At 41.4% G+C, this 72,089-nt stretch overlaps 2 protein-coding genes across 3 annotated transcripts; both read right to left on the reverse strand.

The window, feature by feature from the left end:
* Window positions 1-25,467: 25,467 nt before the first annotated feature.
* Window positions 25,468-47,583, reverse strand: GIPC2 (GIPC PDZ domain containing family member 2). Its single transcript, XM_035123689.2, has 6 exons — window positions 47,093-47,583; window positions 38,339-38,524; window positions 36,331-36,511; window positions 33,429-33,538; window positions 32,362-32,443; window positions 25,468-27,975 (listed from the first exon to the last, which is right to left on the reverse strand). Exons 1-6 carry the CDS (start codon window positions 47,408-47,410, stop codon window positions 27,824-27,826), a joined length of 1,029 nt encoding a protein of 342 aa, XP_034979580.2. The 5' UTR covers window positions 47,411-47,583; the 3' UTR covers window positions 25,468-27,823.
* Window positions 47,584-54,914: 7,331 nt separating this feature from the next.
* DNAJB4 (DnaJ heat shock protein family (Hsp40) member B4) lies at window positions 54,915-67,305 on the reverse strand. 2 transcript variants are annotated; one of them, XM_060276796.1, is made up of 5 exons: window positions 66,603-67,305; window positions 62,738-63,014; window positions 59,439-60,013; window positions 56,753-56,894; window positions 54,915-56,256 (listed from the first exon to the last, which is right to left on the reverse strand). In XM_060276796.1, exons 2-5 carry the CDS (start codon window positions 62,946-62,948, stop codon window positions 55,994-55,996), a joined length of 1,191 nt encoding a protein of 396 aa, XP_060132779.1. In that variant the 5' UTR covers window positions 62,949-63,014; window positions 66,603-67,305; the 3' UTR covers window positions 54,915-55,993. The 2 variants fall into 2 exon arrangements, with proteins under 2 accessions (XP_060132779.1, XP_060132778.1); XM_060276795.1 differs by lacking the exon at window positions 66,603-67,305 and having other exon boundaries at window positions 62,738-64,944.
* Between the last annotated feature and the right edge of the window lie 4,784 nt (window positions 67,306-72,089).

Below are 72,089 nucleotides of genomic sequence, written 5' to 3' on the forward strand. Positions count from 1 at the left end.
CAAACAATACATGAACTAAATACGTGAACGTCTCTGAATTTTATGACGCAACCCTCTAGCCCCCAAAATGTATAGCAAACAAAACTGTGACAATTAGATGTGAGTGTGAATAAAATGTATATAATAATAATAATAATAATAATAATAATAATAATAATAATATTTATTTGTATCCCGCCCTCCCTGGCCAAAGCCGGGCTCAGAGCAGCTAATGTCATATAATTAAGACAGTATGCATCATACAATATGCAATATGCAAATAAAATAACATTCAACATTCATTAAAATAATATAGAATAATATTAAATATCAGCATTTCAAGATTAAACAGAAATCCACTCTTAACAGTTACAATAAGTAATTTCTAAACTCCAGTCAATAAAACAACAGCAAGCCACGGTGCACAACATAATACAGTACAAAATGAGAAGCAAAGACTGGAGGGTGGGGCAAGGCAGATGGAAAGAGGCCTTGCCTGATGAAGTCTCTCCCCTCCCCCCTCCCCTCACTATTAGCAAAAATAACTGTGCATTATTATATTTGGGGAAATTGCTTGCAAAAATGTGTACATTAGGCATTCAGAAATGTAAATATGAATAGAACTTTTGCATACAGAAATGTAAATATGAATAGAACTTTAAAAAAAAAAATCAAAATGATGCAGAAATGTGGTGACCTGAATTTAATATTGGAAAAATGAGAAAGTAAATGAAAGCAAAATTGACAGATTTGTCTGTTTCTAGTTATCAACTGGCTAAATTGTTATACATATATATATATATATATATATATATATATATATATATATATATTAGCACGGTAAGTTTCCAATAGTGGTTAGTTTTGAATTAAGACTTTGGACAATGTTTTAGAATGGCATGTTTATCCTGCGCTGATGGCATTCAACACAAAATAAGAATAATACAGTGGTACCTTGGTTTACGAACTTAATCTGTTCCGGAAGTCTGTTCTTAAACCAAAGCGTTCTTAAAGCAAAGGTGTGCTTTCCCCTAGCAGCGGGGGACTCAATTTACAAATGGAACACACTCAACAGGAAGCGGAACTTGTTCTGCTTCCAAGGCAAAGTTCACAAACCAAAACACCTGCTTCCGGGTTTGCAGCGTTCTTAATCCAAGTTGTTCATCAACAAAGCTATTCTTAAATCAAGGTACCACTGTATAAATAAAGGATTGCCACCCTGGTTTGTTCAACCCTAGTATCAGATCAATCTGGATACATTTGTCACAATTCCTTTTACCGAAACTCTCAAGACTCCAGAAATCCGAAGACTAAAAACTCAAATTTCAGGGCTGAGATGACACAGGCCATGTTGCTGGTGTGTCTACCTCTTCAGCAATCTCAATAAATAGCCTTCATAAGTACTTAAGAAGAGTTGGATCACACCACTGAGTCTACAAATCCATTTCTGACAGTAATCAGCTAGATCAGTGATGGCAAACCTATGACACGCGTGTCAGACGTGACACGCAGAGCCCTCACTGCTGGCACGCGCCCCATCGGCCCATTCACGCTGCTGTTGGTTCCCCCCCCATTTGTTCTCCCGCTCCTCCTCACGCTACAGCTTGTCTCCGCTGTTAAAACCCGAATCCTTTTTTGTTGTTGTTGCTGGTAGCCAGAGATTGGTTTTTTAACCCTTTCTGTGCTGTTTTTTCTGGCACTTTGGCAGACGGTGATTGGGTGTAACAGTGTTCATTTTTAACCCGTTCTGTGCTGGGGTTTTTTGGCACTTTGGCAGACTATGTTGGTGCTGCGTGTTAGTTCCAGCGAAGGTATTATTCATCATTTATTTCTGTTCTCTTCCCCCCCAAAAGCGCAGCAGCTTTGGGGCACCCCCCCAAAAGCAAAGCAACTGTTGCACCCCCCAAAAAAACCTCCAAAACTTTGGTCAGCAGCTCCCCCCAAAAAGCTCAACAACTCTGGGTACTTTGTGATAAATAAGGTGTTTTTGGTTAGGTTAGGTTAAATAATTAGTTTTTGGTTTATTAAATACAGTTATATATTACACTTATACATTTTTGTTATTTAAACTATAAATATCGTGAAATTGTGGTTTTTTTCTCAAAGTGACACACCACCCGAGTTATGCTCGGTTTTTTGGCGAATTTTGACACACCAAGCTCAAAAGGTTGCCCATCACTGAGCTAGATGCTTCTAGGAAGCCTGCAGGCAATACATGAAAGGAACTGTCCTCTGTGTCTCAGCAACATAGTAGAAATACAAGCGGAAACCTTTCCCTGTTCAGGATCCCTGCCACTCCTTTCTTTTCTCCTTATTTCCCCCTCCCAACAACAGCATTCTGTGTTCACTGGGCAGCCTCAGTTTTCATTGGGTTGTACTTTTGGTGCAGAAGGGCATTCCTTTTTGGTCTGGAAAGGGAAGGATGGGCACATTTCTGTACAATTACAGCTATATTAAATTCTTTAATTTCCCTGTTTTATATCAGTGGGCAGGACAACTCTTCTGTCTCTGGGCACATTTCAAAAATATGTGTGAACCAGGAAGTGATGGCTGGCTCCTCCTCATCCTGGAGAGTAGTGACTAGTGGGGTGCCACAGGGTTCTGTCTTGGGCCCAGTCTTATTCAGCATCTTTATCAATGACTTGGATAATGGGCTTGAGGGCATCTTGAGCATGTTTGCAGATGACACCAAATTGGGGGGGGGGGGTGGCTAATACCCCAGAAGACAGGATCACACTTCAAAATGACCTTAGCAGATTAGACAACTGGGCCAAAGCAAACAAGATGAATTTTAACAAGGAGAAATGTAAAGTACTACACTTTACATGAAAGTGTAAATGAAAGGCACAAATACAGGATGAAAGTGTAAAATGAAAGGCACAAATACAGGATGGGAGACACCTGGCTTGAGAGCAGTACATATGAAAAGGATCTAGGAGTCTTGGTAGACCACAAACTTGACATGAGTCAACAGTGTGATGCAGCAGCTAAAAAAGCCAATGCAATTCTGGGCTGCATCAATAGGAGTATAGCATCTAGATCAAGGGAAGTAATAGTACCACTGTATTCTGCTCTGGTCAGACCTCACCTGGAGTACTGTGTCCAGTTCTGGGCACCACAGTTCAAGAAGGATACTGACAAGCTGGAACGTGTCCATAAGAGGGCAACCAAAATGGTCAAAGGCCTGGAAACGATATCTTATGAGGAACGGCTTAGGGAGCTGGGTATGTTTAGCCTGGAGAAGGGAAGGTTAAGGGGTGATATGATAGCCATGTTCAAATATATAAAAGGATGTCATATAGAGGAGGGAGAAAGGTTGTTTTCTGCTGCTCCAGAGAAGTGGACACAGAGCAATGGATTCAAACTACAAGAAAGAAGATTCCACCTAAACATTAGGAAGTAAGACAGTAAGAGCTGTTTGGCAGTGGAATTTGCTACCAAGGAGTGTGGTGGAGTCTCCTTCTTTAGAGGTATTTAAGCAGAGGCTTGACAGGCATATGGCAAGAATGCTTTGATGGTGTTTCCTGCTTGGCAGGGGGTTGGACTGGATGGCCCTTGTGGTCTCTTCCAACTCTATGATTCTATGAACCATCCTGAGAATGAGATGGTTCTTTCAGACAGACAGACAGACAGATCCTGTTCTAGCCACTCTACCTTATTCCTACCCAGTTGTAAGGGGTAGCTTTCTCCCATACTAGTCCTTTATAGGAATTTTTTTAAAAAAATTAAGGTCTCAGTCTGAGTAGGGAACGCATGGATGCACATTATTCCCAGCTCAATCTTTGCTGATATGCATGTGTTTCACATGAAGGTCTGAAGAAGGATTCTAAGCATGTTCTGATAATATTGCCTCCATACATAGAGGTTTCCCATTCAGGCTTCAAGGCTAGTTTCTGCTGTTAAATCTATTGTGATTTGTTCACACTTTGGGGGCCTTTCCCATAATGCCACAGTTTCAATTTTTTTGTTATCCTAACCCAACTATTAAAAATCCATAATCCCTCTGGAATAAAAATGTAAATGATTTGCCTTTAAATTAAATGCATATGGGTGAATTTCATGTTTTTCCACAATGGCAGTCTTCTAGCCATCGTTTCAAAGGCATGAATGACTCCCTCTTCCAGTGTGGCTTATGCTTCCTCCAACATTTTACTATTGAACCGACAAAAAGAAACTGGCTTGCTTCACAATGCCAGATGATAAGCAGGATGTGAGAAGTTTGATCCAAGGAGTGACTCTCACCGATGCCAGCAGTTGTTCTAAAGTGAAATGAAAAGAAGTTCTAGAAAACCGCACTTGACAAAAAGCATATTCTATAAATAAATTAGAGCTCTCGATTTAAATAGATTGCATATTGCAATTGTCATCTCACAATTTAGCACTAAGTGCCCAAAGACATTTTGCATTTAAGTTGGAACTAGTAAAATTAAAACAGACAGTTTCCCTCCACTCATTTGGCATCACAGCAATTGAAAGTGCAGTGTGGATCTGCCACACTAACTCTGCTGGATTTTCTTTTCCATGAGAGCCCCCAATTATTTTCTGAAGCACATTGAAGCTGAAGTTCATTTTTGCACAGTTGAGAATTGTGCTCCTCTACTTCATTCTCTACATCTCCCACAATAAAAGATGGGTTGTTGTTGTTTTTTCTTAAATGGCCATATGGATTTGATTATGTAATCCCTTTTGCAAACCATTCTTCTGAAGCTTGGTAATTTTTCACTGCTGCTTTTTAGTCCCCTGCTAGTTGAATTCATTTAAGAGCAGGATATATCTACCGTAAACCAATTAGACTGGGGAAGCAGGTTTTATTTGGCAACTGTGATGAATATCGTTCCAAAAATTGCACAGGAAGCCAAGAATTCATTACAAACTATGGTCTGTGTCATTAAAACAGCAACACTACCACACTGATACAGTTCTGATTTGTACTACCAACAGATGCAGGATTGTACCTTTTGAATGGTTGTGGATTCAACAGAACAGTTGCACTAGCAATGAGTCCTTCCAGCACAACTCTGTTATCCTCCCCCCCCCGTGCCCCCTGCACCCCCAAAATTGGCATTGGGTGGTCCAGAGAATCCGCTGCTCCAATAACAAGCACTACTAAATCCTTAAAAGCCTTGGAGAACATGTTGATGAGGTAAATTTGCATGCAGTTTGCATATGCCAAATTATATGTATAGGTGCAAGCTTAGACCAACTTTCCATGGGGAAGTCACCCTGTAAGCAAAGTTTTTTAAAGAAAAAAATTTTTCCCGTTTAAATGGGGGACAAGGGGCAAGATATCCAGAGCTTGGTGTGAAGATTCAGGGCTCAAGACTCCCGATTCTCTCCCTAATGATGCACCCTATAGTGAAAATAGCTTAAGTTTACTTAAGTTGGCTAAAAAAAAAAAAAAGATCCGCTCAAGGGCCACATTCATCAATGGCCAACTCTGCAATAGATATATGGGCACCCGGTACTCTTTCATGTGCACAAACATACAGTGGTACCTCGGGTTACAAACGCTTCAGGTTCCAGATGCTTCAGGTTACAAACTCCGCTAACCCAGAAATAGTACCTCGGGTTAAGAACTTTGCTTCAGGATGAGAACAGAAATCGTGCGGCAGCAGTGGGAGGCCCCATTAGCTAAAGTGGTACCTCAGGTTAAGAACAGTTTCAGGTTAAGAATAGGCCTCCGGAACAAATTAAGTTCTTAACCTGAGGTACCAGTATAGGCACACAAACACACAACTCTTCCTCTATATCGAGCAGTTGAGGAGGAGGGTTATCACCGCTCTCTGCTCATCAAATTATTATCCCATTCTATTATTTCACCTTTGTTTTAAAGCACTTTCTTTTTTTATATTCTGTCTGACTGTATCAAAAAGGCTGCATTGCTCATTTGCTCCTTCATAGAATCAACATTGTAAGTTACAAAGGGGCATCGTGAGATGCAAGATTTTCATTGTCTTATCTAACCATATTTCGTCAAAAATCATGTTGCCTAATTCCTCATTTTTCAACTCATTTTTTTTTTCAAAACTGCATGCAAAGCATGGGAATTTGCCAAGAGAAACATGTGCTCATGCCTTATTTTCTGCCCATGCTTTTACGTCGCCAAAAGCTGTTATCCACACAATGCGTTTTTCATCAACCGCACTGGTTACCAAGAACAGCCGTTTCTGATTAAGGGAGGCAATGAAGTTGAGCCGAAACCAGCTAGAGAGTCAAATAAGACACGTTCTGCTTCAGATCTTTCGGACTTTGTATTGAGTTGATGAACAGAGGAATACCTTGACTTCAAAGATTGTCGGCCAGTAAGCAACACACTCTAAAAATTCAGCCAGAATTTTCATGCCAATTCTAAAATGAATTTCTTCAGGAGATAAGTAGAAGTACTGTAATGTGGCAGTGTAAGAAATTAATGTGGAGTGTGTGTATTCTTGAGGAGAGAGAAAAACAACACAGAATAAATGTTCATTAAATAGCCAACATTGTCTCATCTTCCTGCAAACCAATCATGATGAATAAACACATCATCTAGAAGTGCCCTTATTGTGTTGCAGCCAAAAAGCATTAAATGATAACTTAATTGTTCTTTTGCTTATGTATTTGCCCAGCTGTGTGACACGTCTACAGTCCAGTGCACCTACAATGGCTCCAGTGTGGTGTAGTGGTTAGAGCGGTTGACTCGTAATCTGGTGAACCGGGTTCGATTCCCCGCTCCTCCACATACAGCTGCTGGGTGACCTTGGGCTAGTCACACTTCTTTGAAGTCTCTCGGCCTCACTCACCTCACAGAGTGTTTGTTGTGGGAGAGGAAGGGAAAGGAGAATGTTAGCCGCTTTGAGACTCCTTAGGGTAGTGATAAAGTGGGATATCAAATCCAAACTCTTCTCCCACACAACTGACAAATGCAAAGTTAGGAGCATTCCAACATTAGTATTTCCACATGTAGTACTATTCCCTTGGAAGAGCTTTATGGCAGTTCTCACAAAGCTTACACAAATGAAAATGGGCTTTCATCACGTCATTTTCCAATTATTAACATACTTGACCATTTAAGCAGCAGCTCTTCTCAGAATGTGGCAAACTGAAGGGGTAGATGGCTGAGGTAGTAGAATGGATTGTGCTGCTTCAGATGGAAAGTACTTGCATTTTTGTTATACTTCCCAGATCAAGAATAAGTCAGGATCTTAAACCAACTTCAAAATGAGAAAGATCCTGGCTTGCACCACACTTGATAACCATAGTCCCCTGGTTCATGCGTAAGAAGAAACAATGCTTGATTTAACAATGGCATGCCAAGAAGGGAGGATAGAACAGATGGCACAGGAGCAAGCAAAGCTGAGATTTGTATATCTGAACCAGACCCATATAAGGACCACAAGCTACATCTAATCCCCCAGATGTTATCCTCTGATCCATTTCCTGATACATTTTAGTTATTCAAATGCAGGTTTTTCACAAATTGTTCATGCAAGAAAGGATTGTGTAAGCTAATAACTAGGAGAGAAAACACTACTCTAGTGATAAAGTATTGGTAAAGTATTGGTAAAGTCCCAGGAAGGGACACTATTTGGGTTCTGGGCGAGATTTCAGGCAGAAGAAGTTAAATACATGAACTACAACATACATATGCCTGTTCTTAATGGGTACTGTATTTTAGATCCAATTGCAAATACCAATCCATTTTAGAGCATTTTCTTCTTCTTCTTTACACTTCATCATAGCCAGAGCATAGCTGCCAAGTTATCCCTTATTTTAAGGGATTTTCCCTTATGCTGAATAGGCTTCCTCGCGAGAAAAGGGAAAACTTGGCAGCTATGAGCCAGAGATATGTGATCATCAGGAACAACCCCATTTGGCCTAAAACATGGTGAGGGGACATTGTGGTGGGAAGTGAGGAGTACGATTTCTTAAGAGAAGAGTAGATGCCCCTATCAGCCTTAGAGAGGTAATGAATAAACAACAACCCAGTTTGTGAAATAGTTATTACACCCACCTGAAATGTGGCGGAGTGGTTTCACGAAGCCTACATAGCTCATCAAACCCCTTCCTGTATAGATCCATATTTTTCCAAGATACACCAGAATCCTCTGGACTACATTTTCTTGAAGAAACAAGGTTCCATTTTTGGAGAAGCTGATGACAAATTTATGTACTTTTGGAAGAACGGACAATTTCTTCTGACCTTTTAGGTCCACACCTATCCAATTTTCTCTCTTAAGCGCTTAGCAGGCCTGCTATCAGATAATGCTTAGGGTGACTTGGTGAATCATTTCTGAAAGAAGTACTATACTTTCTTGACATTATAAAGACCCATGTTACAACTCCCTCCCCTCGACAATCCAGAGAAGGCTCATAAACGGCACCATTGATTTTTCCATCCACGATTCTCCGTCATCCACGTTTGCAGAATATTGACAGGTTTAAAGGAGCATACCTCAAAGGCGTTTTCACAAGTGTTTCTCAGTCAAGCTAAATGGATTTCATGATGGAACAGCAACCACTTGTTCTTGGTCCATTTTTAAGACAGATTTGGGATTTCTATTTCTGCCCACACCTACATACGACTCTAGCTCCCCCCAACCCAACCCAACCCAACCCAGCAATTATGCCGCTGAATTCAATAGCTGAGTGGCATGAAACAAAGGAAGCTGTATTTAACAGTGCTTGGAATAGAGACAGGGACCATGACTGATTGATGCAGATGTGCCAAGAAGAGGCATAATGGAGGCTTGAATGTAAGTGGCCTCTTAGTACTCTGGAAGCACACAGAGTACAAGAGTGGTCAGGTTCCTGAGATCAAAATCTGTAGCTCCTGGCACTTCTTGGTTACATTCCATTATTGGAACTATTGGTACTGAATGACATTCTGCTGCTTCTAGGACAACATGTGGAGCTTGAAGATGCCATAGAATCATAGGGTGGTAGAGTAGGCATCTAGTCCAAGCCCTTGCAGTGCAATTTTTGCCAAACTTGGGGTTTGAACCCTGAGATTAAGAGTCTCATGTTCTACGGACTGAGCTATCTGCTATCAACAAACGTGAAAAGGTGGTTCTCTAGAGCCACCACCCCAAGAACAGCCCCATTGCTGCATAGAATCATAGAGTTGGAAGAGACCACAAGGGCCATCCAGTCCAACCCCCTGCCAAGCAGCAAACCCCATCAAAGCATTCTTGACATATCCCTGTCAAGCCTCTGCTTAAAGACCTCCAAAGAAGGAGACTCCACCACACTCCTTGGCAGCAAATTCCACTGTCAAACAGCTCTTACTGTCAGGAAGTTCTTCCTAATGTTTAGGTGGAATCTTCTTTCTTGTAGTTTGAATCCATTGCTCCGTGTCCACTTCTCTGGAGCAGCAGAAAACAACCTTTCTCCCTCCTCTATATGACATCCTTTTATATATTTGAACATGGCTATCATATCACCCCTTAACCTTCTCTTCTCCAGGCTAAATATACCCAGCTCCCTAAGCCGTTCCTCATAAGGCATCGTTTCCAGGCCTTTGACCATTTTGGTTGACCTCTTCTGGACACGTTCCAGCTCGTCAGTATCCTTCTTGAACTGTGGTGCCCAGAACTGGACACAGTACTCCAGGTGAGGTCTGACCAGAGCAGAATACAGTAGTACTATTACTTCCCTTGATCTAGATGCTATACTCCTATTGATGCAGTCCAGAATTGCATTGGCTTTTTTAGCTGCTGCATCACACTGTTGACTCATGTCAAGTTTGTGGTCTACCAAGACTCCTAGATCCTTTTTACATGTACTGCTCTCAAGCCAGGTGTCACCCATCCTGTATTTGTGCCTTTCATTTTTTTTGCCCAAGTGTAGTACTTTACATTTCTCCTTGTTAAAATTCATCTTGTTTGCTTTGGCCCAGTTGTCTAACCTGCTAAGGTCATGTTGAAGTGTGATCCTGTCCTCTGGGGTATTAGCCACCCCTCCCAATTTGGTTTCATCTGCAAACTTGCTCAGGATGCCCTGAAGCCCATCATCCAAGTCATTGATAAAGATGCTGAATAAGACTGGGCCCAAGACAGAACCCTGTGGCACCCCACTAGTCACTACTCTCCAGGATGAGGAGGAGGAGCCATTGATGAGCACCCTTTGGGTTCGGTCAGTCAGCCAGTTACAAATCCACTGAATGGTAGCATTGTCTAGCCCGCATTTTACCAGCTTTTTTAAAAGAATATCATGGGGCACCTTGTCAAACGCCTTGCTGAAATCAAGATACTTGCATACTTGACTACTTGGATGGGACAGGGAAGTGGGGGGGCTGTGTTCATGCAGGTACACTGGTGGAGCTAATATGGTAGAGCAGATCCGTCAGGGTTAGTAGCTATTCAAATTAGTGGGGCAGAATTTCCATGGAGTGTCTACGTGCAGGGTCTGCAGATTTTGTTCTACGCCTGGAGGGGAATGTTTGAAGAGGGCCAGACAGACACTTTTTGGATGAACGAAAGAAACACATGGCATGGCATAACGTTCTGCTGGCTTCAAAACTCAGAAAGATCCAAATTGCCCCACCCACGTGGGCAACCTCCATTCACTACAATGTGTGCTGTCCTGCGCACAGAGCTGCCACTCCTTTGGTGTGCATAGGAGGTGCAGGTGCAAGGAGGAGCACCGGATTGAGACAACTAAAATTGTCTCTTGTAACTTCCTCCGCGTTGTTTCCATGACTTTCATAAAGTAACTTTGAAAAAATTCTAGTTGCTTTTTTTAAACAACAACAGATATTTTCCTCCTCCTCTTTGATCATCTCCTCCCTCCTCACAGAAGAACCCCATTAATTCTTTTTAGAGGAATCAGTACTATACTGGGGAGTCTCAGCAGATACTCATGACAGAGTCTTAAGCATTTTAATGCTGCTATCCTTCCATTCTGTGCCAGATGTGCAGCAGTCCATGCACACCTATAATTAAAGGAGCACTTTGCTGCAGTGAATGGCCAGCTATGTCCCTGTTTCCTTATTTAATCCAAAGAGGTGTGCACTGCAACAGCAGACAGAGAGCAGACAACCGTTAAGGAACAAGGTTTTTAAAACCAGCAACATAAAAGGTTCCTGAAATGACAGGATATTAGGGGGGGGGGGGGGTGTTGAGAGAACAGTCTAGCTAGTGTCTGCCAGATTTTTTTTCCACCAGAGCACTATATGCATGCTTCTGTAGTCAGTGGTGATGCAGAAGACTAGTCTTACCTATAAATTATTTTTAAAACGACAATAAAAGAAATACACTTTTCAAAAGTTTACATACAGTAATCACAGGCGAGGAGAAGCTGTCACTTCTAGTGCATTTCCTTGCCACTTTACCGCCAAAACCAGGCATTGGCAACCCCCAGCCCATGGGCCGGATCCCGCCCACGGAGGCCATTTATTCGCCCCATGAGCTGCCCAGTCACCGAGCCGCCCGCTCGGCAAGTCCCCCACATGCTGTGCTAAACCGGCGCAGCACAACGTGGGGACTCGCCAAGCGGCGCCGGAAATGGCGCCTGCACAGATGCCAGAAATTGCATCTGCACATGCCCAGACGCCAACAATCGCTTCTGCGCAGGTGCGGTTTCTGCCATCTGCTCAGCCACAGAAGCGATTTCCAGCACTGCGGACATGCGCAGGCGCCATTTCTGGCATCATGCTGCGCCCGTCCGGCCCACGGACAATGTCCGTGGCAACGATCTGGCCCATGGCCGGATAACCTTGCCAATGCCTGGCCCAAACTCTGGTTGTTTTTGGAAGTGATTTTGTGACAAATCCACTTTAATTGTGCACTATATAATTTTCCTTGTTCAATCACACCCTTTGCTGGCAGATTAAAAACAACATTGTTTTTCATTTGGTATTTTTCTGAGCTATTCCAAACTAACAAAAGTCTCCCTCAGGAAATTTAAATAATACTGTCTGTGAATCTCCAGTTTTCAGACACTTTTCTACTTACCCCAGTGTTGAAAGTGTAATGAGAAAAACTGAGCAAGTGGTAGATTGATTTGTATTTTTGTACATTTGCATGAAACATTTGTATTCAGAGATTACAAAGACATAATTTGGTAAGAGGTCGAGTCATGCATTTACTGCTGCTTATTTCAAATAACATTGGGACCTGATTATTATCAGGCCGTTCAGAATAATTAGTCATTGTTACTTTCTGGGAACACTGTCATTAAAAGTAACAGCAGAGGCACCAATTAAACCCCAAGTGGCTGTAGCTGGAAACAAAACAACAAGGATGATCGCTCTCCTGATGGTGCTGGACACAGAGAAGTGAGAAAATGTCAAGGGTTTACATTAAAGATAAAACATTTCTCAGGACACTTGGGAAGCCGCCCATGTCCTCATACAATTTATTTGCCTGGCAGAGACATCAAGCATCATGTTGTTGTTTTTTAAATCAAGCAATGTCCTTCCCTCTGCACTGGTCCAGATACATACAGTTAGAACCTCTGGTGTTTAGCATTCATGGTTTAGGACCAACCCCCCCCCCAAAAAAAAATGGCTTGGCAAATAAAGGAACACTCTGCCCATAGCTGTTAACTTTCAGATATGAAAATAAGGGATCACCAGGAGCCTTACCAGTCCCGGGGACAGTCCATGGTATATCTAACAATCCAGGACAGCAGTGGGAAATGGAGCTGGAATAAGGGAATTTCCAGCACAAAAAAAAAAGGGAAGGCTGACAGCCAGTGGCGGAGCTTCATGCTCCGGCACCGGGGGCGGAGCTGGTGCCCATTCCAGGGGTGGGGCGCACCTCCCGGAGGGGCGGGACGCACATTCCAGGGGCATGGCGCGCCTCTCAGAGGGGTGTAACGTGCGTTCCGGGGGCGTGATGCGCCTCCCGGAGGAGCGTAACACGCGTTCCGGGCGCAGGGCGTGTGTTTTGGGGCAGGGCGGGCGCCTGCGATGGTGCCCCTTGGAGCCCGCCGCTCGAGGAGGCCCGCCCCTATCTTCCTATGCCCCTGCTGACAGCTGTGGCTTGGAATAAGGGAGTTTCCTGCAAAAAAAAAGGGAGAGTTGACAACTATGACTCTGACACATGGGGATCAGCAATGGAACATAAGAATATAGGAATCTACATTTATACACTGGTCCATGTAGCTCAGCATTGTCTACACTGACTAGCAGTGCTCTCCAGGGTCTCAGATAGAATTCTCTCTCAGTGCTAGCGGACCTACCAGGGATTGAATGTAGGACCTTCTTTAAGGAAGGCTTTAAAGAAGGATAATGTAGACCTTTTGAGGAATTGTAGGATGCTCTTTATATTTAAGAGTAAGGGCTTTTGAGTGTCACATACATTATTATTATTATTATTATTATTATTATTATTATTTATATGCCACCCATCTGACTCTGGACAGTGCCCAACAAAATATTAAAAACACAATAAAACATCAACCATTAAAAACTTTCCTGAACTGGGCTGCCTTCAGATATCTTCTAAAGGTTGTACAGTGGTACCTTGGTAGTCAAACGGCTTGGCTCCCGAACAAATTGGCTCCTGAACACCGCAAACCCAGAAGTGAGTGATCCGGTTTGCAGACATTTTTTGAAAGCTGAACATCCGACGCAGCTTCTGCAGCTTCTGACTGAGTGCAGGAGCCAATCGGAAGCCACACCTTGGTTTTCAAATGGTTTCGGGAGTTGAATGGACTCCCGGAATGGATTACCATAAGTTTGAGAACCAAGGTCCCACTGTACAGTTACTGATCTCATTGACATCTGCTGGGAAGGCGTTCCATGGAGTGGGTGCCACTACCGAGAAGGCCCTCTGCCTGGTTCCCTGTAGCTTCACATCTCGTAGTGAAGGAACCTCCAGAAGGCCTTTGAGGCTGGCCCGTAATTCTGTTCTTTCTTGAGGATGAACAAATTATGTCACTTAAGGCAATCAGTTGGGGCTTGAAATAATTATCAGGGCTTCGATATTTGTAGAACATAAGATAGCCACTCAGTAATAAAGGTAGAACATGCACAGCATAACAGAGCTGTGCAAGAGAGAGACACACCCCAGTGTCAGTCTCTGGAAATAGTCCTGCTGCCAGCCCCAGCCCACAAAACCACTCCAGAAGAATACCATGATTGATGGTGTCTGTCAAAAGTCACTGAGGAATCAGGGAGAATCAATAAGGTCGATCTCTCATTCTCTCTCCCTCCCAGTATAGGTCATCAACCAAAGCAATCAAAACTGTCTGAGTGCTGAATCTGCGCCTGAATCCAAATTCAAATGGGTCAAGTGCTATTCAAGGCTGAAAAAACAGAAGTATAGTGTCCAGATCAAGGGAAGTAATAGTACCACTTTATTCTACCTTGGTCAGACCACACCTGGAATTCTGGTGACCACAATTTAAGAAGGATGTTGACAAGCTGGAACGTGTGCAGAGGAGGGCAACCAAGATGATCAAAGGTTTGGGAGCCAAGCCTTATGACGAACGGTTGAAGGAGCTGGGTATGTTTAGCCAGGAAAAGGGTAGACTGAGGCGAGATATGATAGCCGTCTTCAAATATCTCAAGGGCTGTGGCATGGAAGAGGGAAGAAGCTTGTATTCTCCTACTCTGGAGGGTAGAACTTGAGCAAGAAAGGAGATTCTGACTAAACATCAGGAAGAAGCTTCTGACAGTAAGAGCTTTTCAACAGTGGAACGGACTCCCTCAGAAGGTTCTTGCTCCAATTCTATGATTCTAAGATCATCTGCTTTGTCCATGGACACTTAAAACTGCACATCCATCACACTATATTGTTTCCATGGTACTGCAAACCTGCCAAAAGAAAGACGCGAGAGCCCCACTCTTCTCAGCTGCACACACTAGTTTAGAGTCAGAAGCATGGGAAATATCCCTGAAAAGAGCAAATGAAATGAAACAAGATGTTAGCCATGGAGGTCGAAGCACCACTGTGGGCAAGGCAGGGCAATTGTTCCCATCAGCCACCGCCAGATGTCTTTGGAACCAGATTTGGTAAAAGCACCTGCATGTGTTGATCTGAAGGGGTTGGGTGCTTTAAAAGTATGCTTTTGGTTCAAGCCAGCTTCAGTGCTCTGGCAGCAAAATGTAAGCACTTCAAGGCAATAAATGTAAACAAAGGTAGAAGAAATGTAATGGTACATCATGATGAATTCAGCATTTGCTTTATATGAACCTTCCCCCCCCCCCCCAGAAAAAAAATACTCTACATAAAACATAAAAGCACTGTATTGGTTAGAATAATGATGTGATAAAACATGTTTACTGCCAAAGGTATCAAAGAGGGCACACCTACCATATGTTCTTATAGGAAAGTCTCCAGCAAATTTTAAAGCAGAAAGGCGCCCCACTGGAGAGGGGGAAAAAGGACAAGCAAGTGGAATTAAACTAAGTAGATGAAGCAAGAAGTTTTCTTTTTCTTTTTAAGCAATTACAGGTCGTTTGGCAGTCTATGCTGTTCCATGAAATAAAACCAGTTAATAGGAGAGAGCTGGTAGAAGCATTAGCTCCTACGACTGGGATCCTTCTTGCATCTGGCAAGGCGGAGCAAACCTGTGCGACGCCAAAATTTGGCATGCACCCCTGCCTCTCACACTCCATTCTAAATAATAGTTGTGGCGTTCCCCTGAGGCTCTGCCCGCACTATGATCAAACCGGTTGCTCTCCTCTAAATCCGCCACTTTGTTCAGGTGCCTCCATATTGTCTCTGAAGTACAGTATTATTATTATTTTGACATTGAAAGTGCTTTACTGGTATTTTTCAGGCTCACAACCAACAAACACGCAGTCCGGTCTTTTTTTATTATTGTTCCCTTTTTGCAAATGAGAAGCCTAGACTGAGACATTATCCAAGTACACTCAGCACATTTATGGCTGCCAGAGACTTACAAACCAAAAGTCTGCCAAAGCAGAGTTCAACATTTCATCCAGTATGCAGCACTGGGGTTTCATAATTTTCAGATATTTTTTCCCCCTCCTTAAAGAAATTGCTAATTTCCTGCCCTGAACAGTACAGGAGCTCCAACAGCAAGCACTTCTGAAAAGTGTCAATGTGTTACAGGATTTAAACCCTGCGATACTTCAATAACAGCTAATAAAATTACTTTTGTCAAAATCTTAACGTCTCAAATGGGAATTCCAGAATATATTTTATGTGCAGCAAAAGATGCAGTTTTTCCTGTACGATAACTTTTATGAAGCATTTCTCTTTTTTAAAAAAAGAAAGAAAAGAAAAATGAACATCTTAGCTTATAAAAAAAACAACACCAGTTTTCAAAGGAATGCCTTGGACTAAATACTGCGGGTCTGGTTGTTGTTTTGTAATGCTGGAATGATATTTTCCCAAAAGTTAAGGCTCTGTGTACATAACATTTCCTGCCATAGTCCAGTTATTTTTGAGGGGTGGGCCATCCCTACTACAGTCCTGGTCTTGTTACTGCCGTGGCGGTTGTCTAACCAAACATCGTATACTGGAAGGATTCATTAGCTGAAAACATCCGAAACTAACAGCTACTTTCCTCTTAGGGCCAATTGATGCACTTTGTAAATAAAAAATAAATACCAGCTCAAGAAAATCATGTGCACATGTTTTTCAGAAGATCTGGACACCCTCATCTCTGTATCAGAGAATGCTTAATTGTTTAAATCTGTTTCAGTATTTTAACTTTTGTCTCTTTTAAAGTATACCTGTGGCGTTTATTTTCTTGATTTCCTCGTTTTAACTTTGCTTTGAGGGATCTTTTTTGTTGTTGCTGTTGCTGTTGTACAATCAAGCAATGAATAATTTTTATGAAATAAATAAATAGAAAGAAAGATCTGGTTGGGCTCGCCCGCCAAAAAATAATAATAAAGGTTTGAGCGGGCTTTGAGCAACAGTCCAATGAAGGTGCCTGCCTGGTGTTAATAAGCGGGAAGTTCTAAAGCATAGCTGCTGCCACACTTTCAAGCATGGGAATGCACATTGCACGGCACTTGTAAAAATGAAAGTTCAAGGTTCAAACTTTCAAGCGGGCATCTACAGTATGTGCAAAACCAATCCTTCAGATCAACCCATCCCAAACTGTTGAGAGCTTTGAATACAAACATTAACACCTTGAATTGGGCCTGGTCCTAAATCAACAGCCAGTGCTGATCCTTGAAGAACAACAACAAGCAACACGTCGGCTAAGAATATACTGACAATATTTTACTATACTGTTTCAAAATACTGACTGAGGAAAGGCATTCTGCCTCCATTTCAGTGATCTTTTGACAGTGACTTACCACTCCTACCATTCCTGTTTGTGGAACATTTCTTTGATCCTTATTAATTTGTGACTCCATGCACATATTATATGTCTTCTGTTTGTGAATTTTGAAACAGTATAGTAAAATATTGTCAGTATATTCTTAGCCGACGTGTTGCTTGTTGTTGTTCAGAGTGTTCTATTTTGCAACACGGGATTTTCTTTAGTGCTGATCATTGAGCAGAAGTGTAATACGCTGACAGGATCTCCCTTCTTTTTCCCTCTCCTTCTGCATAAATTGTCTTTTAGATCAGGGCCAAAGAGTTGCTGTTTGGGAGAAATCTACACAAGCATTAATAAAGCCTTTTCTTGCACACCTGCTCCTCTTTTTAAGTTCAAACTAATAAAAGCAAGAAACATGATTATCTTTCCCCACTATATTATTCCTTTGGCTGATAAGAGATGTGCGTTGTTGCAAAAGTCTCACCACCTATGATAGTACAGGATCAAGCGATGACTCGGGCATTCCTTGATTTCAGAATTCAACCATGTGAAACCAGTTAATCCCACATGATTCAACTGCAACAGCTGCCTTCATGAACAATGTCTTGTCCAACTTTTACAGTACACCAATATCTTTTATTTGAAGGTTATAGCTCCCCTTAGTATTTTACCAGCACTGATTGATAGTGAATCATGTTCTCTTGAGAAGTGAAAGAAAGCAATGGTTGAAATTTCTCTGTGTAAAACGTTTGTCTGTTATTTGACAAGAGAAAAACATTATTAGTTTCTTTTAAATGGTTGTTCCTTTTTCACAGAGCCTTGAACAACTTTGTCAATAGAATATAGGACACAATTTTCTTTCTTTCTTTTATCCAGACCTTAGCTGAAGTACTTTAACCAATTCAGAAACAATTATCTACAGATTTGAGATCTAAGAGGGTATACCAATTCCAACTTCATCCATGTTAACTCTAAATTGTTAACTCTAAATTGTTGAATGCTACTTGAAAATACTCTAAACCAGACAGCAAATGGCTGGAGTAGGTAGGGTTGCCAGACTCAATAGAGGACAGGACTTCTGTGCCTTTAATTGCCCTGCTCTCTTTTGAGTCTGGAAACCTTAAAGAGAAAAACCAGCAGACCCTTTGCTTGGAAATTAAACAAAGGGTCTGCTGGTTTCTCTTTAAGGTTTCCAGACTCAAAAGAGAGCAGGGCAATTAAAGGCACAGAAGTCCTGTCCACTATTGAGTCTGGCAACCCTAGGAGTAGGTAACTCCTCAAAACCCCTTTCCCCACACCAGCTCTCTTTTTAATGTAGCCTTCCAAGTGGCTTGATAGTCCGCTGCTTAACTAAATGCCTTCCTACCACCTTTTGGCTCATTCCCCCACATTTTTTTTTGCTATTCTCTCCACCTCTGGTTGAAATGGTGAAGGCAGGTGCCTGCCAATCAGGAATGAACTAGGTGCGGACCAATAAATTTAAATGCAAGCCAGTGTGTTTGTCCCTCTAGAACGTGTCCTTAAATTCTTGCTTGGATGGATGGAAGATGGAGAGGCTGTAGAGATATAGGAAGCCTCTGACTTTTTGGTAGCCACCATATAACCTATTAAGGTTCACTGGATATCTTTTCAGTGCCAGCTAAAGATCTTTTTACTGCCCTTTCCAAAATTGTTGTTTTTGCAGGTATGCTGTTGCTGCATTTGTGCTCTGTTATTGAATTCATTGTTTGTACTCTGAGGAGCCCAAATTCACACAGAGATGCCTTTTAAAAATAATAATGCATGTTTCAGATGCAATTATGTAACCTTTGCATAGGTCCAAATAATAGAAAGTAACAAAACACATTTGACAACGATGCAGTGGCGCTGCAGAAAATCTGAGTTTGACCTACTATGCTTGCTACAATGCCCTGAAGTGATTACCATAATAATCCTCACAGTTTAAACCTGCTGGATATCATATTTTTCCTTGTAATGATTTTAACCTGCAATCCTATACACAATTATCTGGGAGCTACTCTCATTTAATCCAACAGGGCTTACATCTCAGGAAACATGTATAGGATTGTTCTGTTAGTCATTGCTTCCAGTGTTCACAGTGTTTTCTTAAAATGACAGCCTTCCTATGATCATTCTCTTTGGCTGACCCAGCTGTAATATTCCTGCTTTATGGCTTTCCCCCTTTTTTGCCTTATCCAGTTCTGCTATTAATTTGCAAGTGGTTCTGCTTCATACACTTGGCAGAAGTGTCCTTTTTCCACAGTGTACTTCTCCAGTTACTCTTTGATTTTTCTGGTTTATTTATTATGCTAGCATGGTTTTCTCTTGCATTGCCATGGTTGTTTTCTCTTTCTTTTGTGCACTCTCTGGCTGCAGACACATCAATGTAATTCTGGGCCACGCTTCATTTTTTTTAAAAAAAAAATGTTAATAAGCCTTGATAAAACCTGGGAGTTTTCACATAAAAAAACAACAACAGATTTTCTCAATATCCCAGATCCAAAGATATTTCTATTTTGTATCCTAGACATTAGCAAACCTTTTCCCAACTACCTCTTCTGGAAAGTCTAGAGGGAAACAATGGTATAAAACATCTTCCTCAACTGAAACTTTCAAGCTTCTAAACTAAAGCATGGGTAGGGAAACTAAGGCCTGGGGGCTGGATCCAGCCCAATCGCTATCTAAATCCAGCCCATGGACGGTCCAGGAATCAGCGTGTTTTTACTTCAGTAGAATGTGTCCTTTTATTTAAAATGCATCTCTGGCTTATTTGTGGGGCATAGGAATTCGTTCATTCTTTTTTTTCAAAATATAGTCCGTCCGCCCCCCACAAGGTCTGAGGGACACTGGACCGGCCCCCTGCTGAAAAAGTTTGCTGACCCCTGTTCTAAAGGATAGCAGGGCGATGCACATCAATCCATACAGAAAAGAGTTTTGTGGCATTTTGTGGACCAGAAATCATTATGCAGCAGAGCAATGAGGATGCCGGCCCAACCATGAGGCGGGTTGAGGCCATTGCCTCAGGTGATAAATCCACTCCCAGGCAGCCACCACTGCTGTGCTCTCTACCTCCCCCGCCGCTGCCACTGCCTGTGCCTGTGACATGCAGGGTATGACTGCCCAATGTAGGTGCCACAGCAGCAGCAGCAGCAGGGAGGGTGTGGGGAGCAGGCCCTTGATCTGCATGGGGCAGTGGGGGTGAGGCATTTTGCCTCAAGTGACAAAACGCCTTGGCTCACCCCTGGGAACGCAAGAGCGGCAAGTAAATAATGACAGACACAAATTGTGGTTTGGATAGAATAAGGACACAACTTCATTGATTACAGTGCAACAGGTTTGGCCCAATGATATTGGGCACAAATCCATGTGATTAAACACCCATGTGCCTGCTGGTTTACATACACATGACGTATGTATGCAATAGAACAGGGTTTCCCAAACTTGGGTCTCCAGCTGCTGTTGGACTACAGCTCCCATCATCCCTAGCTAGCAGGACCAGAGGTCAGAGATGATGGGAATTGTGGTCTAAAAACAGCTGGATATCCAAGGTTGGGAAACCCTGAAATAGAGGGTGGGTGAGTGGGAAGCTCTGCTGAAGACTGGGGTAGGGTGGCTTGGCGCACCTGCCTTTTGTGCTGCAGAGGCGGGCCAGACCTCAGTAGTCTTCACTCTGGTCCACCTATGGAACCCCACCGCCTCTGGGAGCACACCAACAAAGCTGGTTGGCTCCCCGCATTCCCAGAGTTTCCACGTCCCACACACGTGGTGGCATAATGTTTTGCACCACCCAGAAGACTCTGGAGAATTCCCTCTCCCACCACCACACGCCATGTCTGCAAGCACCGTTTCTGGAAAGGTAGGATCGACAATTTCGGTTGTGCTGCAACAGATGTGTATCGTTAGCCCTCTTTGTAACTGTACGTGTGTCAGTTTGGCTTCGAGTGACACTTTCCTCCTGCAAATACTATAGGTTGGCTGCAGGTCAGTTAGACAGATTGCAATTGTTCTGTACATGGTGCTAATTGTAACCGCCTGGCCCATGCTTAAACTTTTCACATGCTTGGTTGTTTAGCTACAACTAAGATAATTCATTTAAATCCACAAACCATTCAATAGCATCCTCCAATCTCTCTTGCAAATGAAAACAGGTCCCCTCCCACCGCAAAAAAAACCCTAGTTTCATCTTCAGATTATTTTTTCTGCAATACTTTATTCAATTAAATTCACAGATGGAATAGTAACTGCTAATATTGTAAACTGTTCATCATACCTTATAAGCTATTCCTATAGTCACCCGAAAAGTGTCCTTCAAAGACTGTAGTAAAAATTTGGTTTCGTGGGCACAGATAAGATGAAAATGCCAAACTGACGGCTGAGGATACCTAACAGCTTGGCAATTTTAATATTTCATCAGCATGCATTGACATGGCATAATTTTGTTCTGTTTTAGGCATGCTCTTGATTGATTATTATGAAGAAGCCCTGTTCGTACTTTAACATGGGCAATATTATTAATTCATTACCATTGCAAATGCTTCCACTCTTTAGGCAATAAAAGTATCTCTTTGAATAATTAAGAGAACATATAAATGAATCAATTGATGCGCTGAAGGTTTTATGTTTTCAGTAATGCAACAATCTACTTGCATATTCCCTAAATTTTCAAATTATGACCATTAGGGCAAAATTACGGAGGTGTCAACCATATACTTTCTCTTGAACACAAGCCTTTGCTTTCATAAAATGCTAGCTGGGGTGAGATGTATTCTGGACTGAAAACCTAGTGGGGCATAGGGGAACTTCAATGTCTTGCCCTCCTCTGCATCGTGTCCCATGCACCTGCAATTTACAGCAGGGAGCTATCATTGAAGTGAATGGGGAAAAAGGCTTGCACTCAACAGCAGACAAAGCGATAAAGGTAACATGTGATTTGTACTAGGCAACTAAATATTGCTTATTATCGCATCACTCTTTTAGCTAGTCTGAAACTCCTTTGACATAAATTCAAATTTAATGATAGCTGAGATTAGAAATGCACTGGAAAAGGACCTAACCCTGACACTGCATTAAAATTTATTTGTTATGGAGAGAGAGAGAGAGAGAGAGAGAGAGAGAGAGAGAGAGAGAGAGAGAGAGAGAGAGAGAGAGAGAGAGAGAGCAGCTGGTAAACTCTTCTCTGGAGTGCACCATTTTGAAAGCTGAAGCATTCAAAGCTCTGAGCCACAGACATAATGAACGTCAGATTACAATCCTGGTTTCTTCATCTCCTTGACCCAGAAGACGCAAGCAGCACCAATAAAGTGATGTCACTTGCTGACAATGGGAAGCTGCAGCTGACAGGCAATAAGAGTCTAGGGCAATAAAAAAAACAAAACGGTAAGGACCTCAGACTTATAAGGATTACATTAAAACAAAGAAATGTGGATCGACATAAATTAGAAAATACCGAGAGACAGAGAGCAGGAACTGTAAGCAGGATGCATGTATGCGTTCATGCTTATATAAAAACCAATGGGATCTAATTCCAGAGCAGGCAAGAATGAATAAACACTATTTTTCCAAACCAGGGAAAGGGAGGTGGGTGAGAAGCAAAAATAAATAAAAAGTTTTATAGTCTGTAACATATAAGCGAGCACACCACAGAAAAGAGGGTGTGCCCCTCATTCTGAGGGGTGCCAACTTGAATAACATATTGGGAGGGGGGCTGCTGCTGAGCCTGTAATGCTGTAAGCCTGAATTAATACTTGCAGGAAAGAGTCACTGGTGCTGTGTTTTGGGATGGGAGCCTGACAGATATGTTAACACAGTAATATTCAAAGTGGCAAAGGCCTGAGGCAGAGCAGGGTGGAGTTTACATATTTTAGGTGGCTTTAGTAGACAGCCATTGTTTCTAGCAGCCACCGAGCTCTGACTATGACTTCCTCCTCCACTGAGGCACAAGAAGTCCTCCCCTGTTGTACCTTCTGGCTTGTAGGATGGTGGAGTTCATAGCGAGCATGTGAAGACATGTGTGAGTTTGCTGCTGTTTTGAAAGAGGCACTCTAAAAGTTGCTGGTAGCTTATTACAGATTTAGTACATTTCTATGGCAGAGAATGCTAGAAAATTTTCCTACTGGCCACCAGAATTAAAATGTCTGCCTGCCCATCTCAAGCAACCAGACCACTATAAATGTAGACTTCTGGTGAAGTTATACTTCTGCATAAAACATAGTCGCAAGTGAAAGTGTCGTGTAGGTAAGACTCGCACAATCCATACCATTTGAAGACACAATGCTGGTTCCCCCAAGTTGTTGGAAGCCTAAGAGGAGAGTCAGAAAACTTGGTATTCATAAGGATTGGTATTGTCTTGATTGCTACTGCCATTTTAAGCATTTTTTGCCCTCTGGCCTCTCTAGATTCCTGCAAAGATAACAATATACAGTCAGTAGTAGAGTAACTATTTCAAAATACAGCCAAAGAAGGGCAGTGCCAAAGAATGCTCCAACTACCGCACAATTGCACTCATTTTACATGCTAGCAAGGTTATGCTTAAAATTCTACAAGGCAGGCTTAGGCAATATGTGGACCGAGAACTCCCAGAAGTGCAAGCTGGATTTTGAAGAGGCAGAGGAACCAGAGACCAAATTGCAAACATGCACTGGGTTATGGAGAAAGCTAGAGAGTTCCAGAAAAACATATACTTCTGCTTCATTGACTACGCAAAAGCCTTTGACTGTGTCGACCACAGCAAACTATGGCAAGTTCTTAAAGAAATGGGAGTGCCTGATCACCTCATCTGTCTCCTGAGAAATCTCTATGTGGGACAAGAAGCTACAGTTAGACCTGGATATGGAATAACTGATTGGTTCAAAATTGGGAAAAGAGTACGACAAGGCTGTATATTGTCTCCCTGCTTATTTAACTTAAATGCAGAATTCATCATGTGAAAGGCTGGACTGGATGAATCCCAAAACTGAATTAAGATTGCCGGAAGAAATATCAACAACCTCAGATATGCTGATGACACAACCTTGATGGCAGAAAGTGAGGAGGAATTAAAGAACCTTTTAATGAGGGTGAAAGAGAAGAGCGCAAAATATGGTCTGAAGCTCAACATCAAAAAAACCTACAGTAAGATCATGGCCACTGGTCCCATCACCTCCTAGCAAATAGAAGGGGAAAAATGGAGGCAGTGAGAGATTTTACTTTCTTGGGTTCCATGATCACTGCAGATGGTGACAGCGGACACGAAATTGAAAGACGCCTGCTTCTTGGGAGAAAAGCATAAAGAAGGCTGATTGCCAAATAATTGATCCTTTTGAATCAATTGAATCCTTTTGAAGCTACCAACATGAGTCTGACCAAACTGCGGGAGGCAGTGGAAGACAGGAGTGCCTGGCATGCTATGGTCCATGGGGTCACGAAGAGTCGGACACAACTAAATGACTAAACAACAACAAAACAACAAATGCACCCCACCCCACAGAGCAGGGGGTTTGTGTGCTGGTGACTCCCCGTGCAATTCTGCTCATTTATCTCTCTTTCTGACCTAGGATTCTTGCAAATGTACATTTCAGATCATAAAAAGCAAACCTCGAAAGTGATATAGAAAATATGGTTTGTTTATTTAGCATCCAAATACAAAAGAACATTGCAAAGATACAGCATTTGCACAAGTTAAGTTCAAACTGTTTTCAGTTTTGCTCAAGTGAGACATTTGGCTCATATGAAGTTACTGTTTGTGAAACAAATTTTAATTATTGGCTTCAGTCATCCTTCTGGACTGCTTAGAACTCAACCTGAAGGGCAGAAAACAATAAAAAGCACAGTCCAACTTTATGGAACACAAAAGCACACAAAACGAAAATAATTAGCAGAATTATGTGAAATTAAAGTGAAGCACTGCATAACAAACTCAGCATATTAGGGGGGGGGGGCAGGAGAGATTGGAATTGAAGTTGGCAGGACTCAGCCATATAAGCAGACTTTCAAAAAGAAGTCCTACCAACTTTAATTCTAATCATGTTTTAAGCAAAACATATTAAATTGCATATTTGCCTTCCCCTTGTGTCAGATCTTTAGGACTATAGCTTTGTAGTGACTTTTAACAGTTTTTAAAATGTATTCAAGTGGACTTAATCTCCATGCTGTGGACCCTCCTCCAGTTGCTTGGTTTCTTGCATAAATCACACAGCTCAATAACTGTATCACATTAAATCAGTTGTCCTTCCCTGTTCTAGGCACTGTTGTGATAAAAAAGCATCTTGTTTAAATCATTTCAGTATTTTCTTTTTTAGAGTCTCTGCCTTCACGAGAATTTGCTGTTCATTTGTCCAAGTTTGTTTGTTTGTTTTAGTGTCCATACAACTTTGTCAGCATCAAATGCCAGTCCTTTTTTCTGTTAATTTGGATTCATCCATTTGCAGGAAATCCAATAATAATTATTTTTTAAAACCTGCTGCTGAACACCCATTTGCAATATTAAGCCCCCCATCTGGAAGCACCCAGAGTCTCAGTTTACTGGCTTTGCATTTCTGTTTCATTTCTGTGGTGTAAAAGACAGGATAAGCTTCTGGCACAAGACAACCACTTTAACAGCTTCAAGAGGTGGGGGAAAAGAGGTTTTCTATTCCCAATCTCTTTCCATCATTCCAAGAAGCCTGTTCACTAGTAGCAAAGTTCTATTTGCAAGATTCATTTCTTATGTGACTAAACATCCTTTATTAGTAAACAGCCTTTTCTCTATAGAAAGCTCAGGATTAGCAATATTTCATTCTGCCTAATAAGAAATGTGTGCAGCTCAAAGGTTTCTGTGGTCTCAAAGAGATGCGTTCTAATTAAAGCTCAGCATATTGTATCATTACTCTCATTTCTCTCGTCTTCTTTCTTTTTCAATCATTGGCACATTAGCAATTCCTCAATATTCCAAGATTTACAAAAACTACACATACACACAGACACACACACACACACACACACACACACACACACATACAGTGGTTGCTTGGGTTGCGAACATGATCTGTGCAGGAGCCACGTTCGCAACCCACAGCGTTCGCAACCCGCATCTGTGCACGCGCAGGTTGCGATTCGGTGCTTCTGCGCATGCGCAAAGAGCGATTTAGCGCTTCTGCACCTGCGCATGCACCGAAACCTGGAAGTAGCCCGTTCTGGTACTTCCGGGTTCAGCGTTGAGCACAATCTGAAAAGACGCAAACTGAAGCGGCTGTAACCCGAGGTAAGACTGTATATTAAAAAAATCAAAGGTTAAGCTTAAGGATATTTACACCATTATTGCAACATCATCACATGAATAAATAGTTACAAATTACTTCTGCTTTTTTAAAGCAATCAATGTATCTTCCATGCAACAGTGTATCTCGAATAATCAAAATCACCTACAGAGCAGTCCCACACATTTCCTAGAAACCTCCCCTGTATCCAACTTGTCCAAAATAAATGGGCATAGCATAAAATAGGTTGTTTTGTGGAACTCTATGGTAGAACATACCATACCTGGATTAGATATTTCACTTTGATACCCTTCACTAGTAAAGCCTCAAAACATTTGTGAAGCTTCCCAAAAGCATAAGGTTTTCTTTACTTTTCTAACATGCAAGAACAAAAAAAATTCAAAATTAAGGGGTTTCCCCCCACACTGTTCCCAGAGCATTTTGTACTCATACATTCGATTGAGCCCACTCATCCACAGCACTAACAAATGGAAAAAAGATTTCATTGCCCTAAGTGACACTAAAACTGAACTTTAATTTGGGATGTGTCACTTTGAATGGCATTGATACAGAAAGAGAATCTAGAAGGCATTGTAAAACGAGAAGTACATTGTATCCATAGCTGTTGTTTCTCCCATTTGATTTACAGAAGCGGGAAATGCCAAAACTGCTTTAAAAATCATTTGTGAAAGTGCCAAAGTTCTGAGACTCATATCCATAATAACACCACCACAAAACATGGTGAAAGAATTGATCTGCCTGCTTATACAGTACAGTATCATAAATATGAAGTTGTCTTATCCTGAGTCAGACTAATAGTCCATATATCTCAGTAGCGGTAGCAGTTGTCCATGTCTTACCGTAGACATTCCCAGCTTTCCCAAAATCCCAATTAAGTCCCAATGGCTTACGAGGTGCAAAACATACACTCCACCAATGATGGCCTCTCCTCTTTCCTCTACCCTCACAGTCTCAAAGTACTGTTTCGGGGAAGGAAATGCAGGAAATGCAGCATTGTACCCACTGGAGTAATTGGGGAAAAATAATGGATAAGGTATACAGTATATACCCAATGAAATTTTGCTCAGGTTCACCAGGTACTGGCACCATGCCTTCCGACATACTCCATTTTCATTGGACATACTCCATTTTCATTGGATAGTCAACCTGCCCTCTTCTTTAACCACTAGCCATATTCATTTATATAAGTAAATATGCAGATAAAACAGCTTTGCAAAGTATTTCAGATTAAGTGCTTATATGAGCCTGAAGCTTCATGAGTGCAGTCTTGAACTCAGCTTTATTTTAAAGGAATTTGTATCGGCATCCAGTAACAGCTTACTTCATCCAGATTTCTGAACATTCAGGTGCTTTCCGTATTCCATGCCATGTCTATAGCTATATGCTTTACACCCGCAGAAAAGCTGATGCTGTGCTCCGGCAAAGTTTTCTGGTGCTCATTAAAGTCGTCCTTGCATTGCATCACCGATTGCTCCCCACACATCAAAGACAAACTCGTCTGGAAATGCAAAGTCTCCTAAAGCTTCATCGAGGGCAATGGCAAACTCATCTGGGTTGTTCTTGCCTTTCCCAGCTTCTACCATCGTTGCAGCTAAAAGGAAAAAGAGGGGAGTACTTAGTTACCTACTGCATTTTTCAGAGACACAAATATGAAATACTGTAGGGTGGTTACTTATAGATGACCTGCTTTTGGGGGGAGGGGCGGATTGCAACCTGCTGAAAAATGCAATTTAAAAAAAATTAAGGGAGAACATTAATCAAGTTTCTAATAGTTTAGAAGCACAAGTTCTGGTAAGTGTTTTAAGGAAGGGCATAGCTCATTGGGCAAAAAAATCCTGCATTGCAGAGAGTTGGACTAGATGAGCCTCAGGGTCCCTTCCTGGTCTACAATTCAACATACATAAAATGACACACATGCACACAAAATAGTTTAGATTCAAAGGTGCCCTTTCACTCTGGCCAGGAACAGCACTTCACTAACAGAAGAAATGTTCCTGGCCAGAAACCAGCACATGTAAGGAAAGTGATCACAATGCAGGGAAGTTCTTCCCTTAGCACAAGCTGTTGCACAAATTCTGCTCTAGCTCTTTTAAAGCCTTTTTTTATTGCTCACTGGAGTTTATATGCTAACACCTGTAATTTCCTTATGCTCCTGGCACTGTAACCCAACCCTGGACTGGAGCTGCACCAGAAAAGGTCTTTCATGAGCCCTTGCAGAAAAGTTGGTGGAACCTCATTAAAGTCATCTTCTTCCACTTGCAGTTCTCTGGATCCAAATCAATGTGTGCAAGAGAATGAACTGTGCAGTGAATAAAAAGGTTAAGGTAATATGTCTAGTATTCAAGGATCACTAGAAAGCAATCTTAGAAACGACTGCATTTGAGTCAGACATATTACATTTGTCGAACAAAAATATAAGAGTTCAAGACAGATTTTAACCCAAAAAAGCCCACAGTTCTAGTGACCATCGCATCTTTAGTAGTGAATAAATTGTGTTTAGTGAATGTGGGTAGCGCTGTGGGTTAAACCACTGAGCCTAGGGCTTGCCGATCAGAAGGTCGGCGGTTTGAATCCCCACGACGGGGTGAGCTCCCGTTGCTCGGTCCCAGCTCCTGCCAACCTAGAAGTTCGAAAGCACGTGAAAGTGCAAGTAGATAAATAGGTACCGCTCCAGCGGGAAGGTAAACAGCGTTTCCGTGTGCTGCTCTGGTTCATCATGCTGGCCACATGACCCGGAAGCTGTCTGCGGACAAACACCGGCTCCCTCGGCCAGTATAGCGAGATGAGCGCCGCAACCCCAGAGTTGTCTGCGACTGGACTTAATGGTCAGGGGTCCCTTTACCTTTACCTTTAATTTGTGTTTATTAAGATGCTTTTCTAGTTACACTTACTATATTTTGAGTGTCACGTTTATATAGCATCAAAAGTTTGCTGGTATTCAGTGGTCATGTGCTGACCCCTAGTGCTCGCTGCAAAGAACTGCTATATAATGTTATAAGCTTTTACATGTTAACGTTAATATTTTTTTAATATACATTTTCTAGTACAAATATTGTGACTTTTCAAGTGCAATTCTACACACATTTACAGGACCATGGGCGCATTTGATGAGAGCAGGAGCTGGTTCTCAAGGGAAAACGTGCTCGTACAAGTAACCTACCTGTGTGAATATCAAAGGGAGAGACTTTCAAGAAATCAAAGGCCCTTTCCCATTCTTTGAAAACCTTCCATAAAGTTAAGGTAATTTTTTTAAATAAAAAAAACCCCACATACTCCATTTGTGGGCCCAAACCCATGCAACAGATTCACCATTACAGTGTCAAACATCACCAGTTCTTCTGATCTAGTTATAGAGTTGCTGTCTGCATTTTTTCAGGAGAAATTCTTTTCAGCGTCCCAAGTGGCAAGCTAAGTTGCATTTGCTTATAGCACTGTCCTAAGTACTTTAACTATAATCCCATGGGTTTCAGTGGGATTTACTTCCAAGCAAAGTGTGCCTAGAGTCGTTGCAAGGAAGTTACATGCTAAATGTGCCCCAAACAGACACCTTTTACACAAATAATAATAATAATAATAATAATAATAATAATAATAATAATAATTTAAAGTGTTACGGTCCATTTTCAGAAAGGCACACATGTCCCTTTAGATCCCAGCTGGATGTGGAATTATTTTGGTAATTTGAGTAACTCTTAAATTTCCCTTCTGTTGAGCCAGTAGGTTCACAGTTCAAAAGAAGATGCCACACGTTTTAAACATTTGCAGCCGCTGTGTATCTAGTGTAGTATCAAAAAATACGTGCATGATTTAATTTGTAATTGATCTCCATGTCACTCAAATAGCAAAGAGTTCTCACTCAGCTATATTGTAAACTTCTATACCTCAAATGACTTTGCAGGAATCAGCATTTAGTGGACATTGAAAGCCTTCGTTACCTAAGAGTAAACTTTTCTGAAATGAGCACAGTGGGAAAGGGGCAGCGTTAATCTTTTCCTATTGAGTGCATTTCACAGTCCTAGCGATTAGGCTAATTTAGCATGAGTAATACAAATGAAATTCCTAACTGAACAGTAAGTGGTGTTATTGGAACGAATCCACTTTTCACTTTTCATTTTCGCTGAGTGATTGATCATATCTGCCGTCATGGGCTTGTATCCTGCTAACAGGGGGGGGGGGTCATCAGCAGGCAGTCCATTTTTGGCACTCCCCATGGCAGTGCCCTCTGCGCCCCACATCTAAATCTGCTCTAGAGAGTTGGGAGGGGTCCTCAAAAGCAGGTTTGGTGGTGAAGGGAAAAAGAGGAAGTGGCCAAAAAAAAAAAACCATCCATCCCAGTTCCACTGACAGAGTCTCTTCTGTCAGTTACCACTGGATGCCACCATGGTATGAAATTAACTGGCATCATGTCCTTTAACAGATTTGTGATAGCTAATTGTTATATATAAACAGAACATTGACATAAGAACCATGAGACCCAACAAAATGTGATCATTTCGTTGCCTTACTTTGCGCTCTCGGATATGCAGAGATGATATAGCGGCTCCACACACAATATACATTGACAACCGGTGTATGCTTTGATTGCGACAAAAAACAACAACCCCGTTTTGAAAACTTGGCCCTGGTCCTAATGCACATGGAACAGTGTGTGGAATATGCAATGCACCCCCCAAAATTTTTTTTAGATATGCTTGCATATATTCATCATCTACATTATCGGTACAGTAAACTCCAGCAGCACCAATTCACTGTTTGGGAGAGATGGAATACATATTCAGTCTGCAATCCTCTACCCATTTACCTCAGAGAAAGCCCAATTGAGCTCAGCAGGATTTACTTATGAGCAGGCATGTATATGATTGTGTTCAGTGTGATCAAGTCCCAAAAAGGAGATTTGTGTTTTCAAAAGTTGACCACGCCAGCCACCAGTCAGATGGGTGGCATATGAACAACAACAACAACAACAACAACAACAACTTATTATTATTATTATTATTATTATTATTATTATTATTATTATTATCAGTTAAAGATGCATATGTGGGATTTAATGCAGCACACACATGCAGCGTGCAGGTTTCAACCCCACACATCTCTTTTGCAATGGGATCTGTGCATGAAAGCAATCATTTAAATGTTTTGGACAGCTTATCTTCAAGAGCTTAAAATGGTTCTGGTGTTGTGTTGGAAACCGTGCTGCGAGCAGAGAGACTGGAGAGCCATATTTTAATGTGGTCAGTTAATTGGATTCATAGCCTACCGCGGCAGTGGCTCTGGGCACATAATAGCTCTATATCCAGGTCGTTCTGAATACGGCTTACGGCAGCGTGTGAGGAGCAGAGTTTGCGCATGAGCATCAACCTCTTGTCTTGTTCACTATCACCCTTCCCATTTTCCAGGGCGACTGCTTGCATCAGGGAAGCAATCCTCTGTACACATGGGAGGCATGCATCTGGAAAATCGGAGGTCCAACATGCATCGAAGCCTCCGCGTGCAGAGGGGGATTCCCCACTTCATACAGTAGCTTTGGAAAACACAGAGGACAACATTGGCGAGGATGGGAGGGTGAACCCTGTGCACTCGTGCATAGCCTCTGCTACTCAAGCGCTGCTCTAGGCTGCATTCCAAATGCCTGAATATGGCTAATACAGTATGTTAAAATGCTTGTTACAATGCAATGCAAAATTTAAACAAACCGGAAATCTTAGAACACCTCACACTTTGAAAGTGCAAACAAACAAGCAAACAAAATGTAGGATGCAGGGGAGACATTTTACAACACTTCCAGAAGATGCTCAGACTCAGATTTGGCAGCTCTCCAGCTGAACTAGAAATGAAACTTTCAGCGCAATCTTATACAGTACATGTAGCATTGGAAGTAAGCCCCACTGGGCTCACTGGGCTTAGTCCTGTGTAAGTTTGTATAGGCTTGTCCAGGGAAATACTACTTTACTCGCAGTTCTATAAACACCCTTACCTAGTTCGAGGTCTCTTATTCCCATGTACATTTCAAGAAGATCATCTACCTTCTTTGTAGCTTTTTCTTCAACATCTGAAGGCTTTGTCAAAACGAAAACACATAAGGTGAGAAGCAGTGATGGGACCGAAGGATAGGTTTTCCCACCCCTCCCCTCCCCCTTCTTCTGCAGAGGTAGAAGAACTACATCCTCTATGGTCCCCTGGATTATTATAACATGCAGTAACTCAGATACCCGGGTGACAGAGAGTGGGGGAGAAGGAAGAAAAACTTCCCTGTTCTCAGTGCTCACCTCTCCAGCTCATCCCAGCACCACCAATTAGAGGCAAGTAAGGAATGAGGGGGATTTGTCTGGGGTGGGGCAGGAATAGGATTGTCTTAGAAATATGTTTCAATTAAACTATGGTAGACTTTTGGTAGTTTGCGCAGCTGTAAAGGTAAATGTAAAAGGACCCCTGACCATTAGGTCCAGTCGTGGATGACTCTGGGGTTGCGGCGCTCATCTCGCTTTACTGGCCGCGTCATGTGGCCAGCATGACTAAGCCGCTTCTGGAGAACCAGAGCAGTGCACGGAAACGCCGTTTACCTTCCCGCCGGAGCGGTGCCTATTTATCTACTTGCACTTTGACGTGCTTTAGAACTGCTAGGTTAGCAGGAGCTGGGACCGAGCAACGGGAGCTCACCCCGTCACGGGGATTCAAACCGCCGACCTTCTGATCGGCAAGCTCTAGCCTCGGTGGTTTAACCCACAGAGCCACCCGCATCTGTAGTCTAACACAAATCAGAAAAATTGGGACAGTTGAAAAGTATATAACCTGCTTTCAAAAAACAATACCTCACAATCACAGTGTTTTTTTAAGCAATAGCACTTTCAAATAAAATAAGAAAAGGAGGAGGACCTGCATTTGTTGCCACAAACGGGTCTTGGCAGGAAGTAACTCTCATTTAAATTCCTAGGATTTTCCCTTATGTAACGTTTAAGAAGTAAAACAGAAACCCCTGTGTTTTGCTATTGTTATAATCTGTTCAACAACTGTGGCTACTTAAGTTTTGATGTTGGAGCTCACCATTTCTTCCACTGTTGCAGGGCCTTTGGATCTCAGTCGAAGAGTCTCTCTCCCTCGGGAGATTTTTCCCTCTGCAAAACCTCCACCTTTCGACCGTGGTTCAATCATTTCTGTAGCAGACATATTAATTAGGCAATTTGGAATTGCGATCCAAAAATAATAGCTGTTCTTTTAGATTATAAAATGGCAAGTCAAGATTAGGGTCACATTCTGCAATGTGATGGAGATTGGCAATCAATCAACACAAACATCTAAACTGGATTCTGCAGGGCTGTTAAACTGCTGGGAAAAGTCAATGTTTCAAACAACACTTTCTTAAGAGCTCTGGCAGGAACACTAACTATCCATACAACAACAAAAACTTAGTAAATAGACAAGATCCAGCAAAGACAGCTTGTTGTTTTTAGAAGTTTCATTACTAAGTTTAGTACTGCCCAGAGCCTTAATCTAAGCTACTGAGTGTTTATCTGCAAAATACTTTCAAAACGTTGTGTAAATTATTTTTCAGAAATATTTCATGTGCTTTGGCAAGCCTATCCAGACTTATAGAATATTGACATGCACTTTATAGAATATTGACATATAGAATATTGACATGCACTTTAACTTTGTTTTTAGTTTATTGTTGATTGTCTTTTTTATTATTATTTTGAGCCGTTGTTTTTAACTGTTTTGTACAGATTTTTTATTGTTTTATTCCTTATGTAAACACTTTGAGGTTTTATTACAATGAAGCAGTAGATAATTTTTGTGAAATAAATATGTTCTTACAATGCTATTACAGACATTGCCAGCATTAACAGTTTTAAAATGCCTCTTTTTAAAGGTATGCATTTTGACACCAAGTGTCCGCTAGGTTGCACAACAGCTCTGCTGATCATTTTATACCTTTCCTTTCCTTCCACTAACCCCAAGTTCAATCACCTGAGATACCACTGAAAATTGGGAACTTTCTGGAATTATACTAGGGCAGCTAATAATAAAATGAGCTAGGCAAGTGCTCTTCAATCAAATGCTCTGTATTACCTTCTCTAAAGAGAGAGGGCAACACTACATCCCACTAAAAGTTAGGAACGAAACTCCTCATAACTCAAATGGGCTACATACCTGTGGACTGAAGGGCAGACACAGAATAAACCTGCCAATAACAACTGCAGTATATGTTTACCTCCTTTATAACTCTTTGCCCTGGTTTTTGGCACTTGAAATGCATATTTTGAGGGTCCACCTTATGTTTTATTATTCTAAGTGGTGTTAAACTGTTTTTCACATTGCATTTTAATTGTTGTAATCAGCACTGAAGGGCAGGCAAATTAATAATGATGATGATGCCTCAGTCATCCAAAAGTCCCCCACACTAGTGTTGTAGGGCTAGAAACAGTTTTTACATTGTCATCCCACAATGTAGGTTTCTAACATATTTAAGCAAATAAAAATAAAATTTAAAATGTTATTTTAAAAAGGAGGGAAGGCCTTTCCCCCATTCAAAAAAAAAAAGTCAGGACCTCTCTCTATTCCCTACCCCTCTTTGCTTTTACAATATCAAGCTTCAGAAATTACTTATCACTGTTTTCCAAAGGCTAAGTTGCCAGCAGAAACAAAATATTATCACTGGGCTTCACTCCTGAAAACTGCTTCAGGTCATTCAGAGACCCTAGGATTTGTTTGGTCATCTATCTGAAGAGGGTAGCCACATCAATGTAGATGGTTAGAAGCTGATTGAACTGATTTTTTAAAAAATCAAATCAGGATCAGCATAGGGTCCACCATGCTTTGTTTGATATCATGCCTTCAGACAAATGAATCTTGTGTTCAAACCCATAATCAGTACAGTTGTGCTATATTGCAGTTGCAGCTGGTTTCTACATACAGCACTATACAAAGTGCTGGTTTTGCCCTATAAAGTCCTAAACAGTCTGGACCCATGGCATCTGAAGGACCAGCTTCCTATGCATTAACCTACCCAATAATTACGTACTGCTGTTGTGACAGCACAGACTGCACTGTGAGAGGGAAAGAAGAGATGAGCCAGCCTACTATCTTAGCTCCCTCCTGTGGTCTTTTGCTGCTGCCACCAAGTGGAAGTATTTTATTTTCCTGGCTGCCTCTACCCAAACAGCCCTTTATCCTCTGTGACTTCCTTACTGACCCAGCGGACTACTGTACCAGGCAGTATGGGAAGGCAATTGGGCATGGGGTGAAAATCAAGGCGTCGGAACAATCTTAAAGCAAGAATAAATGTAGCATTTACTGCAGGTTTTGAAAAGTTAAACACAGTAAAAGCAGACTTTAAAATAGTTATCTGTAAGAATCATAGAATCAGTCATTAGAATATCAAAATACTATTTAAAAAGGGCTGTTTCCCTACAAGATCTAATAATAAAGCCATTTATTTCAATGCATCCCAGTTTACCGGCAGTTCAGTGTCCAGCATTCTAGCTTATGTTCCCATAGCTTGAGCCTGCTACACAGCACCCAGAACACAAATACAAAGGTCTGGGTCCCATGCTCAGTCTGTGCCCCTGTTGAATTACAGCTGTAACAGCAGAAGGCTTCTTTCATGCCTAACTGTGGCATGTGGAAGGTGATTCTGGTGGGAGGCTTACAACTGGGGAAGGAAGAGTTAATGCCAAAAAATACACACACACCCCAAGCTGCATTTAGGCTTCCCCTGTTGTTATGATCCCACACAGAGAGATAAAAGCAAGTTCATGGAACCCCAAGCGGAGCATCATACATACATGGTGGCTGCAATTAGCTTAATAAGACAATGTTTTATGTCTCACCCTTCTAATTGCTTAAGCTTCCTCTGACTAATCAAACAGGCCAAGTTTTACCCAATTTGGAATCAAATACAAAAGGAAACTACAGGTATAATTTATGGCGGATACATGTCACTCACCAAATGATTTCATAGGCTCTACCAATTTTAGCGTAAATGTCTGACCCTTCTCCAAGTCCTTTAAATTCTTAGCAACTTCATAATGGCGATAGCCCACTACGCTTTTTCCATTTATAGATTCTATGTGATCACCAACACATACCAGTTTTATTTGGTCAATAAGACTGCCTGCTTTAATTCTCTGTTGGACAAAAAGGCATTATTGTTAGTTGCGATGAATGCAGTAAACAAACAGCCTGGGCCAAAAGGGCTATGATGTGCACAGTATGACACACACAAAATACAAACCACAAAGCTCACCTTTTGAGCTAGAGGAAGTAAACAAGGAAGCACTGTAAAAGGATACAAAGAGCCCAGTTACCCAAACTAGGATACCCATCCATATAATTTAAAATCTTATTGTTCGATTGAATTGATTTGCTGCTTATAACCCTACCATTTTTAAAATAGGTCTTTTTTTGGCCTTTTTTCATATAAATTTTGTTGACAAAAATAAATCATTTGTAAACATGGAACAGTGCTTGCGCAGGCAGATTGCTAGTTACTTTACCTTCAGTGCAGGCAATATACCTCAGGCTAGACCTACAACAAATAACATTTCATACTTAGCAAAATCAATACTTAAGGAAGGCAAGCATGCCATGTAATCAAGAACTCAGACTCCATGTACATGTTCATAAAATGTACATGATACTGCTGAGTTATAATATTGTGCTACTTAATTCTTAGGGAGAATACATTTCTGGTCACCCGGCAGTTTCTGGGAACAAGGTGATTATCACTCCCAGTAAGATATTAGATCATTAGGAAGATTCAATACACTCATAACACTGGATCCAGACAAACCCATGGGCGAAACTCCATCAACAAGGGCACTCTGCTGTGGAAAGGGTGCAAATATAATTTCCACCAGTTCCACCTTCCCCCTGCAGTCATCGTCCCCCCTCAAAAAAGCTGCTAGAGAGCATTGTGGGACCCTCTGGAACAGCATGGAGGTGGCATAACAGGCTGCAGGTGGAAGGAGGAACTGGCAAAAATCACTGCCCCCCCCCCTTCCTTCAGAGGCAGCCTCTACTGGACCTCAGTTCCTCCATGAATGAGACATTTCCATTCGGAAAGCACAAGGCTGAATCCAACCCATAGCAGACCAAAATATACTGTATGTGTTTGAAAGGATGGCTTTCACTAGAAAGCATAATGGGGGGGTGGGGGAGGTTGAATCCCACTCCCCCTAGTGCCACAGCCCCGACCCAATTTTCCCTCCCTGTGGCTTTTTACATTGGAGTTGGAAAATCTAATACAGGCAATTGTCGTTTTGCATGGGGGTTACGCTCTGGACACCTGTGTATGTCACGGGGTCCATGAAAATGTTCCATTCCGCCTCACACCCATTCCACCCTTTTAGTGTCTTTGGGGGTCACATCTGGGTTCAGCGGTGTGCACACGTGCGTGCACCAGTTGAACCGCATCAATCGGTTGTTGCCTGTAATGGTTCCCCTAATATCAAATCTACTTTTGCACTGAGTTTGGAAAACACATCTCTTGACCAGTGCAGATGTATGCTAATAACATGTCCCTAAACAAGCCAGCATACTGCTTCACGCCTACAGCTACCAATAACCATATAATAGTCAATAAAATGTTGCTGACTGTGTTTGAGTTAGTGTATTCTAACAATGAGTTGCATCCAAAGCTGCCCTTCCATGAACATGGTTTGTGAAAGGAACTGAAACCCAGTGGAAGTTTGAGAGGAGTGGTGTCTGGATAAGCTTTTCCGAGGGCTGAAGGGGAAAGAAGAAATCAGTGGAAAAGACCTCCCTCCAAGTGGGAACATCCAATGAGTTTTATTTTTTCAATGCCCACATTCAAATTATTGCTTTTGGATGTTTGTTAACTTACTTCCATAGTGCCAATACTACACCATTCTTGCTAACACAAAGAAGTATTTGAAACAATTTGCAACTCCATTTCTGCTCAGATCTCTCACAACTCTTGGCATTATTCCTACCTTTATGAAGGCGCATCCATTTCCATTGTCAGTAATGGTAAGCCCAAGTGACTCCTCTGATTTGAAAACCTCCACTTCCTTTTTGACTCCTTTTACATGAGCAAATATAAAGTCTTCGAGACCAATCTGCACTCCTAAGAGCTTGTCCATATCAATTTTGTGCGTGTTCAAAGTACAAAACATAATCTACAAGGAAAAAAAGAGGGAAACAAATGCATTTTATCTGAGACAACTGGCATACACCCATGACTGACATCATATGATGGCCAATAAAACTGACCCATGAATGCAGATGGTGCAAGCTGCTGTACCCTGTGAAAGTTTCTACACTCTTCAAAGTGCTCCTGTAGTCTGAAGCATGTGATCCCTTTGTCTATGTGTAGGTTGATCACAGAGGCTTTTCCATGGAGAAAGCCTGTGTCACCCATAGAAACAGAACCTTGAAATTATGCAGCTGTAGCTTTTACACACAATGATCTCCTGAAGTCTCTGCAATAATTACGTTACATAAAGATTTGCCTTATGAAGCAAACATAAAATATCCCATGGGACGTAACATTCCACTAAGCACTGCAAGACGGGTCTTGCAGGAAGATAACCAATACTTGAGAAGGTCAGTAGGAGCCTAATAAGTTTTTAAGTCTTTAAGTCTACAGTTAGAGGAGTCGGTTTGTAGAAGCTGGCATGAAGGTGCTCAAAAGTGAAAGTTATGGAGACTGGGGTGCAGAAAAGAGTGAAGAAAACTGTGTCTTGCCTATCCTGTTTCAGCACCTATCATTCCCTCTTTATCCAAGTTTCTACGAAACCCTGTGTAAGCTGCCTGGAACTCCCAGGAATCTTGTACCACTTGGAGATTGGGGGTGATGTGCAACAGTAACATAAGAATTTAAGACTGAAGGAACATTGTTTTTACAGTTACAGGTAGGTAGCCGTGTTGGTCTGAGTCGAAACAAAATTTAAAAAAACCCTTCAGTAGCACCTTAAAGACCAACTAAGTTTTTATTTTGGTATGAGCTTTCGTGTGCATGCACGGTATCTGAGGAAGTGTGCATGCACACGAAAGCTCATACCAAAATAAAAACTTAGTTGGTCTTTAAGGTGCTACTGAAGGAATTTTTTTATATTGTTTTTACAGTTTTGCAAAAGAAGTGTTTCCTTAGGTATCCTAAGCAGTGGATCTATAAGAGGGGTATAAGCATGAGGATCTGAGTAGAAGAAGAAAAAAGGAACACAATAGAGACATCTTTAGATGTTGCTAAAAAGTTATGCTACATTGCATGAATTTGTTCAACTTAAAAACAAGTTGTTACTGCCCATGGAAGTAATCCTTCAACTAGGGCAATTCACTGGCATTGAACTTTGTACTTCCTGGAGCAAATCATAAATGCTGGGTCTTCCTTCTTCACAAATGCCAAAAACCAGTTATATTAAAATTCATCTAAATAAGAATAAAGTTTTGCACAGACTGGTTTTCCCCACACAAATGTTCAGATAAGCCTGACATCAGCAGTATGCTAAAGCACAACTGCACTGTACAACCTACATTCTGCTACAGCTTGGTTACATCCATGCTGTGTGCTGTTTCACAGCCAAGTACAGGCTGGGCTCAATAGTAACCATCTGAACATAATACTCATAATTTCAGATCAGCTAATGGTTTCTTTCCCTTAAGTGCAAGAAGTAGTCCTGATTATACATTTCTACTCAGAAGTAAGTCCCATTGAGTTCAATGGAGTTCACTCCCAGGTTAAGAAAGTTTTTTTTGGGGGGTAGCATAAAAAAGCTATAAATAAATGTGGATAGGACTGCAGCCTTAACCAATTGAAAGTACAGGTGAAACTCGAAAAATTAGAATATCGTTGAAAAGTGCATTTATTTCAGTAATGCAACTTTTTTATTAAAAAAAATTTCTTTTAATTTTTGCAAATGCTTTCTTTTGGAAATTCCACAGTAATAAAACAAATAGTTACGATAATACAAAAATAAACATCACTATTACATTTCATTAATTACATTCCATTTATAATTGACCCGCCTAACGACAAATAATTACAATTACAACAAATAAAGGCTTGATTTGCATGTCATGCATCTATCTCATATATTGGTTTCACCTTTTAAGCTGCGTTACTGAAATAAATGCACTTTTTGACGATATTCTAATTTACCGAGTTTCACCTGTATTTTGCTTTTACAGAGCCTGGAAAGATATAGCATTGTCTACCCAGCAACCCAGGTGTGATAACAAGTTGCAATATAATGAACCCTATAACAAGAGCCAAGTTCAGGATATATTTGTTTATCTGAATGTCTCCCAACCAATTAAAGATAAAATGGATTTGCATATTACCAAAAGTTCAGTATAGATGACTTTGAGAATAATTGGGGGGGGGGGAGAGAGAACACTTAAATTTATCCTAGGTGCACAAAATTGCAATTCAATAAACAAAAGCTACCATGAGTTGTTAGAATGAATTGCCATCTTTGCTATTTTACATTTCATTAATTTGGGTTTCTCTAATATACATTATTCCCTGTCACAGAGCCTTCAAACATGAACAATTCCAAAAGCCATAATCACTGTGGAAGAATAAGAAATGTTAATTAAGAAATGGTTAATTCAATATTCAAATAAGCATTTTCAGTTTGAGTTTCCTGTGGGGTTTTTTAATTATTCCATTATGAATTCATACTGAAATGCAAGATTTTCACTAGCTTTAGATACAAACAGAAAAGAAAAGCCCTCATAACCCTTGTTTTTGCTAGGTTAGCCAATGAGAAAAGACCCATTATTTCTATGTGACTTGCATCTAGAAAGTGCTTTTTCATTCTCAACAAATTTTAACTTGCAAGCAGTCTGCAGATCAACTAAAACTTTCAGCTAATTAAAACTCTGAAGCGGTACTAAAAATGCAGTTCAGCCCTGATAAAACATTCAGGAAATAATTGTAGTGCCTCCATATAGCAATTTCCAAGCTCCTCAAATATTAGCATTGCTAGGCCTTGTGATTCGCATTAACAAAATCACTGCATTCCTGTTGTTTTTCTTTTAAAAAAAAAAACCAAGGGCATTTGCCATTTTAAAAAAATATTCTTGTTACTTTGACCTTGTCAACATGCAGCTATAATCTCATAACTGGTTTCACACCTTTGACTAGATACAACTGGCAAAAGAAAAGAAATGTGATATTTAGAAACATGAGATGCTCTAACTCAATTTAGAACTGCAACTGGGCAGCACAAGCAGACTGCCGCCTCTTCATGAACCAATTTTATGCCACCTCCATTGGGGAAGAAATGTCAGCCAAACTAGAACTTTGATTATTCATTCCACTGTGCATTTTTCTAGTGAGAATTCATTTTTATTCTTATTTTTATACGAGAAAGTGACAAAATTCTGTCCATCAGCATGCATTGTTAGGAAATTGGTGGTTAAATCTTTTTACCAACCATACTAGCACTCAGCAATCCATTCCAATAGTGACTGTGAATGTGCAACAACACACACCCATTTCTTAGTCCCTAACAGTCTTTTGCTGGCCTCTAAACTATTAACTGCATTTGTTTGACTGTAATTTAAGCCTGATCTGTGATTGTAATATTGAAGATTGATTGATTGATTGATTGATACAAGAGAGCAATGGCAGAACAACAAAAGGTTTCCCCCCTGAACTCTTAAAGGAGTAACTCAAGGTTCAAATAAACATGGCAAGAAAAGAACAAGAGAAAAACATAAAATAGTAACATGAACATTTTATTTATTTAAAATCTATATATGTCACTTTTCTTAATAGAAATCTCTCAAGGTGACTTGCATGTTTCAATAGCAATACAAAAAAAATGTTAAATACTGTAAAAGAATATTTGTACAAAAACAAAGCACTAAATGAACCCGAAATAATAAAACACCTTCTTGGGGTGTTAATACTGTGAGCTGCTCCATTGTAGGCTCAGATTGTATATATTTGTAAACAAACCACATATCATAAAGATACCAGTCAGCTCTGTACCTCAATCCAAAGGGAACAATGAACCCTGGGTAAGTGTCTGTCACCCCTGGAATTTTGCACCGCTTGGAGACTTGAGGTGGCATGCAACAATATTTTGCAGGAAATCGAGTCTCTACCCCAGACCTCAAGGAACGGGCAGGGTGGGCAGGGGGAATGTATGGGAGAAGATGTTTCTAGAAGGCTGCCAAACCCATGCCGTTCAGATCTGTAAAGGGGACACACTTCTTTGCTTCCAAGTTCATCAACATTGACGAATTTGGAAGCAATTAGGTAGCCAGGGGAGTTGAGATGCCATAGGTGTTCTATGCTCCCTATAAGGAGACATGTTAATACTACAGCATTTTGTAACATTTACCAAGTGTTCTTTTTAATTTCATATCAAACTCAGTTTATTTATTTATTTTGTTTAAAAAATAATAATGCTGTTGCAGAAATTCCAGAGCTTAAGTGTTCATATTCTAGCAAAGGTTTGGGGAACTTGGCTCATACTTCACTTAATAGAAAGCAAACAAACTCCACTTCCTCTGGTTTTGTCTATGCCCTCTTTTCAGGCATTATGAAAAGGTTGTGGAAGTGGAGCACATGCATGCCTCAAAAAAGAATTTCTGCTGACTCAACACTGTTTCCTCCCCTTGCTGCTATCCCTAGTGCAGCCTCCCAAAGGAGGATGTACTAGTTTGCAGAAAGGTCCAACAAGGGATAGACTCGTAGAACAAATTTCATAGCAATGCGGTGATAAATCTACAATCCTTAAAAACAACTGATTCAATGGGAAATCCACACAAGGAATGACATAACATCAAGAAAGCCCTGGATTTATTTTTAGCTGTATCAAAGTTTCACTTCACCAACAAGTTTAACTCACTGTTCAATAATTTACAGTAACCAGCACTGAAATAGCTATTCCTAGAGCAAGAGAATTCTGCATCCATTACTTGAAGTAGAATGTTTCATGTGTGTTAAATGCACCTTTGTTTTCAGTTATTTACAAATACATTCAAGTTACATGTTGCCACAATGTATAGTAGAATTTACCACTCACTGCTGACACAAAAAGGGGCTTTGCTTTTATACTTTTTGTGTTAATGTTAGCAATGCAGTCCTTAACTTTTCAGCCCTTAAAAAAAAAACAACCCAGATGTTAAGTGCTGATTGAACTGGACACAGGATGAAATGCAGGTTGCACAATCCTTTTCTGATATAAATTCAGAAATAAATCTCATGAAATATAGACAGATAATCAGTAGAGGGAGAGGAAACAGGCATAAGTTCAACAAGAAATGGAGACGGCAAAGACTAGTGTGTAGAGGAATGGAAACAATACTACTTAATTATCTAATGGAACTGAGTAACTAGGTAGATTGTTTTCCACAATATGTCCACTCTCACCTTTATAAAGCATTAGTGACATGCTAGCAAATGAAGAGATCCCCTCAAAGTCTACTCCCTCTCAGCTACAGCAAGAAGCAATCAAGTAATTTGTACTTTGCCTAGTAAGAAAAATACTGTACAGTAATAAAGTGTGCAAGAAAACTGCCACAGGGCCACCATAGATATATGGATTTACAAATGGATGCAAAGCACACTAAGAAGAAATCTTTTTGAAATCTGAGCCACTAAAAGGAGTTATGTTAATTAAACCATGTATCTTGCTGTAATCCTCCATGCTCAGAAAGGAGGAATGTGTTTATTTTACTGGAAATTGAGCTGTCAGCACCATTCAGAAGTTCCATAAACACAGAACTAATACTTGAGCCCATGTTGCAATCATTGACAATGACACTGAAAAGTATAATTGGACACAATGCAGAAAAAATGTGTGGTTGATGTTACAATACTACATTTCATCTGTAAACCATTTGTTACAAATTCCGCTTCATTATAATTCACAGTTCCTAGTAGATGAAAGCCAAATAGTCTAAATATTTCCTTCACATAGTTTGCAAAAACCAAATTAGGAATTAGAATTCTTCCATACATGTTCCAAATTTTAGAAGAAAGATGGTAAACAGAGATTGTATGTCCAAGTGTCACACAGCATTCTGATGGAATTATTTGTATATTTTGCACTTGCTTCAAGAATAATTTCTATTTATTAAATTCCCATACCTTCATTCATCCAAAGATCTCAGGACAGTTTACAATAGAAATGCTTACATGTAATTTTTTTTGGTATCATATAGCCAGCTCTCTCATGATCCTCTGAACAAAGCTCTACTGCACTGATTCAAGAAGCAAACAAGCTACTACCATTTCCAGTTTTTTTATAAAATGACCTACTGTCAAGCAATAGTGCATATCACTAGCATATTTTCCCTGATTTGCATATGGTGTGTTAAATAGAGTGTATAGATTTTAAACAAGGCCAAAGTTAAACACCACCATACTTCAATATAAACTAAGTAATGGATGACCAGGTACAGAACTCTGAGCAACTCCTAGTTACAGGATTTATTTGCACAGGAATAAAGAGGATAAAGAGTTGCCCCATTCTATGTACTGCAAGCTGCTAGTACGATAGTGCACCAGTCTGAGGGCCATGTCTGGTGTGAAATAACTTTTGCAGTTCTTCGTCACTGGGGAAAACTTCACTGTCTTTCAAAGACCTTATTGTTCTTCATGATAATAAAGAAGAGATACTATTGTGACAAGCTGCAATGCCAAGGTAAAATGATCCATGTAGCCAGGAGTATAATTACATGTGTTCAGGCTTGCTTCTTTTTCAGTGCTCAAAGCTACACATATAGGACAATTAAAACAACTTGGATAATGAATAAAAATGTTGCCTTTGGTTTAAGGTTAGCAACTTTAGGATGTAAATGCATTCTCTTCAGAACAACACTACGGTAGTAGCTGCAGAGCCCTGCCCAGCCATTAGGCACAGTGAGACAATCTATCTCAAGTGGCAGGTCTTCAGGTGCCTTTAAAGAACAAATTACTGATTATATAGTTTATTACACTTTTTAAAAAAATTATTATTACTTTCAGGGCAATAACATTATTCTGCTTCAGGTACCATAATAACTTGGGCTATCACTGAAAGCCGAACTTTTCAGTGGATCAAGACTTTGCCCTAAAAAGCTACCAAGTCTCATGACACAAGCATAATATTGCACCCATATATTGTGCTTTTAATGAATACGCAGTTACGATCTACAGTTCTGTACTGACTTCCAGTTCGAATCAGAATCCTTACTTCACCATGTGCCTATACTAAAAGGGTGCAAGAAAATCCACACATCTTCCCCTCCCCCCCAAAATTAAACATTTTTTTAAAAAAACACAAGGTGATTGAAGCAGACTCACATGTAGAAGTCTATAATGCACCTTTCCACACTACCTTACAGCAAGCGTAGAGAAACAGAGGTGCTCTTGATGCCACTGGGCTCCAACTCCCATCTGCTCTAGCCAGCATGGCCAAAGGTCAGGGTCAATGGGAGTCCACCGAGATCTAGAGCTGAGGTCGCCAAGGTGGTAGAGCTGGACTGCAGCTCCCATCATCACTGGTCATTGTGGTCATGCTGGCTGGGGTTGAATGAAGTTGTAGTCCAAAAACATGCACCATGTTGGCTACCCCTGGATAGAGGTTTATGGATTCTTCACCCCTGCCTCAAAGCTCCACCGCGTGTCAGAAAAATAGAGATACAGGCTGCAATCCTAAACAGATATTCCTCAAGGTAGTCTCATTGAACTCAGAAAAACTTCTCTGTAAACAAGTCTAGGGTAGCTCTGACAGTTGCGGTGGGTTTGTGCAATGGTCTTGGGGATATGATTTCTGTGTTGGCTCCTAATAATGGCCTGAGCTGCAGTTCAGTTATCATATGGATGCATTGTAGTGGCAGGAGCAGTTATATAGCCCAGCTTTCTTCCATCATGAAAGCCAAGGTGTTATTTATACGATTCCAGGAGATACTTGGGGCAAGCACTGCGGAGCACAGAAAAATGCACTCCCCCTATACTCTGAGGCAACTTTTTAATAATAATGAATAAATCAATGTTTCACTGTTGTTTGAACCAGGCGAGATCAGCACCATCGGCAGATCCACACTCAGTTACTCAGTTACTGAGCCCCTCTTGCCAAAAAATACCTTAAGGGGCTTTGAAACACAGGGGTGGCAGATAATTAAGAGCAGATGAAATGCCCACAATGGCAATTCTGGACACTTTTTTGTTGGTTCAGGAGTCAGCAGGAAAAAAAGCAAAGGAAAGTGCTGCCTAGAAACGCGTGAAGTATTGGTGGGGAAGAGGGCCTCTGAGCATGTGAGGAGTGCGTTTTAACTACAGCCTACTCCTGTAGGCAGCAGGGCACCCACCCACCCTCCGTTATCTCAGTTTCCAGAAACACTTCCTTGCTGAGATCCCTTAAAAAAACAAAAAACCACCCACGCAAAAAGCTCTGTCTCTGGACTAACCCACCAGCCCCTTGATGCTCATTCTTACCGCGGGCGGATTGTCAAGCCCAACATTTCGCCCAAACATGGAGCCATGAACGATGCTCGGGGTGACGGAAGAGCGTCTGAGGTGAGCAGCCAAGCCAAGCCAAACAAAACCAAACAAAAGAGCCGGTGCCCCGAGAGAGAGAGAGAGAGAGAGAGAGCGGAAAGAGAGAGAGAGCAGCCGGCTTGGGGGCTTTTGTCCCCCTGCCGAAGGGGGGCGCCATATTTGGAACAAATCCCCCGTGGCGGGGGGCTTCCGTTCACTAGGGAGGCGGGGGGATACCGCCCAGTCCCCTCTGGGCACGTACCTCGCTGGGGGCGATGTGGAACGCATCGCCTATCTTGGCGTAAAGCTCCCTGACGCTGGCGAAGCCCTCCACGCGCCCCGTGGGGCTGCCGTGCGCCAGCTGCGTGTGGAACACCAGCCGGATGGGGCCCTGGCGTGCCGAGGAGGAGGAGGCGGCGGCGGAGCCTCCTCCGACGCCAGCCCCGCCGACGGCGCTGCCGCTGCCGTCGTCGTCGTCGCCCTCGTCGCCCCTGCCCCGCGCCAGGGGGGCTTCGCCCTCCACCAGCGTGGACGTCTCCCTGGACTTGCCTTTCTTCTTGCCCCTCAGCCCCAGAGGCATTTTCCCGCGCGCCTGGACGCAGCCACAGAAAGGGCGGGGGGGGGCGAGCTGCAGAACCGCCGCCGCCACCTGCTGCTGCTGCTCTTTCCTCGCCCTGCTGCCTGGACTCTGCCCCTTCAGGGCTGTGCGCTCTTCTCCTCGCGGCTCACCCACCCGGCGGGCAGGTGATGGCACCCGGCAGCCAATGGGCAGCGGGGAGCAACCGCGCGCGTCCTGTGCGCGCTGTCGCAGCGCCGGACCTTTCCCCCCCCTGCCGCGCCGGGGATGGATGGACGGACGGACGCTGAGCACGCAAGAGTACCAGGCTGCCCCTTTAAGGCTGCAGTCCTCACCAAAGCACTGCAGCCCTAAACCATCCGAAGTCAAGCAGGGTAAGCTCCGGGAGCAGCTCACTTCTCTCTTTTATTTATTTGTTTGTTTATTTATACTTTTCAGGTTTATGCATTTCACTGATTTTACGATCCTTTTGACATTTCAAAACTCCCCCCCTCTTCCTGAGGTTCCTTAAATTTATTTTTCATATCTTCTGCATATCCAAATTAACTTAATTTGCTCATTTGTTCATCTTCTTTAAATATATATACTCTTATGAAACTGCAGGTTATCACAGTAATCCTGCCAATGTTCTTATCTGTTTGGAATTTATCTGTAAATATTAAATAAACCATTTCCATTCTTTTATTTTTTTAAAAAAAGTTTGTTATCTTGATTTCTTATTCTTCCGGCAAGTTTTGCCATTCCTGCATACTGTATTCCATAAGTTTTTGTAGCCATTCTTCCTTTGCTGGGACTTCTGCTTCTTTCCATTTTAGGGCAAGTAACATTCTTGCCACTGTAGTTGCTTGCATGAATAAGTTTCTATACAGTTTAGGTTGTTCTGTTCCTATAATTCTCCCCACCCACCAATAAATGCTTCTGTTTGTTTTACAAACATTATTTTAAACATCCTTTTAATTTCATGATATATCATTTCCCAGTACTGTAAGCCTTAACCTTACTACAAGACCACCACATATAATAAAAAGAACCTTCTTTCTCCTTACATTTCCAACACAATTTAGATTTATACATTTTTGCTCACTTCTCTGCAGTTAAATGTGCTTCGGATGGCAGCGCCCGCCCAGGTAACTTGAAGCATATAGTTGGAAGGGAACATGAGAATAAAATATTCGGGGGAACCCAGGTAAGCCCTGCCCCACATAATTGATCACATGACACGGCACTTGCACATCTTTTGAATGGCAATGCCTGTCAACTTTGAGGGGGCCGAGCCACCTCAAATATTTTATTGGGGGAGGTCACCTAGGACCTGGCTCCTATGACCATGATGATCATCTAGTCCAATGCATGGATTTTTTCACCCAATGTAGGCAAAAGTTTACTGCCTGGCAGGATATGTTATGAGGCAGCAGACAAGAGGTCCTTCATAAGTAAATTTTGGCAATGAAACAAAACAGAACAGCACAAGTCCTTGGTAGTTTAAAGACAAGAAGTATTGGTGTTGTATATTGCTTTGTGGACTAGAGGCCACTTCAGGGATGCCATCAGCACAGATTATTATTATTATTATTATTATTATTATTATTATTATTATTATTTATTGAATTTATATACCACCCTATACTCAGAGGTCTCAGGGCAGTTCACAGAAAATATCAACATAAAAACCACAATATATATAATCAAAATAAAAACAACAACCCAATACACACACACCCCAGAAAAGAGCCACATTTTAAAAAGGCATAGGATGTCAATCTGTGGTTGAAGGTCAAAACCTCACTCAGGAGAATGGGAAAGTAGGCCTCCAAAGTCAGCAGCGTGGTTGGCTTTCCACAATTAGAAATAAGTGAACTCTTAAATTATAATTAAATTGTGTGTGTGTCTCAAGAAATCATAAGGTGATTTAAGTCCAGAGTCTAAAATTTCCACTGCATAACCATTCCACTTGGAACTTCCAAGTAAAACACGCATAGGGTTGAGCATGAAGCTTCCATCCTGTCTATGGTTATCAGTAGGGTTTATTTCCAACGAATTCTGCATAGGAGCGGACCACAGTAGTGGCCAATTAGGTTGTACTTAATATATTCCAACTTTCAGCCCAAAACTCTGCATCGATCTTCTTGACTCCCATCTCTTAGACTCCTTGCCTCTGCCACCTGTTTCACAATTAACCACACAGACCACTTATTGTCTTACAGTTCTGTTACAGGTTTAATATGTTTCCCTTCCCTTCAGACCTACTTCCACCATGCACCCATCCTTTATACACAAACATCCTGAAGGATTGTATGCAAAATAATGGAATAATGGGCTAGAAAGTTGGCAAACAGTAGTGAAATTATATGAACAAATCACAGCAACTCACCTAATGGCTGAAGTCAAGGTAAACAAAGAAACAGGTAAATCAATCCAGGCAATAGCCAGGTTGTAACTTGATTTTATATAATATACAATATGTATAATATACACTAACTGTAATATATCTCTTAATGGAAAACTATTTAAAGGAAATGTATTAGGTCATTTTGAAAAATAAGTGAAGTGCTCAAAAAAATGCATTTTGAAATGGTAGAACTTTAGACTTGCGGTCTGCTCTCTCCTAGGTTTTCATTTAGAAGCAATAAAATGAGACACACTTTTAAACCACATCATGGTGAGTAATAAATATTGATCAAGATGATCACAGTAGAAAATGCTATTAAGTATATAAGATTATGGAGACAAGGATTCTTGCCAAACTTCATTTATATAAATTATTTACACTGACTGTTCAGGACATTGCTAAAAACGATACTAAAGGTCAACAGGACTACTTTACAAATTTCAGTACAGTGGTACCTCTGGTTAAGAACTTAATTCATTCCGGAGGTCCGTTCTTAACCTGAAACTGTTCTTAACCTGAAGCACCACTTTAGCTAATGGGGCCTCCCACTGCCGCCGCGCCGCCGCCGCCGCGCGATTTCTGTTCTCATCCTGGGGCAAAGTTCTTAACCCAAGGTACTACTTCCGGGTTAGCGGAGTCTTTAACCCGAGGTGTTTCTAATCCGAGGTACCACTGTAAGATGGAATGCCAAGCAGCAGAACTATCTGCCTCCGCCTATGGAAAGCGCAAAGATTTTCTCTGGTTAAAAACACAAAACTCAACCATTTCAGGTGAAGGCCAGCCACAAGCCAGGCACCCCAGAAGGTAAATGAGTCGTTAAAGTTTATGAAGGCACACAGCAGGAATTGGGAAAGAGTGCATAGGAATGTAAAGGTTATATTCTCTAGGATCATCTTGCAGTAGTGTAGAGTTAGTACTGATCCCTCCTCAGGCACTTTCCTTTTGATAGCCAACCTTTTCTTGCCTGCCATGTTTGCTCTGCTGATGTGCTGGGTGCTTCTTTCATCCCCTATTGTGTCTTAACCTGTTTTTGATGTAAGGCGGGGGAGGGGAAAGGGAAGATGGAGAATGTCATCCTGCTTCTTCACACACTTAGAGTATCAGCAGTGCTTCTACAGAACATCAGAAAGAAATGCTTGAATTCGTAGGCAGCTCTTCCTTTCAAATCAGCCTAGAATTGTTATCTTTTTCTGAAGTTTCCTCTGTGATTAGCCAATACATGGGCAGACACATTGCAAAGCAATTTTTCTTCATTGGATTTTGAATCTGATTGTTGTGCATTCAGACAATTGCTCTGTCCTAAATCTGCATAAGCATGAAGGGAGGGGCAAGATAATTACAGATCTGTGTTGTTAAAAACTTCATTGTGCAAGATGTAAACTGTTAGATATAGTTTGTTGACAAGAGTTGTTGTTTTTAAAGGATGCCGCCAGAGCACAATTTCTGTTCTCATCCTGAAGCAAAGTTCATAACCCGAGGTACTATTTCTGGATTAGCAGAGTCTGTAACCTGAAGCCTTTGTAACCTGAAGCCTTTGTAACCCGAGGTGCCACTGTATTTTGCATTCTCCCACTTTAATGTTTACATAAAATCTGCAAACAATTAATCAGGTCCAGATTTACAGTTCATTGTGTGTTACAAGAGACAGTGATTTTTCTGCGTGAAACAATCACTGCGCATAGTGAGCCCCACTCCCTGCCCCATTGAGCTTACATTCTAATGTTTGACAGAGGCAAAACAAAAACAGGGAGGGAAGGAAGGAATATGCAATTGTTTCAGTTAGTTGGTACTACGGTAAGCTTAATTACAGGCTAATTAAGTAAGGAACCCAGCTTTGTCACCACTTAATGGGCAGGAAAAACTCTTCGTGGCAGCAAAAAGAAAAAAATCTTAATTCCCTTGACAGACAACTGATGGGAACTGAAGGTTTCTCAGATCACAGGCTTTCACAGACAGCATCCCCTGGTTGAGCCCTGTCCAAGCTGCTACACTGCTGGCAGCTTTAAAGACCTAAGTAAACCTTAACTAAAGACCTACCGGTAGCTAAATAAATGAGCGTTGCCGACCCATGCATTTCCCTAGCTAACATCCAATTAAACAAAGGCATAAGATGATGTCATGATGTTACACATTTCCTTGCAAACACAGCCCCCTAATCCAACACATTGGCTGTTATGTGTAGGTGATGGGAAATAGTTAGACACAATGGTATCTTGTTTCCTGGCTACCTATGACTGGAAATTCTCCAGCAGAGTACATAGAAATAGGAGAGTACATAGAAATAGGAACCTCCAAGTTTCCTAGACGGTCCTTTCTGACCTAACCTGTGTGGTCTTTCCCTTGGGTGCTAAAATGATAATCTTAAGCAGTGCTTCTTAAATAGGTGCCGGTACTTACTATGAAGTTGTTACAGTAAGTGCCACACTTTTTTAAACCTCCCCCCCCTGGGGGGGGAGTTTCTGGCCTCATTTCCTACTTCCTACTTCCTTCTTCATCCTTACCTTCAGCAAGGTAATATTTTCAGCATCTCTCCTGCTGAGTTGCAAAAGCAAGCATGGTTCAAGGCATCTCTACCTAAGTTGGATAGAACTGGGATCTTTCCTAAACAGCCAGCATTCCATATATCTAAAGGATTATTTTAGCTAGGATTAAACCTTTAATGCACACTAGTCTTCATGTGTTCTAGAGATTGTACTATTACTTATATCTACTTTTCTCTTGGATTCTGAACTATTTTTTTGTTAAACTTTAACATATAAAAAGGGGAGGGGGTTACTACTGAATGTTGAAAAGTGTATTTACTCTCAAGTGTACATAAGATTGCAGTCTTAATATTGCAGCTATAAAAAGGTAAAGGGACCCCTGACCATTAGGTCCAGTCGTGACCGACTCTGGGGTTGCGCGCTCATCTCGCATTATTGGCCGAGGGAGCCGGCGTATAGCTTCCAGGTCATGTGGCCAGCATGACAAAGCCGCTTCTGGCAAACCAGAGCAGCACATGGAAACGCCGTTTACCTTCCCGCTGTAGCGGTTCCTATTTATCTACTTGCATTTTGACGTGCTTTCGAACTGCTAGGTTGGCAGGAGCTGGGACCAAGCAACGGGAGCTCACCCCGTCACAGGGATTCGAACCGCCGACCTTCTGATCAGCAAGCCCTAGGCTCAGTGGTTTAACCACAGTGCCACCTGGGTCCCTCATTGCAGCTATAGTTAGTTACTAAACAAACTCTTAAATAGCCATTGGTTTTTGACAACTCACATCCAGTTGCATGCTGTCCATCCTCTTCTTAGAAAAGATGATTCTGAGAGTTGTGCACCAATTGTAAGTACTTTTGGATGAAACAGATTATCTTGACTCATTTCAATATGGGTGCAGGACTGGTTATGGGACTCGATCAGTTTTGGCTTCCCTGATGGATCATCTTTATTACGACAGGGGACTACAGTCCTATAACCCATCTTTCATAGTTGGCTTAAGATACCATGTTCAATGGTATCAAAAAGCCTATTCTTACTTGATCTTTCAGCGGCTTTTGACACCATTGACCTTGGTATCTTTCTCAGCTGACTATGTGAGATGGCTGTTAGAGGCACTGTTTTACAGTGGTTCTGATCCCATTTTCAAAGCTGGTCTCAGATAATAGCATTAGGTTATTCTTCCAGGCCCCTGGCAGTTGTACTACAGGCAGTGCTATTTTTCTATAAAAAGAGGTGCCGGAGCTCACCTTGTTCTCTTAGAATGGCAATGATACCCACCTGAGAGCCTGGACTCTACTGAACTGGCTGAAGACCACCCAACTGACCCTCAATCCTGGCAAAATGGAGGTCCTGTGGGCAAGCGGTTTCTGGGTCCAGATAATTGGGTGGTTGCCTGCTTTCAATGGGGTTGTACTTCCCCTGAAGGAGGTTCATAGTCTGGGAGTGTTTCTGGATCCATCTTGGATGCTTAGAGACCTAGGTAGCCTTGTGGCTAGGTGGCCTTTCACCAGCTTTGGCTAGTAAGACAGCTCCTGCCATTCCTGGACTGCAATAGCTTGACCACCATGGTCTGTGTGCTGGTAATCTCCTGGCTTGATTACTGCAATGTGCTTGATGTGAAGCTACCCTTGAGGTTAGCCCAGAAGGTGCAGCTGTTGCAAAAGGTGGCAGATTGGCTGCACACTGGGGCAAAGTATTGCTAAAATAGTATTGCTAAAATGTTACTCCACTGTTGAAATAATTGTAGCAACTGCCAATTAATCTCTGGTCTATGGACAAGGTGCTGGGTTTTGCCGTATAAAGCCCTACACAGCTTGGGACCAGGATACCTGAAAGGCCATGTCACCTCTTGTACATACAGTCAATCACTGTGCTTAGCGTATGAGAGCCTCCTGCAGATACCATCGAACAGGAGCTCTGTTCCACACAATATAGGAATCGGGCCTTTAGCATTGTGGCATCTACCCTTCTGAATTCCATCCCTTTAAGTATTAACCAGATGTCATCCTTGCTGGTTGTTGGCACGTAAAAACATTCCTTTTTCAAAAAGTAATTTAAGTTGAGCTCCTTCCCAGTGTGCATCTATATTGGAATTGTTTTTAAGATTATTTATCCCTTGTTGTCTGCTACCCTGAGAAGCAAGAGCAGGATATTAATTCAATAAAGTCATAGATAAATAATAAATACGTTCATTTGCTCTCATACACCCACTCAGTTGAAATTACAAAAAATAGAAAACACGTTAGAAACAATATATTTAATTAAAAAACATATGAATGCAATACAGATCATGAATGATATGTAAATGCATAAACAATATGCATAAGGATGAAGCAGCCATTTTCTACTTTCTCACTTTTAGTGTCATGAGTGCTAGTGTTCTGGATCCTTCTACTTTCAGAATGCACATATTTCTTCATACCCCATGTATAAAATCTTATGAAATGTTGCCAATTCATTCAAATGGATAGTTTCTAGAATGGTTGCTCCCCCCCGCCCTCCATGATTATAACTATTTTGCATTATAGATGGCTACTGCATTTTCTACATAAAAGCATACAAAATTGTTAATTACCCTGTTGGTTAACAGTGCAGCTACCTAGCACATTTGTATGTACATAAAATCATTTATTTTCTTTAAAGAATATGACTTTCAGATGTTAACATATTGCAGCAAGTTTAGAAACAAATGCTAAAAGGATGTTTACTTGTTCATTTTTGCCATCCAAGGGTACCAGCCCTATAGATTCTTTTTCTTTTCTTTTAGAAAACTGTAATTGAGGGCATTTTCTTCCCTTCCTTTAGATAATTCAGAACAAGCTTACAATTTCTTAAGTGGGACCGAGTACTACTAATTTACTGACCACAGAAGTTTCAAGAGGCTTAAACTATGAAAGACTGTGAAGTTAGTGTGCTTGAAGTAGGCCCATTCCCTTGACATTTGTTCAGATAACCCTTCTATATAGACTCACTCTCTCAGCAGGCAGGTTCCACAATTTGCACATATGTTTTAATGGACATTAAAGCAACTGTCACATTTTTTCCATATGGAAATCTGGTAAACCAGCTGTGAGCTTGTTGACTGGAATGGTTGCTTGAGCTGGGTTTCGTGGGAAAGCATGTAGGCTAAAGTGCCAGAAAGTTGGGGGGGGGTCTTGTGGCCTTTTTACTGGTTAACAAGATTTACCTAGGTCGTTTATGCCTTTTTGAAGAAAGCAGGCCCTTACTTTTGGCAGGGAACAGCCCACCTTCGGATCATATTTGGATTATCTTGCTCCGTGTTGTATGCTTTTGTCCCTGCGAAGCCAATGATTTTATTGATATGTACAGAACTGGCTGGTTGAGCACAGTTTGTTTGATCTGACATAATTGCCCTAATATATTTGTTCTCACTAATGTTTCCTTTTATCAAATAAATGTACCTCCTTTTGGAATTGTGTGTGTGCGTGCGAGCTTTATTTAGGTAATGCCTTGGTACTAAATCCAATACTTGACTGCTTAGTTCCCTACCAGGTACTGTGTTTTTAGAATAGGGTCAGACAGCAAAGGGTCTTGACCCTTGCTCCCTTGGAAACTTAGGAACGCCATGTGAAATCTGGGAGTCTCATGGCCTGGGCTGGATAGGACTGGAGGCTGCATAAATGTAGGGTAGGGGTTAGACACCCTGAATATGTGGCAACTACTGAGTCACCCATTGTGTGTTCTGGTTTGGAGCATGTTCATGGCATGGTACGTATATGTATGACTGTGAAATGGCACATATAATTTTCTGTTAGGCGAGCATCTGTAGAATACTGAGGAAAGGAATCCAAAAACATACAACAATGCAGAAAAAGAAACTTACCCTTCGGGCTCATGAACATTTCAAGTGAGATTTCCTGCCTTCTGCTGTGTGCAATGTAAACATAGCGAATTGGCATATACACAACATAAATACTGCAAACGTTACATAGATCCATACTATGAGTTCCAATTTCTGATCCTGCAATATAATAATCTCACATAGATGATAAAGAAATATCTGAAATAAAGTGCTTTAAAACGCAAGCACTTCGTGATTCTGTGCATATGAGATATGCATATGAGATATGCACAGAAGTGCCCCCCTCACACACACAAAAAAATACATCTTACTTATAAGCAAATACTGGATAAAACTTTTTGAAAAGGAAAATCCAATGCACAGCAAATGGTTTTAGCTTCATACTTGATTGCAACTGTTTTGTACTTTTGCCTTCTATTCTCATGCAGCACTGCATAACTCTCTCCCCTATCCACACACAAACAAGGTAAGTTCCACAGTTATAGATTGCACTTTTACAGCATAAACCTCAACTCTTCAATTTTCGGTGTCCTTTTGGAACAAGTTCAAAAAAGTAAGTTGTTTTATGAAACAGGAAGATTTCTCCTGAGTACTTCTTTTGATGCTGGAGCTATACTGTCTGGAAAGGTTACTTCAAACTCTATAATCAAGTCACCTCGTTGGTCAGGATTTTTGGGAAATGGCAAGCCGTATCCTATAATTCTTCTTCTCATTCCAGGTTTTACAACTTCATTTACTGTCATAGGTATGGTTCGACCTTCTATTGTTGGTACATTGATTGAGGTGCCACACAAGGCCTAAAAAATAAGTTTAAGAAGCCAAATCAGAAGCAGCAGGACATTTTTTTTTGGTAAAGCACTTAAAGAAAGATAAGTATCTCTGAAATATAACTTAGAAATACAGTTATTATACATCCTATACTGTTACTCTACGTTGGGTGTATTGGTAATGCTAGAAACACTACAAGTAAACGTATTTTCAGGTAAAGCCTAGGGTTTAATTTTCAGAAACAGAGATTGAATCTTATACAAATAATTACTGTGTAGCCCAAATTCTTACAGCACAATCCTATGTATGCATTTCATAACTATAAATGGTTTTGTAAATGGAAAACAATAAGCAAACATAGCTGAACAGTTCCCACTACATAGAGCAGAAGTGGCTAGCCTGTGCCACTTCCATATGACATTGCTGGCTCAGGTTTATGAGAGTTGGCATCTGACAACATCTGGAGGGTTACAGGCTCTGCACCCCTGCTTTACATGGAGCTTCTTGTGCATATAAGCACTACCAGTAGTGGTTGGCAGGGCAGTGGCCGGTGGAGCTGCTTTGCTGACCTAGTTTCCCAATGTCATGCATTGCTGCCCATTACCAAGAGGGATAGGGGCAAGGCAACGGGGACCTCTGTGTAGTGCAAGGGCATCAGATTGGCTGCAGCCATACCAAGCTCCCTGCTGCTTTGCCACTCCTCCTCTTGCTAACCAGCAGTGACTTCATGGTGTTGGCAAGTCAAGTTAGCAATGCAGCCCCACTGGACACCATCCATCTTCTCCTTGAGGTAGGAACCATCTATGCCAGATGTAGGTAGCATGGTACCCTTCAGATAATGCTGTCTACAACTTGCTTCATTCCTTATCAGTGGTTACGGTGGATGGGGTGGGTGGGAGTTTTAGTTCCAAATACAGAGGGCACCATGTTGCCTATCCATGATCTATTCATGCAAAGCATGAGTGCACTACACTCGTTTTGCAACCCATGGACAAAAATGAAGGAGTCCTACATGCACAGAATTCAGTGTTTATGTAAGAATCCCGGTAGTCCACTGTCAGCCAACCTATTAGGAATGCCAGACTCTCTAACTAATTGTACTTCAAACAAAAACAAACCAAAGCCTGGCATAAGCTGTATTAAAAATAAAATTAGCAAAATATTAGGTGCTTAGATTCACTATAGAGAGGTATTTACACGGTAATATTATTATAAGGCATAGCTCATAGCGCTATTTAGTTTAGTTTTGTTCTATTTCATTTTGCTTGTTTAGTTCGAACTGCAACATAATGTGCATATACCTGTACATCAATTTAACACCCATTTATATAAATGCATTGGTTTAAAATTAAACCCATGCCACCTCAGCTAAGTTTACTGTTGCTTACATTGGCCAAGTGTTGGTTTGCATAACTGCACCATTTTGTATCCAACTACTCAATTGCTACAAAATTAGAAGCAAAGCATATCTTGTTGTCCACATAGCACTGATTTCTCTATCACGCTGCAGAGCGATGCCACATCCTCATACTGCAAAGAGCAACTGAATAGAATCAGAAAACATCCCAGCCAGTTAAAAGGCAGGCTCAACTGAGTACACGACTAACTTTTGTTGCAGGCAGAGTTGTGCCCAATACTAGTCCTACTCAGAGTAGATCCATTGAAGTAAATGGACCTGAGTTAGCCAGATCCATTAACTTCAGTGGGTCTACTTCAAGTTGGACTAGCACTGGATTCATCCCAGAATAGAAAATGGCAATCAGGGGAAAGCAAGAGATGGCACAAGGATAGATTGGGTCAGCCAAAGCAGCAACCAAAATTATGAAGTAGTGTTAGCTTTGGATATTTTATCCCACACTCTGTTATGACATGTTAAAGTCAAAGAATAGCAGTCATCCTTCTTCCAAACGGTGCTGAACTATTCAACACAGTGGGTGGAATTCCAGTGTCACACTGCAGCTTGCCAGATGGAACTATGCCCCTCTCCTCCTCCCTGGGTGCTGCTCTGGGAGTTCTCCCGACACTCCCCCGGAGTCGATTTTGGGGCATGCTGGGGTGAGGAGAGGGAAAAGCCCCATTGTGCAAGTAGAAGTTCTTCTGCAGGGCTTGCACTGACAGGACTAGTTTGGTGACTCACGCCCATTATCTGGGTGTCTACATATTTATCAAACAATATCATCTATGGCAGGCTTCCTCAAACTCGGCCCTCCAGATGTTTTGAGACTATAATGCCCATCATCCCTGACCACTGGTCCTGCTAGCTAGGGATCATGGGAGTTGTAGGCCAAAAACATCTGGAGGGCCGAGTTTGAGGAAGCCTGATCTATGGGATATTACAGGCATCCTCAAACTTCGGCCCTCCAGATGTTTTGGAATACAATTCCCATCTTCCCCGGCCACTGGTCCTGTTAGCCAGGGATCATGGGAGCTGTAGGCCAAAACATCTGGAGGACCGCAGTTTGGGGATGCCTGGGCTATTATCAGCTTTGACTGTAAAACAATGTGAACAAGTTTGAAGCACAGATGGCACAAAGTTCTAACAATACCATTCCAAATCATAACAGGGTGCTTACCTCTCGCAAGCTGATCTTGACAGGATAGACAATATTTGAACCATCCCTCTTGAAGTGAGGATGTAGTTTATCTTTAATAACAAACACAATATCAGCTGGTATGGTGCTAGGTGTTTCATCGCCTTCTTTGGGGAATGTAATTTTGGTGCCCTCTTTCCATCCTCTCTTGATATCAATAGTGAGGATTTTATCCTCTGTTCTGACACTTCTACCATCTGGGTTGAGCCGTTTTCGGGAAATTCTCATTCTTTTTGTGCATCCATGGTAAATCTCTTCCAGTGATACCTTGAGTTCATGAACAATAGGGGGATCTTGCTTACGACGGGGTTGGCTACCAACAGTGTTTCGTTCCCTTGGAAATCCATTCATATTGAAAGAAGTAAAGGAACCAAACGGATCTCCATCCACTTCCATGTCTTCAGTGTCTCTGCCACCGGGCATCCTTCTTCCAAAGAAGATCTCAAAAGGATTCGCACCACCAAAAAATGCTGCAAATGTGGCATGTGGGTCTCCATGAAAGGAGTACCGGAAAGTACCACCTTGCCCATCTGGCCCTCCAGCTCCTCCTTTCAGTCCTACAAAAGGGTACAAATAAGTTTAACAATGCCAACCTTAAATACAGGGAATGAGGCAGAGGGCCTTCTCGGTAGTGGCACCCATCCTGTGGAACACCCTCCCATCAGTTGTCAAGGAGATAAGTAACTATATAACCCTTAGAACAGGCATCCCCAAACTCGGTCCTCCAGATGTTTTGGGACTACAGTTCCCATCATCCCTGATCACTGGTCCTGTTAGCTAGGGATGATGGAAGTTGTAGTCCCAAAACATCTGGAAGGCCAAGTTTGGGGATGCCTGCCTTAGAAGATATAGAAAGGCAGCCCTGTATAGGCAAACCTTTTAATGTGTAATGTTTTATTATGCTTCTATACATGTTGGAAGCCACCCAGAGCGGCTGGGGCAACCCAGTCAGATGGATGGGGTACAAATAATAAAATTATTATTATTATACTGGTTTAGAAATGCAAGGTACAATCTCCAACTATAATCATGTATACACTTAATGATGGGACTTACTTTATTCCGTAGGGCCTACTTCGAGGAAGCAACCATTGGATTGGGCCACATCAAATATAACACAGCCCAAATATAACACAGCCCAATCTTACATGCATTTATTTGGAAGCCCAGCTGAGTTTAATTGGACCTACTTCTAAGTTTTGAATAGACTACAGCCCAAGAAATTAGAAAATGCTAAAGTACTGCAAGTTACGCAAAGTGATATTTATAAAGAGATCTTATGAAGTTATGCTATCACACTCATGCTGACAGTTACCTCAGCTATTTCAAGCCTGCCATTTCTTCCAACGTTATGGCACCCACCTACACTCTGTGATTAATTACACCTACGCAGCCATCCTAAATTTAAACAGTTTCTTAGCTTTCTAGTCTATCTTCAAAACACCTAAGCAGATTCTGCATAAGAAGGCTGTGGGCCTTAACTCTATAGTCTTTGGTTCTAAATTGTTACCTGCTGCATGGGAGGGAGGGAGGGAGGGAGAGAGAGAGAATATGAATATGAATAGAAAAAAACATGAATGTTTGCAAGTTGGGGATGTAGTAGGCCTACCCAAAGTTAAGAGATAAATTATGCTGTCATGGATGTTAATCAAATTTACATTAGGGTGGGATTCAGAAATGCAAGAATACAAACCTGTAGAAAGGTTTTAGAACTCTACTTTCAAAAATCTTATTTTGCATTGACTTAGAACAGGCAACCCCAAACTGCGGCCCTCCAGATGTTTTGGCCTACAACTCCCATGATCCCTAGCTAACAGGACCAGTGGTCAGGGATGATGGTAATTGTAGTCCAAAACATCTGGAGGGCCAAAGTTTGGGGATGCCTGACTTAGAACCATGAAAACAAAAATCAAGTCTTTTCTCCAAGCTGGGAAAATATTCAGTAAATAAAAATAGGTTGCTAAAATAGCTTTTCAGGCTAAACCTAGTCTCTTAGCTATGATGAGCATGATGATCATATACAGATGTAGTACTAATGCCAAGTGGGCTGACAAACCATACCATGTGCTTAGCGGAATGACACTTCCTAGAATAGATAATGGATAGGTTTTGCTGAAAGGACACCGGGTCCCATGGCTATAAAAGGGGGCTCTGGACCCACAGTCTGCCCATGTCCAAGATTTAAAGCTTTATCGGCTCATTAAAAATCTAATGTGTTAAACAGAAATAAATATGTTTGGTGACAGCTGCTTCTATTCCTTTCATTTTAATTTCTCACAGGACAAGTAGAAAATCCATGCTGATATTGGCTGGGAAAGAAGCAGACACACACACTGGTATAATTAGGAGAAGAAGGTAGGAATGAAAAGGGGACTAAAGAATGCTGATCCTTGACTAAGAATAAGGAACCCGTTTGTTTCAAGGCCTCACGTAAGTCCAACGACTATAAGAGAAACAGTGATCCTGGAGCTGCAGTATTAAAACTTCAAGTAGAACCAGCATTTATAGAAATGTATGGATTTGTGATGAATTCAAACTTCTCAGAGCAATCATCATCAAGAGCTCATCAATTAAGTGTTCACATGTTTTCAATAGACCATCACGTCTTGAGAACTTTCCCTTAAAGTGAAAAGTCTTGTTTCATTGAGGGAGTATCTTATTGTAATGAAGTCTACTTAGGTCAGCATTTGAACAAGATTTTGAACCATAAAGGTAGCAACCCATTTCCAAAAGGTCTAAGAATCCATCTAAACTAAATTATTTTAACATACTGTAATCGTTTTAAGATAAACACAGTGCTTCTGGGCCTCATTCCCTTGGCACTTTAGCACTGTTTACAATTAAGCTGAAAACTTGTCCTAGTATTTGATGACATCAGACAAATTCTTTCCTTTCCAGGCAAGACGCCAATATTGGCTGAAGTCTGGACACCTGGACCCTGGCTGAGAAGGACAATTTTGAATAAAAGCTTATTTTAATAAAACTGTATCCGTATATTTTATGCTACCTTGGAAGAGTGAGACAAACTCAGCACACTATTGCAAAGTTTTTGTAACATAAATTAAATAGTATCTACTAACATGTTTGACAGATGAATCAAATATATTCACATAGAAAATAACCTTAATTAGAACATGCCATAGAAGTATTAGACTCTCAAGCAAGACTGTTACTACATCTAAATGCTCAAACCTGCTTCTTAAAAACTGCGTCCCTGCATCTGACAGTTAATAAAACATTTCTATTTTAAGCTAATACTACCGTACATAAAATTATTTTACCTTCTTCTCCAAACTGATCATAAATTTCTCTTTTTTGGGGATCACTCAGCACCTCATAAGCTTCTGCAATCTCTTTGAATTTTTCTTCTGCGTGGGGAGATTTGTTCTTATCTGGATGCCATTTAAGGGCTTGTTTTCTGTAAGCTTTCTTTATGTCTTCATCAGATGCTCCCTTTTCGATCCCAAGAACGGAATAATAATCCTTTCCCATACTGAACGTTCACAAAGTTTATTTCTTTCTATATAACAGCGTCCAGTTTCTCAGCTTGCGATGTTGCTGGAAAAGCGTTAACAGAAGTCACAAGAGCGGCAGTATTAGTAAGCAGCGGGCAGACTGCTTGTTACATTACATTCTCCCTTCCTTGGTCGTTTCATACAGATAAATATACACAGTGGTAGAGACACTGCCACCCAGAGCCCTCCCAATTATACTACGTGTCTGTGCTCTTTCTAGAACAGCAAATGCTATAAGACGTCACTTCCCAGGCTAACTACAGCCAAAACTCTGCAGTGTTCATTTTCTGCAGTTAACTCTTCAATGTCCTTCTCCCTCTGAAGCTGAATGAATTGCTGATCGGGAAGGAAAAACCTTAAACTCCCCCCCCCTTTCCTTTTATACATGGACCTGTGTATTTCAGACACAGGTCAAATTTTGGACAATGTGATAAAGTAATCAGTGTGAAAAATGAAACTGTTAGAATAAACAAACAAACAAACCACCCGGATTTCTTAGTTGTGAAGAATCAGTTAACAGGATAGAGATGGCAATTAACAACAAAAATTATGGGAAAGTAAAGATCTTATAAAGTACAGGCCATGTCTCCTGCTCCCAGTACATTGGTTTTGATTTATTCACATTCAGCCTATAAAAGCAAATTGCACGTGTTTCACTAGCAGCAACACAACAGAATGATTGATTGCCTCACAGCACCAGTCACTTTTCATGCTACCCTCTAGGCACAAGGGACAGATACAAAATAGATTAAGCCATTGCGTGCATTTGCTTTCCTTGTGGAATGTCAAATGTTGGGGGGGGAAAGCCTAGCACTGAGTAGGGTACAAAAAGCAACCTGTCAGTTTTTTTGCAGTCATTTTAGTTGCAGGTGGCACCAATATATAGGTGGACAGAACAATCATGTAGCTGAAACAGCAGAAGCAACAAGAGCCAATTTCAGTTGTTTCAGGGGGAATTTAAAAGTAAATAGGGGTTAATAGTTGCTTTTCAGTTAACCTTAGATCGTAGTAAGTATGACTTACAAAAGACCATAGCTTAAATTATGTATTATAGTTGCACTCTTCTCTTTCCCAGAGAGCCAGTTCACATGCCTGTTCACATATTCTCTATCCAGGCCGTTTTTGTCTGCCTAACCCAAGCAGTTAGAATCATCTGTTTGTTACATTGATTTCACACTGGAGTGAAATTCAAGCATTCTAGTTTATGTTTGTTTGCTTATTCCAGTAAGCGGTGGATTCTGATACCTTTAAAAGGAGCCTGTATTCTCAGAAACTACGCATTATAGGCGACATGGTGAATAGCACAGTACAATCAATCATTTTCCAAGTCTTGGGGTAGGAGAGCCTTGGAACATCCATGAAGGCATTATCGTTTTGCCTTTAAATTTCTCAGAATAGAACTGCCATTGACATCAAGACTAGAATTTCTTTCTACCAATGTTCGGAATTCCAAAGAGAGAGTTGGAACCTGCCCTCAACAGCTGCCCCATGCCAAAAGAGACGGCTTGCTCATTCAGTCCTGATTACAAAGGGTGGGGGGGGGTCCTTGGGGGAACTTATCCCTCCCTTTGCCCATCTCCCTTGCAGCTTTCTTATAATTTGAAGAAATCCATGTGAGGTGTGCAACAAAGAGATGCAGTGTAGAGTGATCCTGTTCAGCTCTCCTCACTGCATTTCTCTTCCCTCCCAGTTTTCTTCTGCACACCCCAACAGACAGTCAGCATTCCATTCCCAATAAATTCTACTGAAGTGCAACAGCTGAAATTATATGAAGTTTCTCATATACAGCTGTCCAGATAAGGGAATGGATGGATGTTTGAGGCGGGTGGGGAAGAATGAGGATGGGAGAAAGCCTACCAAGAGACATTGGGAGGAAGTAGAATAGGCTACGACCAGCAAAATTACACTTGTGTTTAGGGTTGCCAGACTCAATAGAGGACAGGACTTCTGAGCCTTTAATTGTCCTGCTCTCTTTTGAGTCTGGAAACCTTAAAGAGAAACCAGCAGACCCTTTGTTTAATTTCCAGGCAAAAGGGTCTGCTGGTTTCTCTTTAAGGTTTCCAGACTCAAAAGAGAGCAGGGCAATTAAAGGCACAGAAGTCCTGTCCTCTATTGAGTCTGGCAACCCTACTTGTGTTGCAGCATTTTCTATAGCCTCAGGAGCAACTCAAGATAGTTTTCCTCTGAATTGTTTAGTTCTCATACCTCGCAGATTGCCTACTCCAAATCATCCTAACTAAAGCAAACTTATTTTTTGTTAGCTACCTTGAAACTTGTGTCTGAAAGATGGCCTAGAAACCTTTTACCAAAAATAAAACAGGCATGCCAACAATGACACTTGTGTCCTCTGTGTGTCAGATATGAATGGAAAGGGCACAGATGTGCGCACAGAAACCTTTGCCTTGCTCTGGAACACAGCATACTCTAGTAGCCAATTTGGACACACAAGCAATCCAAATAACACATTCCTCTTCTTTCACTAGTATCACCTCTCACCACACCAGAAGGTTCTTCATTACATGTCGGTGAGTCCTTATCCTCATACCAACTCTGAAATATTTCACGAGCCATTTAACAATTCTGCTTGACTTAGTCCACAGAGATGTGGAGTGAAGCAAAACAAAAAGCAGTGCTGCCACCGTAAGTTGAGCATATGTGGGCATGAAACTGTATGTGACTTCTTAAATGACATTTTGGCTTTCTTTTTCTTTTATGGACTCAAGTCCCTATGTCAAACCCGTTTACCAATAGAAAACACACATATTCATCAAAAACATTTTTGCAATTAAAATTAGTAATGTGTATATTTCTTTTTTTACATGTGAGGTGGTATTTGTGCTGCTGTTTCTGACACGTTATATAACCAGAAAATGAGATGAAAATACAGCTGGTCTTTTCTTCAGAAAGTGTATTTATAGCTTGTTTGAATAATATATTCCTGTTAACAGCAAGGTGGAAGAGCTTATTCTATTTTCTACAACATGGCTTCAAAAATGATGTGATCTATTCTATTAACCGAAATAGTTCAAGTAGTGTGAACAATTCAAAGTAAATAACAGGTCAATCTAAATAATAAAAAAACAAATTTCTATTTGTAAAGCCATTTTTTTTTTTGCAACATGGAATTGGAGTTATCTATTGGTCTGGACATCTAGCCTTTAAAACCAAGGCTGGTGGTTTTACTGGAACCAAGGTGAGGTGTATATAGTGAGGCATCATATAGCATGCTGTAACTTGTTGTAAAGAATTGGTAGGAATAGCTTTTGTATGCAGAGAGGCAACAAGAACTTATTTTACAAAAAACTTATTATCTTACTTTGCCAAGCTATGTAAATAAAAGTTAATGGGTGGGTGCTTCCCTCTGTTCTATCATCCTGCCCCATTATTCTGCCTTCAACATATCCTAGTACAGTCTTCTTCCTATACACTTCTCTGCACGACCAGAGCAAGAAGGGGTTGGAATGAGCAGCGTCCACAGCACAAATGGTGGCTGTTGTTCATCTACATACAGTCTGGCAATTTTAAGGTTATGGCAGAAATGGATACATATTGGACAGCTGTTTCAGGGGCTATGTTCTGCCCACCTAACTTAAAAAGTAAATAACTCTCTTAAAGGAAAACAGGACCTTACCTGACCACAATCCTTACACGCAGCAATACGTGTAGTTACCTCTAATCTTGATCTGCTCAGTTTATTTTTGCGAGAAAGGAACTCAGGATATCATGTTCTGGAACTGAGCGGGGAATATTTTGTGTAAACATCCTCTCTTTGTATTTCAGTTGCCAAGTAAAAGCTCTGGTCAGATTCTTTCACTGCCTTTGTTTTTGGCAAGACCAACATAGAAACCAACTTTTGTGATGGGCTTAATAGAGAGTAAAGACAGAAGAGAACTGAAGCTTATAGAAAAAGTGTCTGTTCTGCTGCGGCTCATGCTATTTGTGTACTGTACATCAGCGGAGAATTTTACTCAGACACTCAGTTCAATGTCACACAAATGATATTGAACACTAAGCAGCTGAAAATTAACATGACACAACAACTGCGTGGAATCCATGATCAGAGTGCAAGGGTTGTGTTCTGAAAGCAAATAATTTTCTCTAGGTTCCTCTTCCTGGCCTACCATTTTTCCTCTTCCTGGCCTACCATTTGCCAGGTACTTTTAAAGAAGCCAATCAACATTTTGAACATTTTGAAGCTACTTCATTTAGGACTATGAGAACAAGCCTCATCAGCCTTCAGGCTCCCACACTTTTCCTCCAGCTACCCATGTCATCTGAACACAGGCAAACAATAAAGACATTGGATTCTTATCTCATTATGCATGATCTAGCTTTCTTTAGCGGCTCAGCCCTTGCTTCCCCCCCCCCCCCGCAGGACCAATTGCAGTCATCAGCAGTCGTTAACAGCCATCAACAGGTTTACCACTCCTATCAGCCCATCACCCATTCCCACCACCACCACCCTCTGAATATACATAAGGGTCTGGTGGATTCTGTTTCAGTGTATCTGACGAAGTGTGCATGCACACGAAAGCTCATACCAAAATAAAAACTTAGTTGGTCTTTAAGGTGCTACTGAAGGAATTTTTTTGTTTTGCTTCAACTCAGACCAACACGGCTACCCACCTGTAACCATAGTTATCCTAATTATGGTTTGTTGAAACAAGCCAGCTTCATAATAGCAGTTTATGAAGCTGACTTGTTTCAACTAATCATAGTTAAGATTAACCACTATCTAAGGGGCAGAGAGCTGGACCATAAAGAAGGCTGATCGCCGAAGAATTGATGCTTTTGAATTATGGTGCTGGAGGAGACTCTTGAGAGTCCCATGGACTGCAAGATCAAACCTATCCATTCTTAAGGAAATCAGCTCTGAGTGCTCACTGAAGGACAAATCCTGAAGCTGAGGCTCCAATACTTTGGCCACCTCATGAGAAGAGAAGACTCCCTGGAAAAGACCCTGATGTTGGGAAAGATGGAGGGCACAAGGAGAAGGGGACGACAGAGGACGAGATGGTTGGACAGTGTTCTTGAAGCTATCAACAAGAGTCTGACCAAACTGCAGGAGGCAGTGGAAGATAGGAGTGCCTGGCGTGCTCTGGTCCATAGGGTCACGAAGAGTCGGACACGACTAAACGACTAAACAACAACAAGGGGTGGAGACACTAAACTGTGCTTTAATCTGGAATGAAAGCTTCAAAACTCCACCTTATAGCCATTGCATCAAAATTCAGCCAGTGCATGTCCGCAGATTAAAATATGTCATGGGTAATGGGGTTGAGAAAAAGGTAAACATCCTCAAAAATATACCAGAGAATAATTAGAGCTCTTCTCATTTACTTTCTAGAATACTTTAAAATAGCATTTTACAAGTCTTATATAGATGTATTCAAATCAAAGTACTTTAAAATATGACTTAGTGTCTATCCCACTATTTAATCCCAAGTAATGTATGTATAAGAAAATTATTCCTATCAAAACTTTACCAAAAAAGGAATAGCACAAATTTCAGCTGTGGACATGCAATGTATTTTAGGGGGGTGGAGTGTGTTTCCAAGTATCCATGCCAGAGACTTACTCTCAAGGGCTTTTCTCCACCCACACATTGGAGTATGACTCACAGTGCTAAAGTTAAAGTTTACAGAAGACTTAGAAGTCCAATTCTCTTGCGCTGTGAAATCCAGTAAGAAAAGACTGAATTTGATTCCTTAAACCTAACCAGCAGGAAGATCCATGGCAGGTAATTGGGTGACAGAACCGACAAAGATTTTGAACTAAAATTCCCAGGTGATGTCACACATTAGGAGCTCTACAGAAAGAGAAAGCTACATAGCTCTGAGCATAATTTGTCTATTCAGATCAGAAACAACTAAAAGTGGTTGCTTAAGTCTTTGAGTTTTAATATTCCTGTGCCACTCCGTATCTCACAAGAGGCCCTTCTTCGAACCTGTTACAAATAATATAGCATGTTACAAATAATTTCATAACAACCCAGAACTACCATATTTAGTATTTGTATACATAACTCAATAATGTGTTTTCCCTTGCAAACAAGTAGTGAGGGGTGTTCCCTACCCCCATTCTACTTGAGAGCAGCTTATTACGGTAAATGAGCCATTTACAAAAGTACAGAATTATCTAAGCACTGCCGATGATTCGCCTCAGAAACATCCGTTCAGCTACCACAGAATCCTGTCTAGATCTGACTCCAACATTATTCAAATGGTTGCTCTTTCCAAAAGGCTTTTCTTCTTATTCTTCCCCCCGAAAAACCTCCTGTGGAATGCAGAATATTAAATGAAGGCCTAGCATGGGTTATGTTGTTAACAGCAGGAAGAGCCAAGCAGCTCTCCTCTCCAAGAGTCTAGTCCTCTTTGTAGGGGCAAGAACACTTTCATGAAAAAATGAACTTCATGTGATTACATGCAGTTCATGAGTTAGTGTGCAGTCTAGGGCTCCTTCTCCTCTGAATTAAGCTGATCCTGTAAAGCAGGATCAAGAACCTATGGAACTCTAGATGTTGTTGAATTACAACTCTCATCAGTTACAGCCAGCATGTTTATGCTTCAGGGAAAATTGCATGAAATGTAACCAACTTCTTATTGTGGATAAACGCTTTCAAACTATTTTATTAGTACAACATTTTGAAAAGCTGTGTTTTAAACCCTTTGGATGTTTTATATGAGCACCATCTGACTATGACCACTAGAGGTCACTAAACAAATATTAATCTTTACAAATACAGTACTAGAAATCTTACCATCCCAAAGTTTTCAGTTTAGAAACATTATGGAAAAGAAGTGCTGTAGTTGTTTTTGTTACATTAAACTCTCTCTTTGTCTAGTGTAGTTTCTTTGCCACTTCCTCTTTAGTCTTAATCATGTGTTGTAGATACAGTATACGGCTGAGGTAGTGGTTGGTCCAGGGTCAATACTGTATGTTATTTTCATGTCAAACAGCAATTTGAACCTACGTCAATGACTATCTTACAAATTTCAATTTGTGGCGTACTACTGATAATGAAACTTCTCTGGCTGTCCCATGATAATTCCTATTCCCCCCCCCCCCCCGGCAAGCTCACAGCTTCAAAATAGATGTTATGATGCGCAGTGGATTCCAGAAAAAAACACATTATGAATTATTTTGAGGGTGTCTGTCGCATTGAGACTGTCTCTATCTCCCCTGCTTGAAGGCAAAAAAGCTGCACAATACTCCCATATCATTGTTTCCACCAATCACTATGTTCAAGGAATTAAGAGAGAATTATGGAACTTACCGTAAATCAAGGCCAAGTGTCAACACTAAGTCCCTTAACTCGCTAAATCTTGCCTAGTGAACCCTATGTAAATCTTTCAGATAAAAAGTTTCTGACGCCAATGGATTTTGGTTTTCAAACTTTTCTATCCTGAAGAAACACTTTCCACATAGTAGTATCTTTGGGCCCCACAGTTGTCATCTATGAACCAGTGTCACACTTCCCTGCAGTCATACATTGCAAAGGAACATCTCAACAGCAGATAAGCTGTGTTTCAGCAAAGGTTGTACACAATTACTGAAAGTATTGAGGAATCGTTACATTTCCAATCAACCTGAAGATTCTGCAGAAGTCTAAAAACACTACACTAAACTAGACATGCAAGTTTAAGATCACAGATTAAGATAAAGGATTGTCTCCAATTAAGTCATACTCAGAATAGAGCCCTTGTAATCAACAGACTTTACTGAATTCACCAAATCTACTCCAAAGTATGAGCTTATCCACACTTACCTTTTGCTCCATACTTTCTAGGCACAGGTCACCCGCCGCTTTCCCAAGGAAAACCCGATCTTTACTGCCAAATTGGAGTAAATGGCATTATGGGTTTTCTGCAGATTGCTGTTTGGTCTGATTTAGCAGTAAAGAGCAGGGAGTTTTGGATAAAGCACTGGGGCAAAAAGAAAAAGACATAGAAAGCCCGGACCTGTGTCTAGAAATGTGGAGCAAAAGCAAGTGTGGATGAGCCCTAAGACTCTGCAAGCAATTTAAACCCTTGGCCCCACTCACTCCCTGTTGCACCTGCAGCCCTGCTACACATTTGGTAGCCAGGGTAGGGAGTCAAGCAGATTGCTGCACTAGCCTGGAGCTACTAGATCAAGCCGAAATTGGGCTTGCTGTTATGTGGCAGCGACAGGGTCAGCTTGTGTGGGCTCTGCACTGCTGAGATTCTGCCAGTGGCACAACCTGCACATTTGAAGGGCAGAAGGTGAATTTTCACAGCATCACTGTGCAGGCAGAAACCACACCCAATCCGTGTGTCCCCCACCCTCAGTCCAGCACAAAGGGGGGGGTATGGATTCCTGTTGGATACAGCCTGAGGAGTTTGTCTGACCCAAAATGTCCAAGATGCTGTAACTGTAATGCATTTAGAAAGGATTAGATGATGGTGTATGGAAAACACACACCCTATACGGTACTTAAAAGCACATCCCCACCTCTTAAGAATCCTGGGAACTGCAGTTCATCCTCTTGCAGAGCTATGGTTTCTAGCACCCACAGGCAAACTGTTCCCAGAATTTAGGGATGGGAATCGGATGCAAGCCGCTTAGGGCATGTATTACTTATAGATAGCATAGACCCTGGAGTGTTTCTGAGTCCTATGCATCAGTACCAGTAACCCAGGAGACATTTGCCCCTCCCCCCCGCCGGCACATAAGAATTTAAGACATATCACCGCCTTGAGGAAAAAAACACGTGTTTGTTTTTGGGTAACAGCAGGTGGAAAAGCTTTAATATAAACGTTATGGGCAGATACGAAATCAGCATTCATATCTTACATGCTTGTTTCTGGGCGTGCGCTTCTCTTCCGTTTTAACAACGTTTATCAAACCTTTAGCTGCAATTCGCAGGCCCACTATTTTGCTTGGGTTTGTCGCTATATATATAAGGCGACCGCGAACGGCGGCCCGAGCCCGTGACTCTACGTGCCCCTGAGAGAGGGAGAGAGGCCCTCGTCGCGCTCACTACACCCGCCCTGACAGACTCACTCGCAGGCCCAGAAGCTAAGGCCGCGACGACGGCGCTCCTCGAGAGACGCGACGGCAACGGCAACTCCCTCAGAGCCGCCTCCTCCCCTCCGCT

Source organism: Zootoca vivipara, chromosome 7 (assembly GCF_963506605.1).
Source record: "Zootoca vivipara chromosome 7, rZooViv1.1, whole genome shotgun sequence".
NCBI classification, from domain to species: Eukaryota; Metazoa; Chordata; class Lepidosauria; order Squamata; family Lacertidae; genus Zootoca; species Zootoca vivipara.

What these genes read in the sequence shown, in the direction of transcription:
- GIPC2 (XM_035123689.2), bottom strand. Translation starts at nt 47,410, where the DNA reads ATGCCTCTGGGGCTGAGGGGCAAGAAGAAAGGCAAGTCCAGGGAGACG. An exon ending in TCCACATCGCCCCCAGCGAG is followed by an intron (nt 38,525 to 47,092) that starts GTACGTGCCCAG and finishes TTTTCCTTGTAG; the next exon opens with ATTATGTTTTGTACTTTGAA. An exon ending in CTGCAACAGTGGAAGAAATG is followed by an intron (nt 32,444 to 33,428) that starts GTGAGCTCCAAC and finishes GTTTTGACAAAG; the next exon opens with CCTTCAGATGTTGAAGAAAA.
- DNAJB4 (XM_060276796.1), bottom strand. Translation starts at nt 62,948, where the DNA reads ATGGGAAAGGATTATTATTCCGTTCTTGGGATCGAAAAGGGAGCATCT. An exon ending in TCAAGATCAGCTTGCGAGAG is followed by an intron (nt 56,895 to 59,438) that starts GTAAGCACCCTG and finishes CTTATTTTTTAG; the next exon opens with GCCTTGTGTGGCACCTCAAT. An exon ending in CAAAAATCCTGACCAACGAG is followed by an intron (nt 56,257 to 56,752) that starts GTGACTTGATTA and finishes ATTATATTGCAG; the next exon opens with GATCAGAAATTGGAACTCAT.